Genomic DNA, 71,872 nt, shown 5'->3' with positions numbered 1-71,872 from the left:
CCCAGGCTGACTAATCTATGGTGTGTGCCATGTGATCACCCCGAGCTCCTCCCTCCGCTACCGGAAGTACCTGAAAACAAAACTGAAAACCGTAAGCACGAAGCTTAGTGAGTTCCCCACCTTACCACATACCATGCATAACCACATACTGCACATACTGGGCCACGCCCGCTACTTCGGGCCTCGCCCGCTACAACGGCCCCGCCGCTCCAGGCCCCGCCTGGCTTCGAGCCCCACTTGGATACAGATCTGTTTCACTTAGGCCTCGCCTGTCATAGGGCCCCGCCCACTAACATATAATAGCACATACACATATCACATAACATCACATAAGCTAAACATATACTAACAACTCTTGTTCTAAGGCCTCGCCTGTCTCTGGGCCCCGCCCGTGTCCTGCTACTGATGAGTCATGGAACCTCGTCCATACTCCTACTGATAGTGAGATACGGGCCCAGCTCACCCTCACTCCTTTCCTAACTTGGGCCTCGCCCCTGGACTGCTGCTACTGAGATGTGGAGCACCATCCACACTCTGCTATTGGTGAGATACGGAACCTCGCCCACACTCACCTCCCTACCAGGTACATACAAGTATCACACAGACAACAAGTATAAACTATCACATAAACCATTTCTTGGGCACCCGCCCTCTATCATTGGACCTCGTCCGAATATCATACTAGCATACTGTGCCTAGGGCTGACCCCCGGGTCTTCTACTCATAACTACATGGGCCGGCATTGTGGCCGTAGACCCATTCATACAAAGGGAAACTCACCTGATACTGTTGAACTGCTGCTGCTAATCCCTTTGACCGCTACCCGACCACTGACTCCGAACTGCTGCTCCACTAGCTCCCCGAGCTACCAATATCAACACATTACTTAATCCAACTGATCTTCAAAGGTCAACCAAGTCAACCCTTGCCAAAGTCAAAGTCCTGGTCAAAGTCAACCTTCCAGGTCAACCCTACTCGCCGAGTCCACTTACTAACTCGCCGAGTTCTTATGCTCAAAGTCCTTCCAATCGCGACTTGACTCGCCGAGTCTACAGATTCCTGAATCCTGTCCTGACCAACTCACTGAGTCCTTGCTCGACTCGCTGACTCGAGTCTTAACTCGAAGGGTTTGGGACTACGCAACCTGACTCGCCGAGTCTAAGAACAGACTCGCCGAGTACCAGGCAATCTTCATCCAACTCGCCGAGTTGTTCATCCAACTCGCCGAGTGCAAGCCCAACATCATCCGACTCGACGAGCTGTTCATCCCACTCGTCGAGTTCCTCTTCATCTTCATGCTACTCGCCGAGTCCACTCAAAGGACTCGCCGAGTCCATTCAGATCTCCAAACATGCAGAGGACTTTTGAGTCATGCAGGGACTCCAAACCATAGATCTATACTTCCAAAGCTCAATCCCTACGTAAAGTTGCAAACTTTACGTATAACTAAAGAGATCTAGGCTCAAAACATACTAGGGTTTGGTTTTAGGACAAAAGGGCTTCACCAACTACTCATCTCCTGATGCTTTATGACATAATGGACCATCCCAACAATAGATCTGAAGTGGCAACAACATATCTAAGCCCCCTAACCTGATTTGGGTCTCAAACAACCATAAAACCCCCAAATCTCATGGCAAAATAGATATAGATGCAAAGAAGGGAAAATGGCAGCTAAATACCTCCAAGATGAACACAAACTGAAGTAGATCTCGAGCACACACCTTTCCTTTGAAGCAACCTTCTTGATCTACAACCTCCTTTCCAAAGTTTCCTTCCTCCTAAGCTATTTCTCTCAAATGATGGAAGCTCACACGAAAATAGGGTTTACAGGTTCTCTGGGATGATATGGGGGCTGAGGGAGGGACATAACACCCTTTATATAGGATACAACTCCCGGAATTAGGGTTTTCCTCGCACAGACCAGACTCGCCGAGTCACCTTGGCCGACTCGCCGAGTCGGTCACTTACTCCTCGACCCGGATCCCGCTCTGACTCGCCGAGTTCATCCTTGGACTCGCCGAGTCGCCCCTAAAAATTAGGGTTTTCTTTCCTTTCTTGGCCTTCAAAACTTTGGGTGTTACATATCAATTGTGGATAAAGTAAAGAAATTTGCAACCTTGTCCTCGGTATCCTCAGCGGCAAGAGCGATCTCTTCAAAATTAAACCTTACATCACAATAATCAAAATAAGAAAGTGAATCCCCAGATCCTTGCAACGAAAAAGTAAATCTTACCCTTTTTTACCCTAAACTTTCACAGAAGATCTCATCTAGGAATAGCGTCGCCCCTCACAAAAAAATATTTCTCTTTCCAAGCTTCATCATTGTGTTTTGATTTCAGAATAAGCGGAGAGTTGTAAGGTTTGAGCTTTAACAAGAAATGGGAGTTCTCGAAGATAGAGAGGCCATAAACATGAGCCAGTTCGGTGACACCTACGCCTAGGTCATTTGATTTATTCAACTGATTGATCCGAAATAGGATCTTCCATATGACCGACACAGATTGGATATAAGAGACGTGTGTGATTTCGAAAAATCGATAAATAATTCCAGGAAAGGGGTACTTTAAACCCAAACAGAAGGGGTATTAAGGAAAGCAGACCCATCAAGAAGAAACAAAATCTGGTTGAATCGAAAGGATCGAAGAGCCTAAAGGTCGTATCTACAGGAAAAAACTCATTGGATTTCAGGAACCAAATATCCTCATCATCGAACGAGCATGTCTCGTTGCAAGAGAGGAGGTTTTGATCGGTAAATTCATCCTTAGAAGGGGCAAGAATGCTAGCTCGAGAGCGAACCATCTTTTTACCCATGACCAAGATAGGAGAAGAAAAAAGAGAAAGGATAAGAAAAAATTACTCTGTCTACCCCTATTTATCTCGATCTCAGATGATTTGTCCGCATCATCATGAGTATTAAACGAATAAATTCTATCTGTTACAATTTAATATTTGAAACCTTATCTCTATTTACATAAAATTATACCTTTAAAATATTTAAAATTAACCTTGGTATTTCGCATATATAATTTGGGGCAATTGATAGGGCCAAGATCCTCAAACCTATTCAGGATCCTGGTTCTTCAAGATATTTCAAGATCCTGAACACTTCTTAGGATCCTGGCCATTGTTATTATTATTTCCTAACATTTCTAATGAATATATTTCTAGCCTTTTCTCAAATGTACATAACTAGCCAACATAAGACTTATTCTCACCGAAGAAGTACTTTACTTAGGTAAAAGACCCGAGAACACCAAGTCAAGACCAACGTGTTCATTTTAATTCGAGGAGAATCCCTGGAATATTAGACATATTGTTGCTTAGACTAGACTATAAATACACATGTATTTTGCACACAATGGACACCTAGACTAACTGCAACTATTGTAATCGTATATTCGTTATTTCATATGTAACTCATCCTTTTCAATTAATAAAAAACTAAAAAGACAGGTGATCATTATCAACTTCCGAAGTTTTGTGACGGAGATCCTAGTAAGGATTAAATGTTTTCCTTGTAAACCACTTGTGTTACCTACTTTTGATTTGCTCAATTGCTTCGATCACAACACCATAACCTCTCATACGATTTGGCTGATTACATTTGATTAATTTTTGACCAAAATAGTTATTTTGTTGTTATTGGTTTGATTTCCATTAATTTACTTTGTTATTTTTTTTTTGAGTAAATTACGCGAATGGTGCTTGTGGTTTAGTGTAAATTACACGCTTGGTCCCTAACTTATTTTTCTAACTCGGACTGTCCTCAACTTTTAATTATGTAACGCGCCTAGTCCCTATTATCACATTCCGTCAATTGTTTCGGTTAGACACCCCACGTGCCTTGCACGTTGGGGGTATAAAAGTCATTTCACATATCCAATGTTATACCGCCAAGAAATAAAAGACGTATCGTTGATCAACGTGATTAGACACAAGCTTCACAGATAAAACCTTTGAAAACCCTTGAAAACCCTTGATCGAAAGAACCCTACATTTGAAAACGACGATGGCGCCTTGGAGGATACGTGCTACCATGGACGAGATTGACGTTGCTCGTATATATGGTAAGTGTTTACTCCCTCAATCAATTAGTAACTTAAAAAGAAAAATGTGACTAATTTATCTTTCCGTGAATATACAGCCGGATATCCGACGATATTCTTTGTCCGATTACACCATGGTGGACAGTTTACAAAGTTCCTTGGAAGAAAGTACATCAAAGGCAAGCAAAATTATGTTGATTTACTAGACATTGACACCTTTTCCATTCACGGCATTGACGAGATGATGGAGGAACTTGGGCATATTGATTCAGACCAAACACTACTCTATTATCATTTCCTGAGACCATTTGGCGATTTGGATTTTGGGTTATTTGCTTTGGGTTCATATCAGGATGTTCATCATTTGGGTACGTATGTTGCTAACCATAAGCTAATAGATGTATATATTGAGCATGGGAAAACAAATTTACATACTTGTTCTATGTCCCCTAACCCTAGTAAGGTTAAAATTGTTGAAATTAAAGAGCCACCAGCTTGCTCCAAACAGTTGTTCTTGGAGTGGAATGACTCTCCAACTGAGCATGAGAGTGTTCCAGACCTAACAGAAGTTGAGAATGATAGTCATTTGGACAAAGAACCATCTTTGGTCGACCATATTGATTTTGAAATGAATGTAGAGAATGAGGATGATTATGATGGTAGTGGACACAACAATGGCAGTGGAAGTGATGAGTTTGATGATGATAGTGAGAGTCAAGATAGTGATTTTTTTATTGATGAGGACAATCTCATACACGATGTTGATGTGGATATGAAAGATTTCCATATGAACATTGACAAGGATGTAGAATGGGCTGGAGGTTCTTCTAAAAGTAATGTACCTAAAGATACACAACAAGGTGACTTGGAAGTGATCAACACATAGGTTTTGTTGTCTGGGTCTTCATCGGATTAGGCAAATGATGGTAAGCGAAGGAAAACTATTAGGGCCATACAGAGGGCTTATGAAAATGATGCAGCTTTGGTGTAACAGCCCGGAATCCCAGGTATTATTAAAATTATGTTTTTGGGGTGATTTAAGAGGGGACTCGGCGAGTTGGAGCCTAGACTCGCCGAGTAGGATCGCGGACTTGGTCGCGGGTCCGCGACTGGACTCGACGAGTCCAGATATGGACTCGGCGAGTCGACGCTGTTCAGCAGAAACCCTAACCGTTCAGTTTGGATCGTATTTAACGCCTCTTAGGCCGTCATTTTCAGTCTTTTGATCAATTGAGAGGAACCCTAATCGCTGTGGACGCCTAGAGCAAGGGAGAAAGCTTTGGAACTTGGAAGAATTGGTTAGGCAAGAAGAAGAGGGATTTGGCTAAAGGAATATCAAGGAGGATTGAGTCCTGAGATTTGGGGGACACAGAGAGTGCGTTTCCAGGTAATACTCGGATCAAATCTGTTATTTTGATGTATTTATGAAATTAGGGTTTATAGAACCCATTTAGTGATTTGATGAAGTAATGCCTTGTTATCCCACGATTATAGTTTTGTATTAGGACCCTTAGAGGTCCAGAAGGTCCCATGCATGTGTACCTTGGGACGAGACCTATCTCAGAAAGCAGTTACTCGTCTGCATGGCATGGACTCGCCGAGTTGTTCTTCAGACTCGGCGAGTAGCTTGAAGATTTGCTGGGACTCGCCGAGTTGTTCATCAGACTCGGCGAGTGGAGTCGGGGTGGCCCCGCGATTCTTCCACGAGGACCTCGTCGAGTCATGAGGGATACTCGACGAGTAGAAAGGGAATATTCAGAATTTTGTGAGGACGACTAGACTCGTCGAGTCGCCATGGTACTCGCCGAGTCCAGTCGAGTTGACCGTTGACCAGAGTTGACCTAAGTCTGACTTCTTAGGGATAGTCACACTTAGATGATATGAGTGTTAATGAGTTATATAATGTTATAGGAGGGTTGTAGCTCGTTGGTTTGTGCGCGAGTGATTTCAGGAGTTGCTAGCTTTCAGCACTTACGAGGTGAGTCTTCTCACTATACTGCACCCGGAAGGGTTTGACTGTGTGACCGGAAGGTCAGTTATGATATGTGATATGTATGCTATATGTGGTATGTTATATGTTATATGTGCTATGTATGTTATGGGCCGGAAGGCGATTATATTATGGGCCGGAAGGCGATATGGTGTGTGATGGACCGGAAGGTCGGCGTGGGTAAGGCCGGAAGGTTTACCCAGCAGGGACGGAAGTCCCCTGAAACACATGGACCGGAAGGTCGGGCCTGGAAAGGCGTATGTGCGTAAGTTGTATATTGGGGAACTCACTAAGCATTTATGCTTACAGTTGTTATGTATGTATGTGTTCCAGGTACTAGCGAGGACCGTGGGAAGGCGCCGGCATGATCGATACACACTAAAGAATGTTTCATGATCTTGGGAGTTTGAATAATTGTATTGACCGAATGATTAAACTGTTTATGTCTTGTTTTAATGGAAAATAATTATGTTTTTAAAATGAAAAAATTTGGTTGAAAATTTGAGTTGTTACAGTTGGTATCAGAGCTAGGGCACGGGTTGATGTGTTCGACGGGGACGTCGAACCCTATAATGGGGGGTGAAAGTGGGTTAGATCTGATCCCACATCGGCTTGGAAGGAGAACGAAACATTTCCTTATAAAGGGGTGTGAATACCTTCCTTGTCACAACGCGTTTTAAAGCCGTGAGGGTAGCAGATCCCATAAGAACTCTGCAGTTAAGCGTGCTCGGGCGGGAGTAGTACCAGGATGGGTGACCCCCTGGGAAGTCCTCGTGCCGAGTGGCCCAAAGCGGACAATATTGTGATACGTGCCAGAGGGGGATGTTACAAATGGTATCAGAGCCTTGGTTTGAGGGATTCGGGTGCACCTTCGGGGGTAACTGAACTCAAACCGAGGATTTGAGGAAACTTTTCAAATAAAGGCATAAACTTTTGTAAATGGTTTGGTGGTAAGCAAGAAAGAAGCAGTGTGTACGATCAGTCAGCGCCCGAACGGTAAAGATCCCCAAAATACCTTACAATATTATATGATATGAATTGTTATGCATGCTAGAAGACTAGGTATTCATGATAGGACTAGAGTGGCCTGATTTGTGATGCCTTAGTCTAGGGAAGTTGCCTATATGAGATGCTTTGCTAGTATGCGGGCAGATAGAGCGTATCAGAAGTAGAGTACTCACTATCTGGAGTTTGGGGAGGAGGACTTGGGATGAACATTGATGCGGTGTGGTCGGTAGTATTGGGCCCGTACTACCGAGGACACCGGGTCAGTGGGAGGCCCAAGTAAGAATCCCTGGATATCTGGGACTGAGTAGGGTTGCGTGTCGAGTACGATTATACTCGGTAGAATCTCTGATAGTTTTTGTTGTATTTCAGAGATATCATGGTTAGACCGCGGCACGGGGCAAGTTCGAGCGGTATGAGTGACGAAGATATTCGTCAGATGATCCACGAGGAGGTGGCGGCGGCGATCCGGGCTGAGATCCCGGAGATGTTTGGGTCTATCAAGACCACCCTGATGGAGACGTTCGACGAGCGGTACGCCGCATTGACTGAGGCTGCAACCGCTGCAGCTACCGCAGCTGTGGCCGCTGCTAGGCCACAGGGGGGTGATTCATTGCTGTTCCGAGAGTTCAGCAACACGAAGCCACCAGAGTTCGATGGGACGCAGGATCCGATTGCTGCGATGAGGTGGATCGCAGATATAGAGGGGTGCTTCTATACTTGTTCATGCCCGGAGCACCTGAGGGTACGGTTCGCTTTGAACCAGCTCCGTCTGGGAGCGAAAGACTGGTGGAAGTTCGTGACAGCGAATTTCACTTTGGCAGAGACTACAGCGGTGACATGGGAGGGATTTACTGCCATGTTCAGGGATGAGTACGTTCCCCCGGTGGAGAGGGAACGATTGGTGCAGGAGTTCTTAACCCTCAAGCAGGGTACCGATTCTGTTGCGGTGATTACACGGAAGTTTCATGAGAGGGCGATGTTTTGCCCTGAGCTGGTGTCCTCAGAGCAGGCTCGGATGAGCCGATACTTGGGTGTCTTGAGGAGGGATATTCGGGAGTTTGTGTCAAACTCCACTTACCACACTTTTGCTGAGCTTCAGGCGAATGCCAGGAAGCGCGAGATCGAGTTGGAGACTCAGGCTAGGGAGGAGGCCGAGTCTCAGCGGGTGGATCGGCGACCGGCTCAGTTCCAGCCGGCAGCCAAGCGGACCAAGTCCGCTGATTCGAGGACAGGAGGTTCGAAGGGTCGCACTTGCGGGAAGTGCGGCAAGAGTCATGATGGAGCATGTCGAGCTGGTGCTTGCTACAAGTGTGGCAAGGAGGGGCACATTGCCAGGGAGTGCCCCAAGGGATTTTCGGTTTGCTTTCATTGCAACCAGACTGGCCATAGGAAGGCCGAGTGCCCTCAGCTTCTTCAGAGATCTGCACCTGCTGCCGGAGTTACTGCGACTCGACCGGTGAAGGCCGAGGCCCCGAGGGCTCGGGGAAGAGCCTTTCAGCTGACAGCGGAAGAGGTCCGCGCTGCGCCCGATGTTGTGGCAGGTATGTCGTAATTCATGTAATTATTTTAATGTCGATATGTTATGCTTATGTTGTTATGCGCGTAGGTACTTTCCTTGTGAACTCTGTGCCTGCCTTAGTGTTATTTGACTCGGGTGCGAGTAGGTCCTTTGTGTCCTTGGCCTTTAGTCAGCATATCGGCGTTAGTCGTGAGTCGTTGAGTCGACCTTTGAGAGTCTCTATAGCTGACGAGAAGGTGATTTGTGCTACGGAGGTTCTTCGGGGATGTGTATTAGAGATTTTCGGGGTTGGATTCCAGATTGACCTGATTCCTATCGCGATGGGGGATGTCTGTGTCATCGTGGGCATGGACTGGTTGAGCCGGTTCGGCGCTGTCATCGACTGTGAGCGTCAATTGGTGACTATACGAGACCCAATTGGGGGAGTTCTTTCGGTATACGGCGAGGGTACCCGTTCGGGATCAGCTTTTTGTTCGGCCGCTAGGGCGAGGCAGTGTCTACGTCAGGGCTGTAAGGGTTTCGTGGCGTATGTGATGGATACGCGGGAGGTTTCTGAGAAACCGAAGTCAGTTGAGGAAGTTCCGGTGGTGCGCGAGTTTTCAGATGTCTTTCCCGAGGAGTTGCCGGGAGTACCGCCTGTGAGGCAAGTAGAGTTTAGTATCGATCTGGTTCCGGGGGCAGCGCCTATTGCCAAGGTGCCTTATCGTCTTGCACCTTCAGAGATGCAAGAGTTGTCCTCGCAACTCCAGGAGTTGCTGGGAAAGGGATTCATTCGGCCGAGCAGCTCGCCATGGGGAGCACCTATTCTGTTCGTCAAAAAGAAGGATGGTTCACACCGGATGTGCATTGATTACCGGGAGTTGAACAAGCTAACGGTCAAGAACCGTTACCCGTTGCCGAGGATCGATGATTTATTCGATCAGTTGCAGGGAGCATCTTGGTTTTCCAAGATCGATCTGAGGTCAGGATACCATCAGGTGAGAGTACGGGATGAAGACGTCCAGAAGACAGCGTTTAGGACGCGATATGGACATTATGAGTTTGTGGTGATGCCTTTTGGACTCACCAATGCCACGGCTGTGTTCATGGATCTCATGAACAGGGTATGCAGGCCGATGTTGGATCGGTCGGTGATCGTATTTATCGACGACATTCTGGTGTATTCGAGATCGAGAGAGCAGCATGAGGAGCATTTGAGGGAGGTCCTTGAGGTATTGAGGTCGGAGAAACTTTATGCAAAGTTCTCCAAATGTGACTTCTGGTTGCGGGAGGTCCAGTTTCTAGGACATGTGGTTAATCAGAAAGGGATATTGGTCGATCCGGCCAAGGTTGAGGCGGTGATGAGTTGGGAGGTGCCGAAGTCACCCTCTGAGATCAGAAGTTTCCTTGGGTTGGCAGGGTATTATCGGAGATTTATCAAGGATTTCTCCAAGATCGCAGTGCCACTCACCAGATTGACCCGGAAGGGTGTTACGTTCTCATGGGGGCCCGAACAGCAGACCTCCTTTGAGACACTTCGCCAAAGATTGTGTGAAGCCCCGGTATTAGCTCTTCCAGAAGGGATGGAAGATTTCGTGGTATATTGCGACGCATCGATTTCGGGATTGGGTGCAGTGTTAATGCAGAGGGGTCATGTGATAGCTTATGCGTCGAGGCAGCTGAAGCCTCATGAGGCGAGATATCCCACGCATGATTTAGAGTTGGGGGCAGTGGTGTTCGCTCTCAAGATTTGGCGTCACTACTTGTATGGGGTTCGATGTACGATATACACGGACCATAAGAGTTTGAAGTACTTGATGGATCAACCCAACCTAAATATGCGTCAGAGGAGGTGGTTGGATGTGGTCAAGGATTATGATTGTGAGATCCTGTACCACCCAGGCAAGGCTAATGTGGTAGCCGATGCATTGAGTCGCAGGGCGGAGAGCACTCCATTGCGAGACGTATGCTTGAGACTGACTGTGATGACTCCAGTATTGGACGCCATTCGTGGGGCCCAGGCGGAGGCCGTGCGACCAGAAATGCAGAAGAAAGAGCGGGTTGTGGGGTTAATCTCAGAGTTTGTCAAGGATAGTCGAGGTCTTATGACGTTTCAGGGTCGGATTTGGGTACCGTTCGTAGGCGGTACGCGTACTACCTTGATGGAAGAGGCTCATAGATCGAAATTCTCGATCCATCCTGGTGCTACAAAGATGTATTTGGATTTAAAGAAGGAATATTGGTGGCCCTGTATGAAGAGGGACGTGGCATGGTTCGTTGAGAGGTGCTTGACCTGCCGTAGGGTTAAGGCTGAGCACCAGAGACCGCATGGCAAGTTACAGCCATTGGAGATCCCCGAGTGGAAGTGGGAACAGATTACTATGGATTTTATCACCAAATTGCCGAGGACTGCTAGGGGAGTTGACGCAATTTGGGTGATCGTGGATAGGTTGACAAAGAGTGCACACTTCCTTGCCATCAGTGAGAGTTCTTCGGCGGAGAAATTGGCGGAGATATACGTGAGAGAGGTGGTATCTCGGCACGGGGTGCCGATCTCGATTGTGTCAGACCGTGATGTGCGCTTTACTTCTAGATTCTGGAAGAAATTTCATGAGGAGCTGGGTACTAAATTGCATTTTAGTACCGCATACCATCCCCAGACAGACGGTCAGAGCGAGCGGACAATTCAGACACTGGAGGACATGCTCCGAGCGTGTGTGTTAGACTTCGGGGGTAGTTGGGATGCGTATTTACCATTGGCAGAGTTTTCCTACAACAACAGCCACCATTCGAGCATTGGTGTGCCGCCTTTCGAGCTGTTGTATGGTAGGAGGTGTCGGACTCCCATCTGCTGGGGAGAGGTGGGACAGAGAGTGATGGGCAGCACGGAGATCATACTCCAGACGACAGAGCAGATTCAACAAGTGAGACAAAGATTATTGACTGCCCAGAGCCGACAGAAGAGCTATGCAGACAGGCGCCGATCCGAGCTTGAATTTCAAGTCGGCGATTTCGTTCTCCTGAAGGTCTCTCCTTGGAAAGGAGTGATTCGGTTCAGGAAGAGAGGCAAGTTGGGGCCCCGGTATATTGGGTCATTTCGTGTGATTGCAAGGATAGGTCGGGTAGCCTATCGGTTGGAGTTGCCAGCGGAGTTGGGTCAGATCCATGACACTTTTCATGTGTCGCAGTTGAGGAAGTGCATAGCCGATGAGTCGGCAGTGGTTCCATTAGAGGATATTCAGGTGGATGCGAGCCTGAATTACGCAGAGAGACCAGTGGCTATCAGGGATCGGAAGATCAAGGTTCTGAGGAACAAGGAGGTACCTCTGGTGTTGGTTCAATGGCAACACCGTAAGGGATTAGAAATGACTTGGGAACCGGAGCGCGAAATGCGGGAGCAGCATCCGGAACTATTTGCAGAATGAGACTTCGAGGGCGAAGTCTAATCCAAGTGGGGGAGAATTGTAACAGCCCGGAATCCCAGGTATTATTAAAATTATGTTTTTGGGGTGATTTAAGAGGGGACTCGGCGAGTTGGAGCCTAGACTCGCCGAGTAGGATCGCGGACTTGGTCGCGGGTCCGCGACTGGACTCGACGAGTCCAGATATGGACTCGGCGAGTCGACGCTGTTCAGCAGAAACCCTAACCGTTCAGTTTGGATCGTATTTAACGCCTCTTAGGCCGTCATTTTCAGTCTTTTGATCAATTGAGAGGAACCCTAATCGCTGTGGACGCCTAGAGCAAGGGAGAAAGCTTTGGAACTTGGAAGAATTGGTTAGGCAAGAAGAAGAGGGATTTGGCTAAAGGAATATCAAGGAGGATTGAGTCCTGAGATTTGGGGGACACAGAGAGTGCGTTTCCAGGTAATACTCGGATCAAATCTGTTATTTTGATGTATTTATGAAATTAGGGTTTATAGAACCCATTTAGTGATTTGATGAAGTAATGCCTTGTTATCCCACGATTATAGTTTTGTATTAGGACCCTTAGAGGTCCAGAAGGTCCCATGCATGTGTACCTTGGGACGAGACCTATCTCAGAAAGCAGTTACTCGTCTGCATGGCATGGACTCGCCGAGTTGTTCTTCAGACTCGGCGAGTAGCTTGAAGATTTGCTGGGACTCGCCGAGTTGTTCATCAGACTCGGCGAGTGGAGTCGGGGTGGCCCCGCGATTCTTCCACGAGGACCTCGTCGAGTCATGAGGGATACTCGACGAGTAGAAAGGGAATATTCAGAATTTTGTGAGGACGACTAGACTCGTCGAGTCGCCATGGTACTCGCCGAGTCCAGTCGAGTTGACCGTTGACCAGAGTTGACCTAAGTCTGACTTCTTAGGGATAGTCACACTTAGATGATATGAGTGTTAATGAGTTATATAATGTTATAGGAGGGTTGTAGCTCGTTGGTTTGTGCGCGAGTGATTTCAGGAGTTGCTAGCTTTCAGCACTTACGAGGTGAGTCTTCTCACTATACTGCACCCGGAAGGGTTTGACTGTGTGACCGGAAGGTCAGTTATGATATGTGATATGTATGCTATATGTGGTATGTTATATGTTATATGTGCTATGTATGTTATGGGCCGGAAGGCGATTATATTATGGGCCGGAAGGCGATATGGTGTGTGATGGACCGGAAGGTCGGCGTGGGTAAGGCCGGAAGGTTTACCCAGCAGGGACGGAAGTCCCCTGAAACACATGGACCGGAAGGTCGGGCCTGGAAAGGCGTATGTGCGTAAGTTGTATATTGGGGAACTCACTAAGCATTTATGCTTACAGTTGTTATGTATGTATGTGTTCCAGGTACTAGCGAGGACCGTGGGAAGGCGCCGGCATGATCGATACACACTAAAGAATGTTTCATGATCTTGGGAGTTTGAATAATTGTATTGACCGAATGATTAAACTGTTTATGTCTTGTTTTAATGGAAAATAATTATGTTTTTAAAATGAAAAAATTTGGTTGAAAATTTGAGTTGTTACATTTGGTTAGTGAGCCCTTCTACATTTTTCAAACTTTCAGTTCATCTAAGGACTTTAAGACACAAGTGAAACTACATTCCATAAGGACGAGAAGGGAAATACAATTTGAGAAAAATGATAAGAATAGGGTTAGGTTTGTGTGTAAGGGCACTATACCAAATCTTGCTACTAATGAAGAAGAGAAATGCCCATGGGTTATCTATTGTAGTAAGTGGAAGCGTGACATAAATTGGATGGTTAAGACATACACGAAGGAGCATCGATGTCTACAAACAAGGAAAGTCAATGCATGTGACTATAAGTTCCTTTCATAGCATATAGTACAAGTTATTGAGACAAACCCAAAGATTCCTATTAGGGCTTTACGAGAGCAACTCCAACGTGAGTACCAGATGGACATTTCGCATATGAAAACTTTTAGGGCAAAGCAACAAGCTTTAAAGCATGTTCAAGGAGATTATGCCAGCCAATACAGGTTGTTAAGGGATTATGTTTTAGAGGTACAAGCACGTAACCCATATACTACGGTAAAAATTGATGTTGAAAGTGAGGCGAATCCAACTGTTGAGACAAGAACATTCAGGCGTATCTATGTTTGCATTGGAGCTTTGAAGCAAGGTTTTGCAGCGGGAAGAAGGGACTTTCTTGGACTTGATGGAGCCTTCGTGAAAGGTCCATATCCAGGCCAAGTTTTGTCTGCTGTGGTAAGATCTTCTTATTTCTTTTTGTATTGTATGTTCTTTATTTTAAGTAGTGTTAACTGACCAATGTTTTCTGGTAATTTATGTTTCTTATCAAAGGCATTGGATGGTAATAATGGGATATATCCTTTAGCCTACGCTGTGGTTGAATCAAAAACATTGAATTCTTGGACTTGGTTTTTAAGTAATTCGGGTGATGACTTATGTTTGGGAACAAATTCCAATTTCACGTTTATGAGTGACAGACAAAAGGTATTGGAACCTATCCAAACTAGGTTTTATAGTTTTATACTATTGATGTAATTATACTAACATACAAACATGTTAATATTGCTAGGGTTTGTTTCCTGCGATTGCAACACTATTTCCATGTGCAGAGCATCGCTATTGTCTTCGTCACATACACGACAACATGAAAAAGAACTGGAGGGGAAAGGTGTTCAAGGATCTTCTTTGGGAATGTGCCACGACCTCTAATGTACAACACTTTCATCAAGCAATGGAAAAACTAAAGAAGCTTAACAATGATGCTTATGAGTGGCTGAAACAAATACCTCCTCAAAGTTGGTCTCGCTCCCACTTTACTGGTATAATGACTTTCGATCTCTACTTAATAATTTTAAAAGAAGGTAAATTGAATACTGACATAGAATTTGTTTATGTTCAGGGAGAGCACATTGTGATGCTCTGACTAATAACCTATGTGAAGCATTCAACAACAAGATAGAAGATGGTCGTGATGCACCAATTATTAACTGCATTGAGTTCATTAGAGAGTATGTAACAACCTGTCATTTCAGGTCATTAAAAATCGAGTCTTGTAACCTCTTTGAAAAAGTAATTAGAATATCATCGAAAAATGAAGTATTCAAAAGCTCTGTTTGGAGTACACTATGTAGCAGATATCGTCTTAAGGTTTCCAAGCATATAAAGAACACTAAAATCCGAGTTATAACGAAGAAGTTATGACCATTCTAAGTTTTCCGACAAAAACCGGCAATACGAAGTTACGTAAAAACGCAAAGTTTCAATAGAATACTTTTTGACCTTAGGTGTCTAAATAAAAGTCATAGATTTTGTTAAACTGCAAACGTACATAAAAAGAACGCCCAAAACGGACATCGTATGAAAAAGTTATGAATTATTAACGAATTTTCTTACCCCGACCTTTTAAAAATAAATAATAAAAATAATTTCGGAATTTGCCGACGGAATCTAAACGAAAATTGTACATCTTAGTCTCACCTACGCGTGGATATAAAGAACGTCGAAAACGGAGTTCGTATGAAGGAGATATGAATTTTTGAAGTTTAATAAATAATTAATATATATTTTTAATTGAAAACTTCGGTATTATCCGAAGTCTGAGTCACGCGAGTACGCCCTGCGTAGTCAAGGACTTGGCCCCGGTTCGTCCACGTCGCCCCCTATGCGAGCTACGCCCCGTCCCATCCGAACTCCGGGGCAGTCGAGGACTCGGTCATGCATGACGCACGGGTACACCCCGCGTACCGAGGCCTCTCAACCCCTATAAAAGGGATGCGAGGATTCCGGGAAAACTTGCTCATTTCCTCTCGTTCTTCTTACTTTTTGCCTCGTTTTCCGTGCCCGTGCAAATCCGAAGCCCTGGTCGCTTAGCTCAAGTTCTGAAGGTCGTTTGTACTCCCGAGATTCCCGAGAATCCCGAGAAAATCTGCTTTTTCAAGCCAAAGTTCTGCTCGGTTTTCGTCACACCTTCTTCAATCTATCAAGTGAGTTCATACCCCTACAAACACACTTTAAATACATTTTAAATGCTTTTTATACTCTTTTAGGGGGGGAGGATACAACTAAACATGCAGTTATTATCGTGTATTTTATAAGTTTCACTTCACTCGTTTTTATCAAATGAATCACTTGGAATTCATTACTACTATGGAAAACTCTTGTCATACTTTGCATGCACTAGACTTATACAAAGTATTTAGTGATTTCAAAGTATCTTTCGTTGCTAAGCCGTTTTATACATTCTAAAAACTCATGATTTATGCTTTGTCAAACATTGTGAAAAAGGATAAACTTCGCATACAAAACTATTACTTTAATACAGAGTTAGTTGAGAATCCATGAGACGTGTATATCTTCAAATACTACCTTCTTGTTAGAAGGTAATACTACAAGTCCTGTCTATAACCAGAGTCTCTCGTTAGGAGAACGTGTCAAATGTGTATTGATCTATACGGGAAGTCATGATCCCGCGCCCTGACTGTTAGCTACAGTCCGTCCTTTGGGGTGACAGTTTGTCATAACACTACGACGCTTGAAGAACGTCGCTACAGGCATATTATGTTTAGTATGGTTATAAAACTCATCGGATACACAACTATTATATTACTTCTGATTGATGAACGAGTAGCTATTAAAACTATTCTTTATCTAACAAATTGAAATCTTATGATTGGTTTATTATATAAATCTACGTTTAAAATCTTCTAAAGCATGTGGTTTGCTTCCAATTTTTAGTCTTGGACATTAAACAAACTATTACTTTAGGAAAATATGGGATTTCCTGTATACAAACCAAACAACTATTAGGAAAATAAGAGATTTTCTTGGTTCAACTATCTACATTTTTCAACACAAATACTCTCATGCATTTCATACTTTTATAAGAAAATAAGGGATTTTCTTGGAAAACATACACTCATTTTGGAATGACATTCAATGTTTCTAAACCACTTACGAACTCACCAACTTAATTGTTGACACTTTCTCTTTGAAATAACTTGTATTCTTAGGGAACCGCTAAGCAGGTTGGAAATCAACTTTTGGGAATTAACGCGCTGGCGTTAATTATTTCTTTTTTTAAAGATGTTTATGTATTTATCTTTTGAACATGTAATGAATATCATTGTGTAAACACTTTTAAAACCCTTATTTATGTATGGTGGTGTGTACTTTCCTTTCTATGAACTTTTATGATACTAAATATGACGTCCTCCGGCCCCGAACGTTTCCGCCGTTCTGGTTTGGGGGTGTGACAGAGTACATTATGACGAAGATAGTCAAAGTTGACAAGGAAATTCAGAAAGTTGTAGGTCCTTTGACTCCTACAGCTACAACAATATTGGATAAGATAAAGAGTAAGGATAACAGTATATTGCAACATTTTGTGGTGCTGGAAAATATCAAGTTGCTGGACCATGGCAAGATCAGTGTATTGTGGATGTAGGTCAACAAAGTTGCACGTGCAAAAGGTGGGAATTAACAGGAATTCCGTGCAAACATGGTGTGGCTACTATTTGGGACATGGGGAGGAATAGCAAAGATGTGGGAATCCCATAATCATTTGTGCATCCATGTTACTGGTTATCAAGCTGGAAAGAGATGTATTCTTTTAAGGTTAGTCCAATCAATGGAAGGTCCATGTGGGAGAAGTCAGCTATACCAACAACTATGTTGCCTCCAAAACATCGTGTTCCCATGGGAAGACCAAAGAAGAAGAGAACAATATCTATTGTGGAAAAAGAGGAATTTGTTAGAGGAAACACAACATCGAGGGCCCATAGATCAGTAACATATACGAAGTGTAACAATGTTGGTCACAATGCAAGAACCTGCAAGGGCAAAGACCAATTGTTGGTGGGGGTGGCGGACAATCACAAGTCAAAGGAAAAGGGAAAGGGAAGGCAACCACTTAATGGTTTATAATAGGGCTAGTCTTTTGTTACTTTAAATACGAATGGATTGTGTTATGTTGCTGCTTGTAATAGGGCAAATATTTTGGTACATTATTTATGAATAGTTTGTAATAGGGGCAATATTTTGTTACTTGTTTTAGCCAATATGTTGGCACTTTTGGATGAACTAGTTTGTTACACTCATTGCCCTGTAATAGTTTGGTACTAATTAATGGGATGTTTTCTTCTTATGATACACCATTGGGTAGATAATAATTTGGTTTATATTGATTTTTACATTTATATTTTCCATAATAGTTTGGTACTAAATTAGATTGTTATATTCTTCTTATGATGTCACCCTCATTGCCCTGTTATAGTTTGGTACTAATTAATGGTCAATATGCTGCTTATACATCACTTTAAAACATAATCAATACAAGACTGCTACAACCATTACAGTACATTTGCATTACAATACATAGACAACCTAACGAATACATAAACACCATTTTCATTGATCTTAAAAATCTTAACCATTTGCATTACAATACATGGACAACTTAACCATTACAGAAGAGGATACCTTCACATTCACTGCTACAACCTAACCATTACAGATAATGATACCATCACATACATTGCTACAACCTAACTATTACAGAAGACTTTACCATTACAATAACAACTCATCCCCACCTTACAACTTGTAAACAAGTATCACCAAGAACAATACCCAACTAATAAATAAACATATTTTCAAGAAAAGATTTTCATTTTTCAGCTTCTTCACAACCTTACAAGCCAGGAGATTGTCAATCTGTCACCATGATCCTTTTCATCATCATCTACCTAAGCAATAAATCATTTACGTGGTTCCTGTCAATTTCAAAAGTCACAGTTACAATACCTATAATCGCATACAGTGATATCCCCATCTAGGGTTACGATTACAAAATTCTCAACTACAACATACCTTAATTGGACATGCGTAAAGGGTCTTCCTGGATTATTGTTAGTAGTTGAAGTCCGAATTACAGCAGCACGCCCACGATCGCATTGAACCATCCTTGATTTGAAGGAGATTAGGTGTAACCGCTTCAAACGATGGAGGATTGAAAGAAACTCTAAATTGGGTTCGATCCTGATGAAAAATTAGTATTTGAAGATCGTTGGAAATGTGAAATGACTTTTATACCCCCAACATGTAAGGCATGTGGGGTGTCTAACGGAAACAATTGACGGAATGTGAGAATAGGGACTAGGCGCGTTACATAATTAAAAGTTGAGGACAGTCCGAGTTAGAAAAATAAGTTAGGGACCAAGCGTATAATTTACATTAAACCACTGGGACCATTCGCGTAATTTACTCTATTTCTTTATTTAATTTTATTAATTTGTTTTTTATTTATTATTTAACTACTTCCAGTTTATCAAATGTCTTTATTTAAGCATTCATCGAAATAAATCCTTAAAATATTTATCCCTAATTATATGATTATTCTTGTTAATAATAATCTCATTTCCTGAATTACTAACGAGAAATAGAGCGTTACAATTTTGATCAAAAACTCATGAAGATATCGCTACTAACGAGAAATAAAACGTTACAATTTTGATAAAAACTTATCGAAGCTTCTAACCTCGTTAGCCTTAAAATAAATAAATTAGAGAAAATGACAAAAATAGCCAATTATACTAATTGCATTACAAAAATAGCCAAAAAAAATCGAGATTACAAAAATAGCCACCCATTTCGCAGATGAGAAGGCCCCATCTGCGAAATGGGCATCTCATCTGCGAATGTACAAGTGCCTGAAGCACAGTTGTGCTTCAGGCACTTATACATTCGCAGATGAGAATTTTTTTTTTTTTTTTTAATATTTTTCGGTATAAATAGGGGTAATTTCGCAGATGGAATAGGTCCCATCTGCGAAATCCTCTGATCCTATCTGCGAAATGATGATTTTTTTTTTTTTTTTTTTTTTTTAAGGTTGACTACGAAATGAATTGGTTTGACTACGAAATGGGCTTTGCTATATAAAAATTTTTGTAGAAAAAATATCATTTTGGTTGTTATTTGGTTTGTGAAATACTCTCTATATCTACAATTTGCTCAAAAAATGATTGAATATTTGGTTTGTCTTGTAACCGGTGGGAGATGGCAAGTTAATGGAACTAATCTGGAATACATATGTCCACAGGGAGGTATTTCTGAATTTGCTTTGATATTTTCTGAGTATATTAGTTATAGTGATTTTGTATCTATGGTAAGAAGCAAAATTGGTTTGTTAGACAAATATAGAATTAGTCTTCGTTTCCACCATCCTGAATTAAATTATTATATAGCTATAGTTGAAGACGTGGATGTTAGAATGTTGATAAACGTAATCAAATGTAGTGGAGGAAGGGCTGTGAAAGTGTTTGTGGTGGTTGATGAAGTTGAGGAGGTTAATGGGGGTGGTGAAATTGGAAACGAAGTTGTTGGTAATTTATGCAGTTTTAAAGGGAGCAACGATCCGATAGGTACTTTCAATACTCCTAGTGTACCTCAGTTTCACAGTGTTGCTGAAAATGTTAATGTTAGTTATTCACCTATTCAATATGTGGATCCCAAGAATTACAAGTATGTTGGTGATGATGATGTTGGTACATATCTTAATCATGTTGGTGGTCGTTGTGATGATGTTGCCGAACAAGAAGTTAAACTTATGAATAGGCGTGTGGTAGATAAAACTAAAAAGAAAAAAAATTCAACTCAAAAAAATGAAAAAAATCATGTTTACGGGCATTATGTTGATGTTGGTGATGTATGTTTAGATATAACCGAGCTACAAAGTAATTCCGATAGAGATGAGTTGGGTGATGAAGTTAAAGCTAAGTATCCCGATAACCTTTTTTACGGTATGCCCCCTGTACCAGCATGGCCAGTTGATAATAATGAAGATATCCCAACACAGATGGTAGACATTAATCTTCAAAAGATTCAATGTGAGAGTATATTTAAAAACAAAGAACTTTTAAAGCGGTGTATTGGTAAAAAATATCTTCGAGAAGGTTTCCAGACGAGGACAAGTAGATCCACCAAATCAAGGTATGAAGCTGTGTGTGTTTCGAAAAATTGTTCTTGGTTACTAAGAGCAAAAGCAATTAAAAATACTGATGGACTTTTCCAAGTGAATAAATTTGTTGATGTACACACATGTTCTTCAACATTGTTGCAACCTAATCATCGACAAGCAAACAAATATGTTTTGGGTGAATATGTTGCTGATGTTTTGGCTGAAGACTATAGTAGAGTTTATCGGGGAAAAGAAATTGTTAATGATATGAATGCTCAATTGAATATCAATATTTCATACCATCAGGCATGGCGTGCGAAACAATATGCATTGTTGTCGTTAAGGGGTACGAAAGAGGATTCTTTTACCAAACTTCCGGCGTATTGTCACAACTTGGCCAAACATAATCCGGGTACTGTCACACATATTAAAACAGATGCTGATGATCGGTTTGAGTTTTTGTACGTCGCACTCGGTTGCTCGGTTAGTATTATCATGTTCTAATTTTTTTTAATATTTATTTTGGTGTATTTGAATAGATATACAATGTATTGTAGGTACGAGCTTTTGTCAATTTTTGTAAGCCGACCCTAGTAGTAGATGGAGCTCACCTAAAGGGCGAGTTCAAAGGTACCATGCTACTTGCAGTTACTAAGGACGGACAAAATCAAATATTACCGGTTGCATATGGTATATGCAAAAATGAGTGTACTGATTCTTGGACATGTTTTTTTCAAAAACTACGTGATTGCATAGGAAATATGCAGGAGCTTACAATTATATCTGATAGGTCTCCATCTATAGCAACATCCGTTGCCAACATTTTTCCTCACGCTCATCATGGAATATGTGGTGTCCATTTGTATTTCAACATAGTATCTAGATTCGGCAAGAGTAAGACGGTTAAAGGAATTTTTTGGGAGGCGTGTAGGGCGTACACAGTTGATGCTTTTGATGCTGCCATGGATGTTATGAAAAAGACAAAAGAACCAGTATGGGAGTACTTAAAAAGTATAAATCCAGAAACCTGGTCAAGGGCACATTTTAAAGGGAACCGATACAATCTTATGTCGTCCAACAGTGCGGAGTCTATAAATGCATTATCTAGACATGCACGTAAGGTGCCAATACTTATGTTGATTGATTTTTTTCGTGCTACAATGCAACAATGGTGGTTTCAAAGACGTAACTTTGCAGGTATTACGTAAATTTGTAATATTAATGTTTTATTAGTTTCGATGTTATTGATTTTAACTTCTTCATTTTGGCTGTTTTTTTAGCGGAAGCAACAACAACACTTACCCCTTGGGCGGATGAAGTTGTAAAAGAAAACAAGAAAATTTTTACCAAATGGGATGTTCGCATGATCTCAAATACGAAATGCGAGGTCAAAAAGGGGGCACAAAATGTGATTGTTGATTTTCAACATATGACATGTACATGTAGGCATTGGCAACTTGATGGGATACCTTGTGGTCATGTCATAAGATGTTTAACAGTGAACAATTACCAAGACTGCTCGAGGTTTGCATTAAATGCTTACTTTACCGAAACACTGAGGAAAACATATGAGGAATCAGTAAACCCTCTGCCGAAGCCATCCGAATGGGAGATCCCCGATGATTTGATGATTGTTAAGCCACCTATAATGGATAAACGTCAGCCAGGCAGGCCAAGAAACACAGACCGCATTCCATCCCAAGGCGAGGGTCCAATTATAAAAGAGTGTTCTACATGTGGTCACCTAGGACACACGAGAAATAATTGTACTGGAAGGGCGTCTGGTAGCAGAGCAGGTCACATAATTTCTACTGCAGAAATGGCATATAATATTGGTGGTTCAGCGGGTTGCTCACAAACCCATAACGCTGATTTTGATATAAAACAACCTTGAAATTAAGAGTAATGACGAGTTGTTAGCTTATTATGTATTGTAATATTTTTATTAACTCTTACAAGACATTGCTATGCTTTCATATTTTAGTTAAGTTTGTTGATTATAACAATGAATGAAGCCTTTATATTATAAAATATAGTTTGCAGATTTATTTTAACAGTTACAACATGTTATTTAAAAAAAACAACAAACGATCATTTGGCAACCTAATATGTTTCATGATAATATTACAACAACTTTATAACTAATTTTTAAACTCAGGGAACTGCAACGGGTACTTCTCTTTCTCCATTGTTATATAGTCATCCCTAATTCTCATTTTGTCTTCGAAACGATCCTTTTTTACCATAATGTGTATCAACTGCTCATCCTTCTCAGCAAGCCGTTTTTCAGTCGTTTTGATTGCCTTCTTACTCTTTTTTATCCAATCTTTATGCTCTTTGATTTTGTTTTTATTGAGGTCAATCCATTCTTCAGCTTGTTTGCATTCCGAACCTATATCATTAGCAAGTTGAGTGAGAAGTCGGGATGACTCTTTGTCCTCTTCTTGTTGTGCTTCAGCCTTCTTTAATTCTTCAAAATTTTCATGTGACATATATGACCCGGCTGAAGAGGGTGTAAAAAAAGGGTCTACCGAATCACAGTAGTAACAATCTACTTCGTTGCATGAGCAAATTTCGAATTTGTGTGAGGAACTCATAATAAAATCGATGTTGTATTAAACTGGAGCAATAAGTGGTATTTATACATACTAGACAGTAATGAGAAGTCCAACTTTGAAATGACTAGACAGTAATGATAAGTCACTGTAGTAACCTGCACATCCCAGTGGGTCCCTTTAGTGACAAGAGATAAATGACAGTTTGACATGACAAAACACTGCATAAAGCTGAAATTCGTAGTCCAAATATAACCATTTCGTAGTCAAAGTATTATTTCATAGTCTATTTATTTATATAAATAGATGTTTAAGATCTATAAACCAAACACCCAAATCACCTAAACGAAACGAATTCCCATTATTAGAAATGTCGTCGAATGCAGCAAGTTCTTCGAATGAAGTACCTGGTTCCAATTCTGAAAGGCCATGGACGACAAACGAGGTGTTAGTTCTAACACGGTGCTGGCTAAGTGTTAAGGATGGTGAACCGTTACTTGCTCCCCCGCATTGCCTAATTGGTGATGAATGGAGTCGCATCACATCTTTGTTTAACCATGAGATGGGAGAAGGGCAAAAAAGAGAAAAATCAGATGTTGTTACTAAGTGGACGGATGTAAAGGAGGAAGTGACATGGTTCAATCGAGCATGTAGTTATGCGAAACGTAACAATGTTCGTTGTCGTGACGAAGAAGAGTTCTTGGAAGTTGTTACAGAGTTTTACATCTTTGAGCATGAAGGCAGAGACTTCGAATATGAGGAAGTTTGGAAGGTTGTTAGAGATAAACAGTATTTCAAGTAGACCGCTCTAATTTGTGTTAAGAATAAGCCATGGACTTGTGTTTTACGTTAATGCTTTGATCGTATTATGTCGTTTTTTTCATGTAATTGTTGTGATGTTTTAATGGTTCATGGAATCTTGTTACTAATGTATTCTAATATATTTTGATAACTAATGCAATGGTCATTTATTAACCCAAGTTAATCATACGAGTTTCTCACATAATAAACTAAAATATATTAACTCAACTTAATCATACGAGTTTCTCACATACTAAACTAAAATATATTTTAAACATATGAAACACATACGAATTACATACGAAATACATGAAAATAACCTAGTACTCACATAATAAACTAAAATAGATTTTAAACAAACGAAATACATACGAAATACATAAGAAATACATGAAAATAACCTAGTACTGAAATAATAAACTAAAATAGATTTTAAACAAACGGGATATATTTCAAAATATTCCAAGGGGCTTCAAACTGGAATTCCAACCCGTTACTTAATGACTTGTATTCCTCCTTAGCAGCTTCCAAGATGACATCCTCAGTAGCATTTAGACGGGCGTCGTCAATTTTGGTATAAAGATCGTTGAATAATAGAACTTCGGTTTTCATTTCATACCATCTTGCTAAGATGTCTAGTTCGTCACGATCGTTTCTTGTAGCCATTCGGTTTGCAGCATTGAAAATATTTGTTAGACGGCTCCAAAACATTGGATCATTCAACTTGCTTGTCTCGTACACATGAATGTAAGCATGTGTAAGAACCAAGAACTCTTCATTGCTCCATGATATAGAAGTCATTTGGATTGAAACAAAGAGGGTAGAATCTAAAAAACAATATTTGAACAACTATATTGGTTAATTTAATAACGTTTTGCGTGTAACTTAGGGTCAATTTATAGTAGTTTCTACACAAAATCGCAGTTCAAACTTCTAATATGTCTGCAATTCATAGTCAAAATTAACTGACGAATGCAGTGTACTATACTTATAACACAACAGATCACTGTTCGAGTTGACAATTCATCCCCAGTTGAATGACAACACAATACATTGCTGTTTGAGTTGACAACTCATTGCACCAGGAAAGTAAGGAGTCGTTATAAATAGATTTCAATATCCGTTGTAATTGTATTCTATTACTTCCCTCCTTGCAATTATGGACTCACCACATATATGGAGGAACGCAGAGGAGGTCGCTTTGGTTCAAGCTTGGATTACAACTGTAGAGGTGGATTTTCCACCGGGTCCCCCACAAGTTCGTGCTGGATCATTTTGGTCTCGTGTCTGTCATTTGTTTCACCATTTAATGAACCGCACTCAATATCGAAGAAGAAGAGATGTCAAAGCGAAGTTTCTGAATATGAAAATGAAGGTGAAACAATTTCAACGTATTTATAACGAGTTGGATAACGAACATGCAAATACGGATGAAGACATTCTACGGCAGGTGGCTTTGGAACTATACCGCTTTCAATACGATGGTAGCGAGTTTACCCACTTAGATGCATGGAATGTTTTAAAGAATGTCCCTTATTTTTAATATGCATGTTGGTTAAGTTAATTGTTTTTCGTTATTTAAGTTGCTTTTTGTTGTATGTGTCTAGTCGTTACTATTTAATAAACGTCCATTTCTTTTAATGTATGTTGTTCCCTCAATAGCCAATATTTAGAAAGCAATAAAATAAAACCGGGGTACATAAATAACTAACACATAATACGACATAAAAAATAAACTGGGTACATGGATAACTAATACATAACACAACAGTAAAATAAAAACGGAGTACATAAAAAACTAATACATAATACTACATAAAACATAAATGTGCTACATGAATAACTACTGCATTGAGGGAGGTAACAGGACCACCGTTTCATTTGGTATTTCCCAATGCTCATATGATGGTATACCATTCACCAACTCAGATCCATATGCAACTCGATACACATAATTAGTGAACTTGTATTCAACCATTCTCTGAATGGACTCAGATGTACGGGTTCTTAGACATGCTATAGCGTGGCCACATGGTATACCGCTTTTTTGCCATTTACCACAACTACATACCCTTCGTTCAAGTTGTACGTTGTTGGTGGCAAAAGTGTCATGGACTTCAAATGTATCCCCATACAAACGTTTTGCATTACAATTGTAAGACTTGCTGAGACTTTTTTGAACCTTACTCTCAACGTAAGGGGTCAACCCACCAGACAACCTCCCTGTAAAAGTTGATATTTTAATAAAAATAGCAGCACAATAAAAAAAACAAAACATAACAATCTCCCTTACCAGCCAGTTCGGCCCGCTCAGCATACTTTGATTTTATCGACGTGGTGGTTAACTCAATTATCGTTGTTATAGGAAACTCACGTGAGGATATAATTTGCAAAATTTCAGGGACGTCAATCGATTTAACATTGTAACGTATTTTTGGGAAAAATGCTCTTGTCTATTTTGAAATCGGTATATCGTCAAGCCAGTAAATTGGACTCATAAGCAAGGTGCAGAAAGGTGGTTGCCTACATGTACTTTGCAACCTTTCGAAACACAAGTAAAAATCATCAACGCTATATGCATTGCATGACTTCCAAAACAACGATTCGACTTCCATATTGTTATGTCCGATAGACTCACGTATCTTTCGAGCTATATCTTTAGGACAATATCCATGATAGGAATCCGGGTAGGCACTGTCAACACCAAAGTCTATGTTATCACACATGTTGCTTATGAAACCAACCTCTGTGTCCTCACCTAAACAATCTCTTAACCTCATCATGAACCATCTCCATGATTCTTCACACTGTAAGGTTCCCAAACCAAGTGCTAAGAGTAGTGGCTCATGATTTCCATCTAAAGCCACTGCGAAGTACATTGTTGTCAGAAAGCTCCCAAGAAGGGGTAAATAACCTACATATATCAGCGGTATCATGCACCTAAGGAAGGTACGAATCTACATAAAAACGAAGACATATTAGTGTTATGTAAGAACTAATCGACATAGATTACCATGAAATATTGTATAACTCAATAAAAGAAGTATGTTATACCACGCAACCTAAAGCCACAAAACAGAATTGAAAGCGGTTGTTATCGGTTTTCTTAATGGCTGTGAAGGTATTAGGATTTGTTCTTTGAAGGTTATGCAAGAAAATTGGTAGTTGAGAAAAGGTTCTTTGGCTGTGACTACTCATTTTCAATACCGATAATTGTGCTCTACAATGATCACACAAATGGAATTATAAATAGAAGATATTGTATCTCTACTGATCAAAATTCATAGTTTAACCCTTTAAATTCGTAGTTGAACATTTTGAATTCATAGTCAAACCAGTTCATTTCATAGTCAAATTTCACTGACCGACATGACAATACTACAGAATGTACTTGTCTGCATTTCATAGTTGAACTTTTATGAATTCATAGTCAAACCAGTTTATTTCATAGTCAAAAAGAATTGTCCGTAATATGATTTATTCTATAAATGGGTGTCACTCATTATGAAAAAATTTAACTGAGAAAGTAACTCCGATTTAAAAGAATAAGAAGGCTAATGGCATACTGCAATTGTGGAGGAGAACGTATCGTTAGGATTTCGGGTACAGCTAAAAACCCAGGAAGATTGTTCTACGCTTGCCCGTATTTGGTATCATGTTCTTACCGTCATTCAAATTTAAACCCTCGTGTTTACATGACACAAATTTATTTTCTTACTGTGGATATTAAATTTAACAGGGACCAAAATGCGGGTTTATCAGTTGGGTTGATGAAGAGAAGGACCAATCTTCTATGGTAATAGCTAAAGTAGCTAACTCTAATAAGCTCTTTCAATCAGAAAATAAGAAGTTAAAGATAACGTTGGTTTGTAGTTGGGTGTTGTTCTTGGCAGTTCTTGTTTACAAGTTGTAAGTTTTTCAATATTGTTTTTATGGTTTTGAAGTTGTTTGGTCAATAAATTGTTGTATTTGTAACGTTAAAACAAATGTTGTGGTCGTTCTTATGTTGAATTTATTGATAAGTAATTAGTAGGTCATTAAATTGTTGTAATTGTCGTAACGTTATATTTTTTGTCATCCGTTGAGTAAACTCTAAAGATAAACTAATAATGAAATCCAACATTAATTTGTATATACATTTATATAATCCAACTACAGAGGAGCAAGACTAGACCCCCAAATAATTTTTGCCATCCGGAGACGGAACTCTAAAGCTGCGTTCTTTGGGTCAATAAGAACACGTATTGGTTGACCTGAAACCAATTGCTCCATAAACATACAAAGAAAAACACCGCAATCTCCCAAATGACTACTTTGTTGGGGAACGTTTTCTTCATAAATGAATTGCATATTCAATGGAATCCTTGGGATGTTCCTCCGCGCCCAATACTTAATCTTGTCCAAATAATTTGCCACCCGACGTTCAAATTTGGAAAAGATTCCTTCGGATTGGAATTTTTCATAAGCACCTCTACCAAGACTGTCATAAATATGCACTTCCATTGACGCTAATCGTAGTTCCCCAAATAGCCAATGATTAGGGGATGAATGAATCGGCAATAAGACCTGTATAAGGATCAGAAAATAAAATTATGTTTATTTACATCACAATACAAAAACATCACAATACAAAAACATAACAAAAAAGCGATATTATTTTCAATATAAACTATTAAGTTTACCGTATCAACATCCCACCAAGCAACCATGAAGTTAGGGTATGTAGCAATACCAGCCATAAACGCCCTCCAGTCCTGTCCTTCTTCCAAAGCATGAGAAACAAAAAAATTTGGAGGCATTATTGTATGTCGGTCGCTCTCAAACCGTCTCTCCATCAAAAGTCGGTACCAAATGGTTATATGCTGCACACATGATACTTTTGTTATTGACTAAAAAACAATTAACTTTTAAAAGAATTAATTAACAATTTATTTACCGCTGACTCCAACCATCCGTCGTGTGTATGCCCAAACAATGAGCTCCAAAAATCTCTATCTAACACGAAATTAAACAAACGATGCTGCACATCGTATGAATGCAATACATAATTTTGGATGACATCCTCACCGCCTGCTACGTAAGGTTGCAGGCGCAACATGGAGAAGTCATGAGCAACACCAAAAACTGGAGGAGGAACGGGGCATGTTGATTTCGTACCAACCTTCTTTTTTGTTCTTCTTTTTTGTTTCGGTGTCGTGTGCAACTAAAAACAATATTCATATGTTTAAATGTATATCTTTCAGATAATTCACATAAACATAGATAATTCACATAAACATAAAATCATCAGTTTATAAATAAAACGAATACCTCGGTGTAAGGAGTGCATAAAAATTGTGATGGTTTTCGACTCCTAGGTTTATCGGGTGTAACTTCTTTGTCATCATCATCATCATGAAAATAATCTACATTTCCCGTTATTATTAGTTCGTCTTCATCCGGCACATCATCATCAAATTTGTTCCCTGCATTGTCATTCCTCTCCTCCCACTCCTACATTAAAGATAATACTTTATACTTAATAACGAAATACACATAATTTAATAAGCAATAATATCTAAATAAACAAAATATTAATATAATATTAATGTAACTATAATAACCTCTTTAACTTCACTATAATCGTTTGCATCAAACACATCATCATCAAATTTGTTCCCCGCATACTGATTACTCTCCTCCAACACCTACATTAAAAATATAACTTTTTACTTAATAACGAAAGACACTTTATTAAAAAGTAATTATTAAAATCGTAAAGGTAACATCTATAACAACCTTGTCGTCTTGAGTATCACCAAAAACATTTTGAGTTGTATTGTTTTTATTCATCACTTCATCTTGCACAACCTATATTTTCAAATATAAAATATGAACACAAGTATTCATATATGTTAATAAAATTTAATAAATAATGTAGCGTGTAACTAACCTGTTCATCATAATTTCTTTGTGACACTGTCGTATCATCAAAAAAAATGTCGTTCCAAAATTGGTCATTATTCACTTCTTCAACAAAAACCTCTGTAGGTTGTCGGTTCATAAACACATGCTGCTCCAGTGCATGTACCCGTTTCAACAACTCGTCTAGCTTGTGTTTCCCACTGCCCCGACCTCTACCATGAGAGCGACCACTGGACGACATACTAGACGAAGATTCGTCTTGTCTCCTAAAATGGTCTCTTACTGGGGATGGAACTGCTTTCCCTTCACCATATACATACTCTTGAAATGACATATAATAAAAAGATGTCATCTCACCATCACCCGGTAACATGTTTTGTCTTGGTGGTAGCCCCTCCTAAAAAATTAAACATATTAAAAATGCATATAAAACTATAATAATCAACTTTATTAATAATAAACGAAATATTTTTAAACCTGCATCTTTGACCAAATCTTGTTCACGTCAACCCATTTCAATTTTTTTGTTCCGCTCCATCTTTTCATCCGAGGCAAGTCTTTATTTTTTCTCAATGCAAATCCACATGCACGAACAGCCGGAATCATCTCATATATCCATATCTACAATTTTGTACAATAACAGTAATAAAAGTTAAAATTAAAATAAAAAAGATAACAATAAAACAATATAAATATAAGAAAATTTTTATACCCTAATTGGAGCCGTAAATCCTGAGACGGAATACTTTAAAGTTTGACCACGCTGAGGAAGTGATAAATAATGATGTATCTTACTCCACGTATCCTCAAGGTCAACATAAGTAAAATCCCATAGATAGCTACCCCAAGCGAAGCTAACAAAACAAAAAAAAAACAAAATTCATTATTATATAAATTATAACTTTAATAAAATAGAACTTTTAACGTAAAGAAAATATACCTATTCCAGAGATCCAAATTCTCAGCCAAAAAAAACCAATCTTGTGGCACCCGATCGTTAACTTCTTTGCCCAAAAAACCTTAACACAAAATATATATCAAACATACTCTAACTGCATCAAGGTCGTCAAGTGCTAGGAATGTTTGATTTAAAATTAAACTTTTCAGGTCGCCGATTTTCACCGAACTATTAGTATGGTCCGGAAATAGCCGTTCATGCAGTAAACATCTTTTTTTACTGCTTATTAATTTTTCCGACCCTTTTCTCCCAATGTTTTTTGGATACTCCCCAAAATTGAAGCCGGTAATCAAACAAAACTCTTCCGGCCCATAAACCATTTTGGTATTGCCTACTCGAAAATATAAACGTTTTATTCCATCTGGAGATAAAACAGGGTCCGGCCGGATCTGATGAAGGAACATTTTATGAAACAATAAAGCGTCCCCTTGTAAACGAGGGACATCAATAAAATAGCCAAAGACGGTATTTCTGAAAATAGCACGTCGGGCATCATCTAAAACTTCAAAGACTTCCCATATGTTACCGCCAGAGCCTTTTAGGTTCGCAAAGGCTTTCGTATTCATTAAACTAAAATCATGCTGCAAAAAAAAACACAAAAACAAATTAGATAACTAAAAAATATACTTTTTTTTAAATATATTACGAACTGCAAATACTTTCTTAATTACTAATATATATATTTCCGATAAAAAACAATAACATACACATATATAAACAATTTTCCAAGTTATACAACAAATATATTTACGATAGATCACAATATCATACATAATTATATAAATATTTTCAACTTAAACATATTTTCAACTTAAACAAATTTTCAACTTAAACGACAAATATATAAACAATTTTTATCTTTCTAATTAAAACTAACATTATATAACCATAACCATATAAACAAAAAAATTTAAAAATAAAACGACAACCAAACTAACAATTTTGCAAGTTATACGACTACTTTATACAAAATTTTCAACTTATACGACAAATAAAAACAATTTCTAACAATATATATACGACAAATTTTCAACTTATAAATGTTATACGACAAATATATATACAGTTTATATAAACAATTATAGGATAAAAATTTACAAGATTTCAGGTTATACAACAACTAAAAAAACTACAAAAATAACAAATTGTAAACATTATCCACGCAGTCTCTACTTGTCTCTACTTGCATTTAAACTTCAAGTATACTAAAAATATACTAAAACTATCAAACACAACAAAATTACCCTTTTTTTAACACTAAATAATACAACAATTGATAAAAAAAAATAACTTTAAACATTAAAAGAGTTAAAATCTAACCATATTTGCGGGATTGTTGACATAATCCTCCATTTTCTTCAAAAACTAGCCAAAATTCCGAGAGAAGCCCAAAGTTAGAGAGAATTTTTGTGTAGAGAATGGTGAAAATGAAAAAAAAAAAAACGTTTTTATACCTAAAAAACACCCATTTCGCAGGTGAGAAGGCCCCATCTGCGAAATGGGCATCTCATCTGCGAAAGTACAAGTGCCTGAAGCACAGCTGTGCTTCAGGCACTTGTACTTTCGCAGATGAGATGCCCATTTCGCAGATGGGGCCTTCTCACCTGCGAAATGGGTGGCTATTTTTGTAATCCCGATTTTTTTTGGCTATTTTTGTAATGCAATTAGTATAATTGGCTATTTTTGTCATTTTCTCAATAAATTAAGATAAAATACGTTATTTTATTATGTCTTTCATCAAATATGTTATACTTTTAATAAAAAGATATTTTTCTTTTTCTTTTGTCATGTGCCATCCTATTAGGCCTTTTAATTAATGCATATTCTCATCTGTCATGTGTCATCATATTAGACCTATTAATTAATATATATTTTATTCTCATTCGTCATGTGTCATTTTATTAGACCTTCTAATTAATATATATTTTATTTTCATTTGTCACGTGTCATCCTATTAGGCCTCATGATTAATGCATGTCACTTGTTAACCTATCAATTCACTATTTTAAATTTTAAATTTTCTCACTCTAATTACATTAAATTAATAACTTAAGAATAAAAATTAAAATAAAATTAATACAAATTATAAGGTGATATAATTTCACATATTTATTTAAACTAACAATAATTATATATAACTAAAAAAATATCCTTTAATTAATAATTTATTTAAAACAAATGATTAATAATTTTGAATGTTTATTAAAAAAATTTAATTAATTTCGTAACCATAATCCCATATTATAAACTAGTTAAAAATAAAAACCATTAATTTATATCTTTTGCGTTTGTAAATGATAATAAAAGGAAAAAATTAAATGTAAAACATATGTTTACAGGCGACAATGGTAATCTATTCCGGGGTCCACACATTAAAAGCCTGTATCTATTAACGGACCCGTCATATGGCGTGACGTTTCTGCCCTCTAAACTCCGGTATAGTTAACGGTTCTTCAAAACTCAAACTTAACGTCGTCTCCGACTTTCACTGCCAACCCTAACCCTAACCCTAACGTCCTTCCGATGGCGTCTTCTGACGACGACTTCCCTCTAATCGGCGACACCACCACCACCAACCACCAAACAAATCCTGATTTCCACCACCAACTCACCGGAAATTCCCACTTCTTAGCCTCACAGACGACTCCGATTAATGCACCACCACCGCGGGCGGCACAGGAAGCCAATGGAGAGGGTTACAACGGCGGCGCGTTTTGTTCACAGCCTATGGTGGTCGCTCCGTACGAAAACGAGTCCGATCCTAACAGATCTAGGATTAACGGTGCAAGAAGCGAGAAGTGGAGCGATCGGGAAGAGCTCAGCGACGGAGGAACACCGTATCATTACAGTAAGAAAACTAAGATAGCAGGTTCATCTTCAGGCGGAGAGTACAGGAAAGACAGAGAGGAGTGGAGTGACACTGCAATTGCGTGTCTGTTAGATGCGTATTTAGACAAATTTATGCAGTTGAATCGTGGGAATTTGAGAGGGAGGGACTGGGAAGAGGTGGCGGCGATCGTAAGCGAGAGGTGTGAGAAGCAAACGAAAAGCGTGGAGCAATGTAAAAACAAAGTGGATAACTTGAAGAAGAGGTATAAATTAGAGAGGCATCGGATGATGAACACAAATGGTGGAAACGCTACAAGTCATTGGCCATGGTTCAAGAAGATGGAGCAGATTGTTGGGAACTCGTTACCATTGAAGACCGTATTAAGCGAAGAGAATTCAGCTGGTGGTATGAGTAGCCCTGTTAGACAATCCAAAAGGTATGTAATGTAGTATACACCCTTCATGCTAAAATCACTCGATCATTTTCTTGTCTTCAATACTTCAAATCAACATTTCTGCAGATATGGAACAGCAACATCTAGCCCAAGCTGTCAGCTCACTACTATAAAGCCAAAACCAGTGACAAATTCAAGATGGAGAAGAGTTGTTTTCAAAATCAGTGGTGCTGCTCTTGCTGGAACCGGTTCCAACAGTGTTGACCCCAAAGTACAAACCTTGTTAACTCAGTCCAACACAGTACAAACTACAAACTGTCTTATCTTATATATATCCTGGTTTCTTGAAATCTACAGGTGGCGATGCATATTGCTAAAGAAGTATCAATGGCTTGCAATGTTGGCATTGAGGTGGCAATAGTGGTTGGGGGGAGAAATTTCTTCTGTGGAGACACATGGGTTACAGCTACTGGTATGGATAGAAGCACTGCTTATCAAATAGGGTAATGTTAATATGTTTTCCAACATTAGTATTCAATATACAAAACATTTATTCAGTTGTACATGATAATGATATTAATAAGGATTACATATGTTATCAGTATGATGGCAACAGTGATGAACTCGATACTAATCCAATCAGCATTGGAGAAATTAGGTGTTGAGACACGTGTCCAATCTGCTTTTTCTATGCCAGAAGTGTTTGAACCTTACAGTAGACAAAGAGCAATCAGACATTTGGAAAAAGGTCGAGTTGTAATATTTGGTGGGATTGGTGCTGGCACAGGGAATCCCCTCTTCTCTACTGACACAGCTGCTGCTCTTAGAGCCTCTGAGAGTATGCACAATTTTCCCCTGATTATTCTACCAAAAATTACTTAACAAGAAAAAAAATTATTATTATTATTATTATTTTTGTGTAGTTCATGCGGATGCGTTTATTAAAGGGACAAATGGGGATGGTGTATATGAATGTGACTCCATTGGTAATGTTGCATTTGAGCATATTTGCTTCAGGGAGTTAGCTTCTAGAGGTGTGTCATCAATGGACATGATGGCTGCAACTTTCTGTGAAGAGAATGGGATTCCTGGTTTGTTTTTTTTAATTCAATTAGTGATCTTTTTCTTGGTGATTCTTTTTTTTTTTCTGAAATTTTGATTTTTTGTTGTGTGTGTAGTTGTGATATTTAATCTTCATGAGCCTGGGAATATATCAAGGGCGTTATCGGGAGAACATGTTGGCACGCTAATTGATCAGACAGGAAGGGCTGTTGTGTAAATCATGATATATTGAGTGGCAATATTATATATATAAATATGTAATAGTATTTGATGTGTAAATTGTTTAAACATAGATGTCTCATGTCTGAGGGAGGTAGAGAGTGTTGTAGTAACCATAGTTAAGTATTGTTGGCTATAGTTGGGTTGGGGTGTTTGTTGTATGTGAGTTAAATCCAAGTAAAGATAATTAACTGTGGGTAACAAATTCGCACATGTATTTTGTGCTTATTGAGGTTGATTCATTGATTAACCACAAACTTTATTTTGATATTATAGTACTTAGTGAGGTCCGGGTTATCTTGTTTTGTATGAATTGAACTGAACAAGTTGTAATGTGATTGAATTGAGAATGATGTCAATGCTACATAAATTGCAAAAAAAAAAAAAAAAAAAATAGAAAGAAAATTGATTTTGGGCCGGGTTCAGGCCTAAATAAGTTAAACGGGCCCCTTCATCTCTTATTTGGGCTGGTGCCTTCAAGGCTTCAAGGATAAATCTTAAGAGTATCACTATCCAGTTTTCGTTTATCTTAGTTACTAAAAAGGAAAAAGTGTTGTGATTATCGGTTAATTTAATAAACAAGAATGGTAGTTTATTTTGACAACTACTTTTTCTTTGAGATTTGATAGGAAATACATCATTATGTCCGATTGCTTTTTTGTCATGTCAATTATTTATTTATTTGTATTTTTCAATTTGAAGGTATGTAATTATCCTTGTTATCTCATGTTATGGATTTTTGGTTACATGTTTACTATTACTGTTAAGAATCTAATACGAGTGATACAACATTTGGCCTGTAACCTATTTTTATTCAGAAAGATTTTCTTATGTCTGTTTGAATAATTATATTAAAGACGAATCATCATTAACCGTTTAAAAGTGGAAGCTAACTAACAGTATGCTTTTTTATGCATAGTTTACCTTATAGTTAAAGATAGTTGGTGTAACTAAATGAAATAAAAAGAATAATTAAACATATAATTAACACTTTTTTATTATATATAAAACAAGTTTGGTGACCATTGTGCACTTTACCGCTTTATGCCTTCAAAATTCTTGCATTGCTTTAATTTATCTATACACAGCTTTTCTTTTTTATGGTTAGTGCACCTCATGTCCCATGTGATATTATTGTTAATGTTTCGGGTTTTTTTTTTCAAAAGAAATATATATATATATATATATATATATATATATATATATAGTTCAAAATCCTTTTCTAAGAAATAAATAACTGTATATAACTGATATAATACTACAAATGTACTAGTAAGTTTCTAATTTTATATTTACTTGAATTACTTGAACACGTAATATAATCAATATTTAAAATTCCATTTAATAAATATAACTAAATAAATTTAATCCATCAATGTCAATATCGTTATTATATTACCAGATATATATAAAAATTTAATCCATAAATTTAATAAATATAACTAAATTTTTTTAGTAATGTTTATAACATATAAGCATTACTAAAACAGCGACAGATAATACTAGATATACTAGTATTAAAATTCAAGGGAATACATTTCATATTTTCATATTGTATAAATTCATCAAAAGCATAAAAGATGAAATAACCTTAAAGAAGAAATCATTATGTCAAGGAAAAGCAACAACCATTGCTCGTAGACAGGACGGGGACCTCAGAGCGTGTTTATGGTATTCATACACATATTATATTTACCTTTTTTTATATTGTATAATAACAAAGTAATAAATAAAAATATATAATGATACATACATCTATTTTTTATAGCCTGATTTAGACCCTAACATTTCCAATATGAGTTATTTTAAACAGGAACATATAATTTTTTTTCATGAACCATTTATTATAAAATAAATGTTCAGTTTGGGTTTATGTTTCTTACATCTAATTTCTGTAATTTAATAATATTTAATTTTATTTGTCTGATTGTATCTAAATTTAACTCTTTATTGATTTTCAGTAAATAATCTATTTAATTAATATTCAGTAATATTTAATTTTACTGTTTGATATCGAATATTCACTCCGGTCAAGAGTATATAGTATTTTTCAATCATTTTTACTGTTATATTTAGATACGGTAATTGTTGTGGTATCTTATATTTTCAATAAAAAGGTCTAATATAGTTGTTTTTTAGTTTAGTTTGTTTGTGGCATCTCGTAATGTATGTATAAAAACGAAGAAATAAACGAATTTGTTTATAAAACATTTCAAATAAATGATAATAAATTAATTAATTTAGAAAAAAATAATTAAAGGTTAACCATATTAAATACCTTAAATATATATTGTTCAAACAAAAATTGTAGACTTTTTTGGTTTGAGTGAAAATGAAGTCAAAGATATAAAAGCATAAAAAAGCAAAGAAATTGGAGTAAAGTAAAGTGATCGAGAGGGACATCATCATGCCACACCAAGCCAAAAATGAGATTACAACTCTCCTTCCCAAAACATAAATTTTCTTTAAAATTTGAAATTTAAGTCCGCGTTTATTCATCCCACATATCTCCATATGTCATCATTTTGACACAAATCAACGAATACGATTGTCACAAAACATTTTCAGTTTTATAATCTAAGATTTTCATTATAAAAAAACCATAAAAGTAATAATAATTTCTCCAACCTTAGGAAAAAAGGATTTTGATTGCACATCCACGAACATAATCGACGAATTGTCAAATTAATTTACGACTTTAAAATTACATCACGATACTAATAATCACAACCACATAACAAATGCTGCAAACCAAAGACAAAAAAGTACACCATAAAACATTATCAAATAAACTAGATGGAAGAACCATCATGACACTCAGTCTTCAGTTGTTGCAACCGAAGGTGACATTGAATTACGCGACTCCTCGTAATCTTCCCCTATCGGAGACATCTCCACTCTTATTTCTTCTATCATCTTCACAACTTCCACCATTGTCGGCCGCTTTTCAGGCTGTGCTGCCACACAAGTCATGGCAACATGAAGCATCGAAACAAGCTCCTCCTCGATGTTTTTGTACCTCAATAATTCTTGGTCAAACACTTCGGCAGTCCACTCGTCACGCACCACTGACCGAACCCATTTCGGTAAATCCACTGCTTGTTCCTCTTCATCGATGCCGATGCGGGAAGGCGAAGGGTATATTGATGGAGCTTTACCGGTTAGGAGTTCTAATAGTAAAATCCCGAAACTGTAAACATCTGCTTTTTGAGACAATCTTTTGGTTTCGAATTGCTCGGGTGCCTTGTACCCTCCTAGTCTAGCGGTGGCGTGAGCAGGGTTTAAAAGTAATGATAACCCGAAATCAGATATGCAAGCGACTCCGTTTTTGTCGAGTAGAACGTTTGAGGATCTTATGTTTCCGTGAGGGATTCTTGAAGTCTTGTGTTCTTCGTGGATACGGGCTAACCCACGGGCCGCCCCTAGTGCCAAGCTGATTCTTGTCGTCCAATCTAATGGAATTCTCCCGGGACCCCTATTTCCTGTAATAAAGACAATTTTGTCATTTAACATTAATATATTTTAAATTTTTTACAAACCAAATATTTCAAAATGCATTTCAATTCTATTCAAAATTCTACCAACTAGATACATGGATTATTATATTCGAAATCCTTCCAATTTGACATGATCCAAATCCCAAAAATCAAACCCTAAAATTCTTTGAAACATTTAATTTATATGTACACCAAAATTAAACGTAAACCATTCTAATTCTCTTCTATCAACACCAATAATTAGGTCGATAACTGAGGGCTTAGGAAGATCAACAAGAAAATTTGATATTAAGCATTTAAGCCTAATTAGTTGCTCTAATTACGTAGATCAATAGATCAAATCTCACATCTGCGATGATCATAAATGGAAGTGGGGATTTGAGAAGTATCACGAAGGAGCAAATGCAAGATTCGATCAGATCAAAGTATCAAATCTCACATTCACAAAGATGAAACAAAACTGATTAATTATGAAAAATAAGTAGGGAAATGAGAATTACCATGGAGGAGAAAATGCAAGCTTCCATTAGGGAGATAATCGTAGACCAGAAGCTTCTCTTCCTTAGCATAGTAATAAGCTCTCAATTTCACTACATTTTGGTGTTTAAGCTTCCCAATTACATCCATATACTGTTCGAACTCCTTCCTTCCACAAGGATTTGCATCTTTCAGTCTTTTCACGGCCACCACCGTGCACCCGTCGTCAAGCACCGCCCTATACACCGTCCCCAAACTTCCTTTCCCAAGCATCTCTGCCGACGCTCTCAATAAATCCTCTAATTCGAATTTCTTCTTCTTATCGAAAAACACCAGTTTGTTGTTCCCATCACTGTCTCCACCACCGCCATTGTTAGCATATACTCTGCTTTCGCTGCCGTAGCTGCTTCTGCCTTTTCCGATCTCAGAACCCAATTTTGAATTTGAGGTTACAGATCTCTTCCCACAGTAATATGCAATTAGGAACGAAGCGATCACAAGTAGTAGTACTGAATTTGCGATCACGATCGCCACGATGGCTGCTGGATGTAGCCCTCTATGTGTTTGCTTTTTTGTCTCGTCGATGATTGTGGTAGTAGGCAACGAGCTAGGGTTTGATTGTACAGTCAGGGGAGGTGTAGCGGCTGAACAAGCAGGCAACGGACTTGATCCGCAGAGTCCTTTGTTGCCGGAAAAGCTCTTGTCACCAAACTTCTGAGCAATATTCTCCGGCAAATGACCATATAACTCATTGTTTGACAAATTCAGTTGTTTAATCTGCGATAGAGAAGATAGAGACTGAGGGATTTCACCTGAAATCTCGTTGTTCTCGAGGCGGAGTGTGAGAAGACGAGTTAATTTCGAGATTCCGTCTGGGATCGGACCTATGAGGTTGTTATCGGAGAGGTCTATGCGTAAAAGTCGAGTGAGAGATGATATTTCCGTCGGAATAGATCCGGATAAATCGTTGCCGGAGAGATATATGAGTTTGAGGTTTGTGCAGTTGACGAGGGGTAAAACTGTGCCGTTAAGGCGGTTGTCGCGAAGATCGAGAATGCGGAGTTGGTCTAGGGAGGAGAGAGAGTCGAGGGGGCCGCGGAGGTTGAGGGAAGGGAGGGAGAGGCCGGTGACGCGGTTGTTGGTGCATTGGACACCTGCCCAAGGGACGGAGCAGGCGGTGGAGTGAGTGATGGAAGAGAGGGTCCAGTTAGAGAGGAGGATGCCATGAGTGTCGGTCTGTGATCGGAATAGAGATAAGGCGGCAGTGTCGCCGTCAACGTCGGCGGTGGTGGAAAGGGAGAGAGAAATTGGGAGGAGAAAGAGGAGGAGGAGGAGAGAAAGAAACCGGAAAACCTCCATTAGAAAAGATGGAGAGAAGGTTACGCGGGAAAGAAGTGTGATATAGAGCATGCTTTTCAAAGTGAAAAAGCAAAATAATAAGTGCTCTTTTTTCACAAAAATAAAATTACTCAATTTGCAGTTTTGCAAAATAGATACGAATTAATATGACGTGTGTTATATTTATAAAGGAAAAAAAAACATAAAACAAAAAAATTCACTAAAAAACAAAATGGGTCGCCCATGTTGTAATAAGAGTAATTAGATTGTTTTATTTTAAAATAAAACATTAAGGTAGCGTTTGTTTTTTGTATGTAAATTTACGAGATTTTTTCTGTCTGCGCCGCACAGGCCACGCGTAGACATTTGTCTTCGTAGACTTTTTTTTTTTTGAAGACTGCAGACCTAAAAATGTCTGTGCGTATTTTTCTTGGCGCAGATGTGGACCAGAGTCTTCTAATATCTTTAGACATCTTCTAGCCTAAAAAAACATATATATCTTTATTTTTTTAAGTTTATTTTTAATTTATATTTTTTCCAACTTTATTAATGATAAACAATTTGAAAAAAATTACAAAAAAACGTTTGACGATACAAACATGATATTTTTAACAAATTTATAAATAAAGATTTATTATAATAATAATCGTCAATTTCTCAAGAAAATATTTATGGTACGTTTTTAATGGATTTAATTGAAAAAATCGAAGTTTATTTCAATCTATTTATGTATCAAATTCTTTGATCATTAATTATAATGTTTAGTTATAACTTTGCAACCCAAATTGGTTTTATCAAATATATACATTAATTCATACCATTTTTATTTTTATTTTTTATATAATAACACATAAAAGTTGATCTAGATTCATTAATTATTTATAACAAAGTCATAAAAATATTAAAAAATCACTTTGAAGTTTAAAAAAACCAATTTATTTAGATTTCAGTTTATTTTAGTAGTCCGCAGATGTTAAAAAAGCAAATAGTATTATTTTTTCAGACTGCAGACGTTTGGTCCACATTTTCTACTGCAGAGGTCTACAGATGTGGTCCGCAGACTGCAGACATTTTGCCTCAGAAAAAACAAACAACATCTAATTCATCATTTGAAAATAATATAAGCTTTATTGTTAGACATTTTTTGTTGTTAACTTTTTAAAAAATTATCGCAAATATTATTTAACTGTTAATACTTTCAAAGGTTTTCCTTTTAGTTAAACAATTCATTCTTCTCTATGTTAAATATTTATCAAACTCCATCATAATTTTTTTTGACAAAACTGCAAATTTGGTCCTTGTGGTTTGCAAAAAACTTTGGATGAGGTCCAAAAAGTTTTCAGCTTGCAAAAAATGTCCATAATCAAAGTTTTTCTGGGTTTTTGGTCCAAAAAAATTTGAAATTATCGATTTACCCTTTTAATTTCAGTTTTGTATTTTCTTTTCTTATTTGATTTAATAATTTATGAAATAAAAATAAAAAACAAAAAGATAGACACCCACTCCACCCATACCGGTACCCCCCCCCCCCTCTCTATAACCCATCTTCATCATTCTTATTTTTAGAAAAATTGAATATCACCATTACCATCTGAATAATATGAAAATCTGGGAACCAGATGAAGATGAAGAAATCAAGGGAAAGATGAAGATGAAGATCTTGTGTTCATCTCATAGCTAATGCACAAATTCCATAATTCAGGGGATTGAAATAGATTTCTTGCCTTCAAACACGAACACGAACATGCACATACACTCTAGAAATCGAGAACCCTTTGAAAGTCTCTCAAAATTTCATCTGTTTCTTCGATCTCTCTTCCAATATGATTAAAAATTTCATCTGGAAAAGCAATAGATGATAAAAAAAATCATAAGCACCCATCTTGGGTTTACTCTGTAATTGAACAACAGGAAGGAACCCACACACATTGTGTGTCTATATCTGCGTGTGTGATAAAGATAACAAAAAGACGAATGATGGGATTAAGAAAGGGCTAACACCACTCCCGCATCACTGCTCCTTAATTGCTAACCATATCGATTTCCTAAAATTGGTCTTTGTTTGGATCGATCATCAGGAGGTTGAGCAAAGGGGATGTCGTCGGTGGAGGCAAGGAACAGGAATCTGAAACTCAAACTCAAAACAGATCTCTTTAATCTGGTACATGTAAATTAGTGGAATTAGGAACTCATGAATCAAGCATGAATGTGCAGGTGATAAGTCATTCCAAGATCTGGGTTTATTCCACCATTGTAGGAACTTATACAGAGGATCGATGATGGTTTCGTTGGGGTTGTTGACGGAGAAATCATGGAGATTGGGTTTCTATTTATGGCCTTAATCGTTGTGAAGGATGTAGTCGAATGTAGCTTGATCTGTGGGTGATTCTGAAATGTCGATTGGGTGGTTGAGGATGATGATTTACAGATGAAGGTGGTTGGGAAGAAGATGAGATTGAGAAGAAGATCTGAGTATTGTGTTGGGTGAAAAAGTCGTATGTGAGAGAGAGAGGAGATGGGATGGGATGTTATTTTTTATTTTTTAAAATAAAAAGGTATTAAAATACATACAAAAATACAAAAAAATAAATTAAAAGGGCAAAATCGTCATTTCAGGTGTTCCAAGGACCCAAACCACAGAAAAGTTTTGATTTTGGACCTTCCATGCAAGTCGAAACCTTTTTGGACCCTATCCAAAGTTTTTTACAAACCACAAGGACCAAATTTGCAGTTTTGTCATTTTTTTTTCATTTTTAAGCATTCATCAAATTTCCAAAAAACATTGATATTTCTTAACTTTAATATTTAAATAAATAAAAATATTTCATTGTGGGTATTTTAAAGACAAAACTGCAAATTTAGTCCTTATGGTTTGCAAAAAACTTTGGATAGGGTCCAAAAACTTTTTGACTTGCATGGAAGGTCCAAAATCAAGGTTTTTCTGTGTTTTTTGTCCAAAAAACTTGAAAAGATGGTTATACCCTTTTACTTTCTTTTTTATTTTTTTTTTCATTTTTTAAATACAATTTTAATTTAAAAAAGAAAAGAAAATCTCTCTCTCTCTCTCTCTCTCTCTCTCTCTCTCTCTCCTTGTGAAAGTCAACTGGGTACCACCCAAGCACCCATAAACACCACCACCGCCTCCCTGTCGTTCTTGGGGTTGTGCCACCGGGAACCACCCAACTCCACCCCCTTTCTTCCTTGGATTACCGACCAACAGCCCCCGCCACCTTATTTCGGTAGTTTCCGTTCACCACCATCCTCTTCCCGACCTCCTTTTTGTCGATCTTATTAGAAACGAAGCAACAGAAGCCGTCGGAGCAGGCCTTGCCACCACATCGTCGTTGCTGTGAACCACTGCCGTCACTAGCCGCTGCTTCTGTCGATCACATCTCCAACCAACCTCGTCACCCCTTGCGACCCCTATAAGTCCGATTCTCAAACTTGTTATTATTGTTTCCCTATTCGATCAATCAAGAGGATTGATTGTTTAGTTCGTTCCTTACCTGCAACGTATAATAGACGAGGGAGGAAGATGATACAGGAGCCCTAATATGAAAACCCCATCTGGATTTGGAACATAGAAGGAGAAAGGTTGGAGGGAAGGAAGCAAAAAATCGGGTCACCCACACGTTCTCAGATTTGACGAAGGAAGACTTCCTTTTAGGTCACGCAAATGCTAAGACGATCGATTCTAGGCGGAAGTCGAACAATGTGAAAAGGGATCGTCATTCTCCTCGTTCCGCTGATGCCCTGCCTGATTTCGTTGAATGGAGGAACATTGATGAGTCTATATGGATTTGGGGGAAATCAAAACGGGGGTCAATTTGTAGCCATGTTGGGTGGTTCCCGGTGGCACAACCCCAAGAACGACAGGGAGGCTGTGGTGGTGGTGTTTATAGGTGCTTGGGTGGTACCCAGTTGACTTTCACAAGGAGAGAGAGAGAGAGAGAGAGAGAGAGAGAGAGTTATTTTCTTTTCTTTTTTTAAATTAAAATAGTATTTAAAAAATGAAAAAAGAAAGTAAAAGGGTATAACCGTCTTTTCAAGTTTTTTTGGACCAAAAACACAGAAAAACCTTGATTTTGGATCTTCCATGCAAGTCGAAAACTTTTTGGACCATATCTAAAGTTTTTTGCAAACCACAAGGACTAAATTTGCAGTTTTGTCTATTTTAAAAAATAGGTCTAGACCTTTGTATTTTAATATTTAATATTTATGTAATTAAAATATTGATGATTAAAAACACTGGGCGATTTCCGATTAGGGCTTTCTGCCTCCGTCTTCATTCCCGGTGGGATCAAATGCCTTCATCTCGTAATCCTGATGGTGGCTAATCACTTTGTCCCCAATCGTAGGTATGGGTCCAATATTTCCAACGAATCCCTCTTGGAACGTCTATCTTGCAACATCTGTGTTTCAAACTTCCCGTCTCACTTCTCAGTGCGTGAACTCTAGAACACGTGTGATCGATTTAGGAAGGTTGTTGATGTCTTTATTCCCCATAAACGATCAAAATTGGGGAAACCTTTTGCTTTTGTTAGGTTTAACAAGGTGGATGATGTTAAACTCCTGTTCGATAACCTTTCTTCTATTTGGATTGGGAACATTAGGATGCATGCAAACATTGCTAGATTCAACCCAAACTTTCTCCTGATGTAATTCCTGCTATTAATCCTATTCAGAATCCACATGGTTTTGATCAACAAAAAACTCGATCTTATGTTGCTGCTCTTCTCAAAATGCAGTTTGATACTTGCTTGAATGCTGCTTCTGATACGCTAGCTTTGGTTCTTGACAAGGACTGTTTTAATTTTTCAGAAGATCCTCTAACCCGCGTGGCTTGTGTTCGTGACTTCCATTCCCTCACTAAACTACGAATTATTTGTGTTAATGAAGGATTTCCTAATCTTCATTTGTCCTACCTTGGAGTTTTTTGGGTGTTGTTGAAATGCCAATCTATTCAGGTGTGCCATAAGTTTAAAATACATGAGGGTATCAACTATTGGTTTTCTAATATCTCGAAATAGTCTAAAGAATTTGAGGTCAAGGAACGTGTTGTATGGATTGATGTGGAGGGTATACCACTCCATGCATGGTCTCCACGTACTTTCTCAAGAATTGCTTCTAAATGGGGAGAGCTTCTTTTTAGTGAAAACTCAAAAGACTCTAATCGATATAGTGTTCACTTTTGCATTAAAACGAATATATCTCACCTTATTTTGGAATCTTTTAAGGTGATTCTTGAAGGAAAAGTTAAGATTGTTCGTGTTAAGGAGATTACATGTTAGATCCCAGATTTTTTGGAGGATGATTCAAAATTTGATGTTCAAGAGCCTGATAACTATGAGCATGCCCATCGAGTGAATGGAGAGGAGGAGGGGAAATTTGTTGGAGATAATAATTTTGTTGAGGTCCAGTCTTGGTTTGATGAGGATGGGGGGAACGGACCCCATATTCTTTCTTTAATAGGAATAATTCCAATATCCCTCAACATAAGAATTCTTTTCAGGTGTTGGACGATCCTTTTGGTCCTAATGATCTTATTCTCCAGTCATCTAAAAACAAGTGGCAGTGAATGATGACCCATTATATCCCCTGGGTTTACTCCGTTCAATCTCGATTGGGTGTACCTATTTATCCTCCTACTGTGGTTGTGTAGGCCACTGCTGATCGTGGAGGTGATTTTGTACAAACTATACAAGGGTCGAAAAAGTTAATTGCTGAGGGCGGGAGCCCCTCAGCAACAAGCCCTTTAAGGGATGATTTTGGTGATGCTCTTTCTCAACAAGGAGATTCTTTCATCCCTCCTAAAAAACCAGTGAATAATGTGACAACCGTCAATTTTCGGTCAAGTCAAAGTCAACTAAAGTCACCAAGTCAAACCGGTCAACTCAATTTTCATGTAGATACTAGAGTTTACGTTATGTAATTTCTAAACAACTTGCTATTCTAATGAGAGATCATAAATCGAAAAGTGCGTACATCTAGATCTCCTTAACCTAAAACTATGGTACGTGGCGAGCCAAACCGATAAAACAATGTTGCATACTCATCGGGAGTATGCAAGATCCTTAAGTAAAGCTTAACGGGGTTTACGGACCTTGCATTGCGAAGCCGGACACTCAAAAAGGTCACCAATGAAACCTCTCTCAATCGTTTTCACTCTATCTCTCTCTAAGGATGTGAAATCTCTCCCAAATATCTCTTTGTATGAGAAATCTCTCCAAGCATGTCAAATCTCTCCCAAATCTCTCTTTGTATGCGAGATCTCTCCAAGAATGTCAAATCTCTCCCAAATCTCTCTAAGTATGTAAAATCTCTCCCAAATCTCTCTTTGTATGTGAAATCTCTCCAAGAATGTCAAATCTCTCCTAAATCTCTCTTTGTATGTGAAATCTCTCCAAGAATGTCAAATCTCTCCCAAATCTCTCTAAGTATGTGAAATCTCTCCCAAATCTCTCTTTGTATGTGAAATCTCTCCAAGAATGTCAAATCTCTCCCAAATCTCTCTAAGTATGTGAAATCTCTCCCAAATCTCTCTAAGTATGCCAAATCTCTCCAAGTATGACAAATCTCTCTCAAATCTCTCTAAGTATGTGAAATCTCTCCCAAATCTCTCTTTGTATGTGAAATCTCTCCAAGAATGTCAAATCTCTCCCAAATCTCTCTAAGTATGTGAAATCTCTCCCAAATCTCTCTCAAAATCTCTCTCAACTTTCTATAATCACTCGGGGCATCCCGACCCTCGAATTTGGCGAAAACAGCCCAAAAATGGAAGTCTACGCGAAAAACGGACTTAAGGAGCCGAAACCCCTCTTAGGACCCGAAAGTCCTCTTAAGGGACCGAACCCTTCTGACCCGAAGGCTGCTGAACCGAACCCGAAAGGTCCTCTCGGGCCCGAACCTCGCATGCCACACTCGAACCTGAACCTTCGGTCCATTTCGGATCATGGTGCCCTCAGTCTAGTTCGCTTCTGACTGCTTCGCCCCATCTCGCTCCGGCTCGGCATCATTAGGGACCGAACCTCGGCCTAGGGACCGAACCTCAGCCTAGGACCGAGAGGTCTCGCTGGAAATGCTTTTCTTCCCGGTTTTCGACTAATTTCGCGTTTTAGGCCCGTTTTTAATTATTTTAACACGAGATTTTCACCCAAAACTTTATTTTAACATATAAGGACCCATAATTATTAAATTATCACATTTTTAAGGATAAAACCTTATCCAAAAGAGTGGGTGAAGTACAAAGGTGGAGTGTTGACTTTCTTTTATTCTATGACACAAGCAACCACTCCCATACCCACTCCATGTCACTATTCACCACCAGCCCATCCCTAGTCACTTCATAAGTCATTTCTCATTACTTTCAGCCATTCCCACGTTCTTAGAGCTGGAACATCCACCCTCTCTCCTCACAGTTCATTCATTCTCTCATTTTTCCACCAAGAACCACACTCCAAACTCTCTCATCTTTCTCTCTCAAATTCGAGAACTTCAAGGCATACTCCAAGACTTTTCTCCTTCATTTAGTAAGTATCATCATCTTTCTTATGATTATTACACATCCTCCTACTCAAAATCATAGATTGCTTACACAAACATCATCACCTTCTTGTTAGATCTTCGAATCTTCAAGTGATTCATCAAGTGTTCTTGAGTTGAACACTTCTCTTCTTCAACACTCATCTACTGAAATCACTCAAGGTGAGTTCATACCCCTACATTTTTATGTTTTCTTAAGTTTTTAGGGGGGGGGGGGGGGGGGAATACAAGTAAATCACCAAGAATAAAACTAAAATTTTCTAACAGCCTTCATTAGAAAAGTTGGACTCCATTCACGGACTGTTTTGGACAACTTAAACATTTTTGTTTTAAAAACTGTTTTTAGGTGTAAGTAGTTCCAGTTCTTAGCTTTAAAATGACTACTTGCACATCTCCATACGATTTTTCTACAATTTATGGTGATTTTTACAAAACTGTCTATCATTTCAAACACCAATCCGGACCAGTCTGTGATTATGGACTTTTTCACCCAAGTTGGAGGTCATTAAAAATCATGATAAAAATTATGAGTAAACTAGACACATTTTGGGAACTCTCAAAATTTACGGATTTAGTTTTCGACTTCGTATGATTTTTCTATGACTTTTCTAAAACAGCACAGAAAGGTTAAATTTAGTTAACAACATATAACTTTCATAACACTTTGTATTATGTTGAGCAAAGTGTATAACAATAAGATCTAAGTATTGAATGTGTTTCCTTGTTAGTTTATCATCATAAACTGAAACTTAGTCATTCATGATAAGATTATTCATTAATTTAGAACACATATATTAAGCTATAATGAGCATAGTTTAGAGATTCATAACACAAATGCGTTTTCATAAAGGAGTTCTTATACATTACAAACGTTTTGGATAAACTATAATAGGTATAATTTATGTATCATTTACTTTCAAACTTATTTTTCAAAGGTTTCAGTTTAGTTCACGTAAATTTGTTAATGAATAAATTTGTGAGTCATTCGCTTCGGGTTACTTCCAAAGTAACCAAGTCAAAAAGTCCTGTAAATTGTAACCAGAGTCTCTTGTAGGGAGAACGTGATAGTTGTGTATAGATCTATATTGGGTTTGACAAACCCACACCAGAGCTGCTTGCAATAGCTAGACCGGCAGGTCTGTGGTGACAAGTGTCATTTAACGGCGACGCCTGAAGAACGTCGTATTACGAGGCCGTCTATGTCAAGTATGGTTATGATAGCTCACATGTGGTATTAACAATCATAAGATTTACGGGTTCTAACTTTAAATTAGCGAGTTATGTCTATTTAGCTCACTGAAATTACTTTAAGTATGGAAAAATACTTGTACGTCTTCATATCAAAAAGGGTTTTATGTCGATTTAAAATCACTTTTTACATCAACAATTACATACTTTATTGTATACTTTCGGTCTTGGTATTTAAGACTACACATCATTCTTTACGGGATTTTTCTCACATCAGAAAGGGTTTTATGCCGATTTAAAAACACTTTTATATCTTTAAGTATGACAAATATTTGTTCATTTTCGGTCATGGTATTTAGGACCACATAAATTTTGTAAGGAAAATATTGGATTTTTCTTGGTAACATACATCTCTTTACAAAGATCGATTTTCAAACTCTTACTGTCAAAAGCTTATGATGTAACGCCCGGGTTTCAGGGCTAAGCATTTTTGTCAATGTAATAGTCTAGGTCAACTCTTGTAACTCTTTTTGAAGTAATAAAGATGAAATATTTGAGTATTATGTGAATTATATGTGTTTATTATTTAATTATAAATGTATAATTAATAAAGAATAAAAATGAGCGTCAAAATTAAAGTGTGAGATAATCCCGACATCTCTACATAAAGTTGTAGAATATGTCTCAAGGTTTCCGTGCATATAAGGAACGCCGAAATCCGAGTTATAACGAAGAAGTTATGACCCGTCGAAGTTTCACGACAAAACCGGCACGATACCGGGAAGCGTGAATAGTGAATTTACGATAGAGCGAGATTTAGCCTTAGTGATCTAAACGAAAGTCGTAGAATATGTTAAACTAAGAACATCGATAAAAAGAACGCCCAAATCTGACTTCGTATGAAGAAGTTATGAGATTTTAAACAGACCAATCCTGTCCCGGCTTGTTAAAAATATAACTTTAAAAATAAAGTCAAAATTAGCCGACAGAGTCTAAACGAAAGTTGTAGAGTACGTCTTCACCTACGCGTGGATATAAAGAACGTCAAAAACGGAGTTCGTATGAACGAGTTACAAATTATAATAGCATATTTACGTATTAAAATAAAGTATAAATCATGTATACGTACACATATATATACATATGTATATATCATTAGAAAGGTATCGACGATGCGGTCATTATAAGACTAATGTTGAGTTCTTTTGACATTAGTTTAGTACAAATATCATTAAATCCATTTATAATAGTATTATAGAGGGGTGTTTAGTTGTTTATATAACTAAAAGGTCATTAAGTAATTATGGAGGGTAGTTTTTGAAAATTCAATTAGTATAAATAAGAGCCTTGGGCTCTCATATTTCTTGCACCATTCTCTTGATTCAAGAGTCTTTCTCTCCTTATCCCCCGAGCATTTCGGTCCCTCGTGATTCGACTTCTCTTTCTGTAGCTTAGTATAGTAAGGTGAGCGCTGAAGCGCTGCACGAATCTTTCTTAGAAAGATTCAGCGACGAAGTTCTGCCCCTGCAGAGCCCGACTCCTAGCTAAAACCCCCTTGTAAGTAAGTTAATCTTACCTTATTTTAATATAGCTTATATTTAAAATTAGTATTGTTATTATGAACTTATAATAAATATTTGAGCTATTATTATAACTTATATAAGTGTCGTTATAATATATTTTTTTTTAACTACTCGCGGTACGGGGAATCTGGTTTAAAGGGCCGCATAGGGTTGTTGGATTTCAGAAGTGCTATATGCCAAAATGGTCCTGCCCTCCGGTGTTTTATGTCTGGCCCCTGTCTGTACATAGTGGTTGGAAAATATTGTTTAACGCTTATATAATAATAATAATAATACTAAGACTAATAGTTGGTCACGGTAAATATTAGACTAAAATTTAGCGATAATAATGCTAGGTTTCGTCGAAGGAAAATAGAATCGTTAGAAGCAAGCGCTGCCCGATTTTGGAATCATCACCTTAACAAGTGAGTGCATAGTTACTTTCAACTTACACATAGATATGAAGTATTTTATATAAATTACGTGCTATGTGTGCATATTATGTGAATACTTGCTATCTATGCTAGATGAACGTTGTTATACATGTTTTCAATGATTTAAACTTTATATGTATTTTATATCTACAAAATGTTGGGGTAAAACATGGGTAGATGCAATAGGTGATGTGTGATAAAATGATGAGAGGCCTCGATGTTGATGTTGTTGATTCTGTCATCTAGCGGAGTATGGATGACGACCACAGACTCTTCTAGACAGTCCAGTGGAACACTAGCAGGCTCGCAACTTGTAGGTGTTTGTGAACGATATGTTCACCGGTGTACTCCATCCCCCACATGGTTGCCTTTAGGACATTTATTGCTGAGGAATCCCCTTAGCAGTAGTGTCCGTCCCGATGATGATCCTTAGGCTAGGTCCCTTATGATAGGTGTTTAGGGACGTAAAGTGAGGATAACGGGAACGGGTAATCGGGTTATTGTTGATCGATGAAATTAATAAACTTATTTATTGTGGGTTGAAAACCCTATGTGCTCACCAGGCTCCCAAGCCTGACCCACTCAGTTTTATGTATTACAGGTAGTGGCGCATGAGCATAGGTGTGATGTTTTGGACGAGGGATTACGGATATAGGCCTGTAGATATGAAATAATGTAGTAAGGCTTATATTGTACTGTTTATGCTTTTGATCTGTACGAACATGACATCCCGAGTCTTTTAATGAAATACATTTCTATGGAAATGCTTTTGATAAATCTTTATCATATTTTTGTTTTGGGACAAATTCCGCAACACTTTCATTTAAAATGTAACTCTGATTTTTAAACAAAGCATAAACAAACCGGTCTTTTCTGGCCGTGATTTTGGGGATGTCACAGTTGGTATCAGAGCATTAGTTTAAGCGAACTAGGAATTTGTAGGATTTCTAGACTTAAACCTAGAATGCTAAGCGATGATTGTGAGGTGTGAGCACTAGCTTATTTTAGGAATTGTGCCTAAAATGCTTTTATGTGCTAAATGCTTTGTGCATAATATGCTGTTAATTGTTCGGATCTATGGTCTGTTGCCGACCGGATCTGGAAACCTTATGTGTTTAGGATTCTAAACGTACGACTACGATATTAGAACTAGCATGTAAACGTTTCAGAGTGATAAGGACGATTTAAAACGTCTATCCTAAATAAAGATCTAAATTCACCTTATTCGGTGTATAGATCAAGATGGCAAGGACCCGTAGCGGAAACGTGAACGCAAATGGAGGTAGGAACCAACCCCCAGTGGTTCAGCAAATACCTGTTGTTGAAGAAGTTGCACCTGAGCCAGTCACCATGGCTGGAGTTCAAGCCATGATTCGGGCTATGCTAGCTGAACAAAGGGAAGAAATAAGACGGATGCTCCACGGAAATAGGGACGAACCTACCATACATGTTGAACCGACGGAGCCAGTTCCCGAGCCATCTGAGGAAGGGAACTATAGCCGCCAAGTGAGTCAAGTAGGGACTCAAGGTGAGCAAAAGGATGGCCTAGAAGGGAGAAACAACAAGGATGGGCGGATGTACAAAAATTTCTTGGGTGCGAAACCACCAAGTCTCTCAGGAAGCCCAAAGCCTGTTGAGATTATGGACTGGATCTCCGAGATGGAGATGGTGTTTGAGAGCTGCGACTGTAGCGAGAAGCAGAAGACTGTCTTCGCTGTGAGACAATTGAAAACTGGAGTCTTGAGCTGGTGGAAGCTATTGGCAGATACAATGCCACGGGGAGAAGCTCTGAAAATGTCATGGGATGAGTTCTTGGAACAACTGAAGGCGCAGTACTGTTCAGAGATAGACCTGATTGATCTGAACAATGAGTTCCAAAATTTGAAGAAGGGGAGAATGAGCATCGGTGACTATGCTGCTGCATTTACGGAAAAGATGAAGTTGTTTCCATACCTAGTGCCAACCAAACTTTCCAAAATTGAGAAATTCGCAAATGGACTGCCGGCTGACTTTGGCCCAACAGTCAAGATGGCAACCACTCTGAAATCACCTGTTCGAGCAGCTAAGAACGTGGAGACCCAACAAAAGGAAAGAGGTCTGGAGCGGGCTGAGGTTGGTGAGAAACGAAAGTTCAATGGATCCTCGAAGTCCAACAAGAAGAGTAGATTCTCGAAGTCTGGTTCGAGGGGAGGAGGACCAGAAGCGAAGTGGTGTGACAAGTGCAAGAAGAAGCACTCTGGGAAGTGTGACGGAGGGGTCACTTGTTACAAGTGCAGAAAGCCTGGGCACTACGCCAATGAATGCACCCTCAACCAGAAAGCCTGTTATGGGTGCAATGAAGAAGGGCACATTTTGAAGGACTGCCCGAAGAAGAAGGAGACAGGAAGACCCAACATACCACCGAAGCCGAAGGCGAGAGCCTTCCAGATGACGCTCGAGGCTGCAAAGGAGGCAGCAGACGTCGCTTCAGGTACCTTTCTTGTAAATGGTTTGCCTGCAAATATACTATTTGATTCCGGAGCCAATTACTCCTTTGTGTCGCATAAATTTGGTGGGAAATTAGCATTGCCTGTAGAAAAACTAGATAATGCCCTGATTGTAGAAGTTGCCAGTGGCAAATTCGTACCTGTTAGTAATCGTATTAGGAACATTGTCATTGACCTAAACGGAAACGAATTCCACGAAGAGCTATTACCCATAGAGTTAAACGGTTTCGACATCGTTTTGGGTATGGATTGGCTTAGTGCCAACGATGCTGAGATTCAATGCCGAAAGAAGATAGTAAAGGTAAACCCACCCGGAAAAGAATCATTTATGGTGTATGGGGACAAACGCAGAGTGAATTCTGGAATCATCTCCCTGATGAAAGCCAGGAAATGTTTGTCCAAAGGATGTGCATCATACTTGGCATTCGTAATCGATGCCAAGAAGGAGAAGAAAGAGGTGCAGAATATACCAGTTGTGTGTGATTATCCGGAAGTCTTTCCCGAAGATCTTCCCGGATTACCACCTGATAGGCAAGTGGAGTTTCGTATAGACTTGTTACCAGGAACAACACCGATAGCAAAGGCACCTTACCGATTAGCACCGACGGAGATGAAGGAGCTCATGACGCAACTTCAGGAGCTGTTGGACAACGGTTTTATTCGACCTAGTTCATCACCCTGGGGAGCTCCGGTGTTATTCGTGAAGAAGAAGGACGGAAGTATGAGAATGTGTATAGACTACCGAGAGCTGAATAAGGCAACGGTGAAGAACAAGTATCCATTACCGAGGATTGATGACCTATTCGATCAGCTGCAAGGTTCGAGCTACTTCTCAAAGATCGATCTTAGGTCAGGATATCATCAGCTAAAGGTGAGAAAGCAGGATATTGAGAAGACTGCATTCAGAACGAGATATGGACACTACAAGTTCTTGGTTATGTCATTCGGGCTAACCAATGCTCCCGCAACATTCATGGATTTGATGAATAGGGTTTGTAAACCATTCCTCGATAAATCCGTGATAGTGTTCATCGACGACATTCTCATCTACTCGAAAAGCCAAGAGGAGCATGGCAAGCATCTACGGGAAGTATTAGAAGTGTTGAAGAAGGAGAAGCTTTTTGCAAAGTTCTCCAAATGCGACTTTTGGATACGGGAAGTCCAATTCTTGGGTCATGTTGTTAACCAGGAGGGAATAATGGTTGACCCCGCAAAGATCGAGGCTGTAATGAAGTGGGAACGTCCAAAGAGTCCCACAGAGATTCGAAGCTTTCTAGGATTAGCCGGATATTATCGACGATTTATCCAAGGCTTTTCTTCGATAGCTGCTCCATTAACAGCTTTGACTCATAAAGGAGCTACGTATACGTGGAGTGAGAAACACGATGAGGCATTCGAGAAGCTAAAGAAGAAGTTATGTGAAGCACCGATACTTTCTCTACCCGATGGAGTCGAAGATTTCGCGGTTTATAGTGACGCTTCTGGAGTCGGGTTGGGTTGTGTTCTGACCCAAAGAGAAAAGGTAATAGCATACGCATCTCGACAATTGAAAGAGCACGAAAAGAACTACCCCACTCATGATCTGGAGTTGGCAGCGGTAGTTTTTGCCTTAAAGATATGGAGGCATTACCTCTACGGCACGAAGTGCAAGCTCTTCACTGATCATAAGAGTCTCCAATATCTCTTTAATCAGAAGGAGTTGAACATGAGGCAACGACGCTGGCTAGAACTTCTCAAGGACTACGACTGTGAGATACTTTACCACCCAGGTAAAGCAAATATTGTTGCTGATGCTCTCAGTCGGAAAGTCAATCTGGAAAGGAAAAGGCCAAGAGCGTTAAGAATTGAAGTCGTCTCGTCGATTGTGGAAAGTATCAGGAAAGCTCAAGAAGCTTTAGAGAAAAATGACCGAAAGGAAGAACGTTTGGGAAGAACGTTAGTGTTTGGTACAAACAGTCGAGGACTGAAGGTATTCCAAGATCGAATTTGGGTACCTAAGACGGGAGGAATAAGAGATCTTCTGATGGAAGAAGCACACAAGACCATGTACTCGATTCATCCCGGTAGCACTAAAATGTATAGGGACCTAAAACCCTACTACTGGTGGCCGACGATGAAGCTCGATGTTGCGAAGTATGTGGCCGAGTGCGTAACATGTGCGAGGGTTAAGGCACAACATCAGAAACCGTATGGGATTTTGGAACCTTTACCTGTACCCATGGGTAAATGGGAAGACATCACCATGGATTTTGTGACTAAACTGCCCAGGACGAAGAACGGTCACGACATGATTTGGGTAGTCGTGGATCGTTTCACCAAGAGTGCACACTTCATAGCAGCCAACGAGAAGTGGTCTATGGATAAGCTCGCAAATGCTTACGTGAAGGAAATTGTAAGACTTCACGGTGTCCCTCTTACGATTGTATCAGATCGTGATAGTCGTTTCACGTCAAGGTTTTGGAGGAGTCTACAAGAGGAGTTAGGTACAAAGTTGTGTTTGAGTACTGCTTATCATCCGCAAACTGATGGTCAGAGCGAAAGAACGATTCAGACGCTGGAAGATATGCTGAGAGCATGTACCCTCGAATTCCAAGGGAATTGGGACGAGCACTTACCTCTGGTAGAATTTTCCTACAACAATAGTTTTCACTCGAGCATCAAGATGGCTCCTTATCAAGCCTTGTATGGGCAGAAGTGTCGTACGCCGTCTTGTTGGCTTGAAGCCGGAGAGAAGCAGTTTATGGGCCCCGAGATAGTCCATGAGACTGCTGAGAAGTTGAAGGTGATTAGGGAAAGGATGTTAGCAGCCCAGGATCGTCAGAAGAGCTATGCTGACAAGAAAAGACGACCGATAACTTTCGAAGTTGGGGATTCCGTTTTGCTTAAAGTCTCACCGTGGAAGGGACTTATACGATTTGGGAAATGAGGAAAGTTGAGTCCAAGGTTTATTGGACCGTTCAAAGTTCTTCAGAAGATAGGGAACCAAGCTTACAAGCTGGAATTGCCCAAAGAACTCAATGGTATTCATAACACCTTCCATGTGTGTTATTTGAGGAAATTCACGGGAGATGTTCCCGACATAATTCTAATCTCAGAGTTAAGGATGGATGAAAATAAAAGGTTGATCGAAGAGCCTGAGGCAATTGTTGACCGTAAGACTAAGAAGTTACGACGCAAGATGGTCGACTTGGTGCTAGTCCGATGGAAACATTCGAATGGGCCGAATCTCACTTGGGAAACAGAGGATGACATGATGAGTCGCTATCCACATCTGTTTGCTGATGCATGATTCCGGGACGGAATCATCCTAAGGGGGAGAGAATTGTAACGCCCGGGTTTCAGGGCTAAGCATTTTTGTCAATGTAATAGTCTAGGTCAACTCTTGTAACTCTTTTTGAAGTAATAAAGATGAAATATTTGAGTATTATGTGAATTATATGTGTTTATTATTTAATTATAAATGTATAATTAATAAAGAATAAAAATGAGCGTCAAAATTAAAGTGTGAGATAATCCCGACATCTCTACATAAAGTTGTAGAATATGTCTCAAGGTTTCCGTGCATATAAGGAACGCCGAAATCCGAGTTATAACGAAGAAGTTATGACCCGTCGAAGTTTCACGACAAAACCGGCACGATACCGGGAAGCGTGAATAGTGAATTTACGATAGAGCGAGATTTAGCCTTAGTGATCTAAACGAAAGTCGTAGAATATGTTAAACTAAGAACATCGATAAAAAGAACGCCCAAATCTGACTTCGTATGAAGAAGTTATGAGATTTTAAACAGACCAATCCTGTCCCGGCTTGTTAAAAATATAACTTTAAAAATAAAGTCAAAATTAGCCGACAGAGTCTAAACGAAAGTTGTAGAGTACGTCTTCACCTACGCGTGGATATAAAGAACGTCAAAAACGGAGTTCGTATGAACGAGTTACAAATTATAATAGCATATTTACGTATTAAAATAAAGTATAAATCATGTATACGTACACATATATATACATATGTATATATCATTAGAAAGGTATCGACGATGCGGTCATTATAAGACTAATGTTGAGTTCTTTTGACATTAGTTTAGTACAAATATCATTAAATCCATTTATAATAGTATTATAGAGGGGTGTTTAGTTGTTTATATAACTAAAAGGTCATTAAGTAATTATGGAGGGTAGTTTTTGAAAATTCAATTAGTATAAATAAGAGCCTTGGGCTCTCATATTTCTTGCACCATTCTCTTGATTCAAGAGTCTTTCTCTCCTTATCCCCCGAGCATTTCGGTCCCTCGTGATTCGACTTCTCTTTCTGTAGCTTAGTATAGTAAGGTGAGCGCTGAAGCGCTGCACGAATCTTTCTTAGAAAGATTCAGCGACGAAGTTCTGCCCCTGCAGAGCCCGACTCCTAGCTAAAACCCCCTTGTAAGTAAGTTAATCTTACCTTATTTTAATATAGCTTATATTTAAAATTAGTATTGTTATTATGAACTTATAATAAATATTTGAGCTATTATTATAACTTATATAAGTGTCGTTATAATATATTTTTTTTTAACTACTCGCGGTACGGGGAATCTGGTTTAAAGGGCCGCATAGGGTTGTTGGATTTCAGAAGTGCTATATGCCAAAATGGTCCTGCCCTCCGGTGTTTTATGTCTGGCCCCTGTCTGTACATAGTGGTTGGAAAATATTGTTTAACGCTTATATAATAATAATAATAATACTAAGACTAATAGTTGGTCACGGTAAATATTAGACTAAAATTTAGCGATAATAATGCTAGGTTTCGTCGAAGGAAAATAGAATCGTTAGAAGCAAGCGCTGCCCGATTTTGGAATCATCACCTTAACAAGTGAGTGCATAGTTACTTTCAACTTACACATAGATATGAAGTATTTTATATAAATTACGTGCTATGTGTGCATATTATGTGAATACTTGCTATCTATGCTAGATGAACGTTGTTATACATGTTTTCAATGATTTAAACTGTATATGTATTTTATATCTACAAAATGTTGGGGTAAAACATGGGTAGATGCAATAGGTGATGTGTGATAAAATGATGAGAGGCCTCGATGTTGATGTTGTTGATTCTGTCATCTAGCGGAGTATGGATGACGACCACGGACTCTTCTAGACAGTCCAGTGGAACACTAGCAGGCTCGCAACTTGTAGGTGTTTGTGAACGATATGTTCACCGGTGTACTCCATCCCCCACATGGTTGCCTTTAGGACATTTATTGCTGAGGAATCCCCTTAGCAGTAGTGTCCGTCCCGATGATGATCCTTAGGCTAGGTCCCTTATGATAGGTGTTTAGGGACGTAAAGTGAGGATAACGGGAACGGGTAATCGGGTTATTGTTGATCGATGAAATTAATAAACTTATTTATTGTGGGTTGAAAACCCTATGTGCTCACCAGGCTCCCAAGCCTGACCCACTCAGTTTTATGTATTACAGGTAGTGGCGCATGAGCATAGGTGTGATGTTTTGGACGAGGGATTACGGATATAGGCCTGTAGATATGAAATAATGTAGTAAGGCTTATATTGTACTGTTTATGCTTTTGATCTGTACGAACATGACATCCCGAGTCTTTTAATGAAATACATTTCTATGGAAATGCTTTTGATAAATCTTTATCATATTTTTGTTTTGGGACAAATTCCGCAACACTTTCATTTAAAATGTAACTCTGATTTTTAAACAAAGCATAAACAAACCGGTCTTTTCTGACCGTGATTTTGGGGATGTCACATATGAACTCACCAACCTTTGTGTTGACACTTTTCAAACTACTTGTATTCTCAGGAATTCAGTGAAAACAGGAAATCAACCACGTTTTGAGGATGGGACGATAAATCGTCAAACAATTCATTTTGTATCATAATGTAATTGATTTGAATCATGTAAACATATACTTTGGTGTAACATTTTCAATTATATTTATGATGGTTGTATTTACTTTGAGCACTATTATACTCGTTGTTGTGATACTCTACATGAAGTCCTCCACCCCCGGGCGTTTCCGCCATCCTTGGTTTGGGGGTGTGACAAATAGTGTTTCATTACTTGATAAATTCAATGATTTTATCGAAATGGGGCAAGCAATGGGATTCCCAGTGAAGGGGTGTGAAACATATTTACATGATTTTCTTATCCTAATGGCAGGAGAGGAAATGGTTAGATGAATTTTGTCTCGCTTAATGTGCAAGGGTCTCGGTACCCAAGAGGAAAAAACTTGGGTTCGAAATTTATGTTTTAAAATTGTGTTAATTTTCTTTCCTTGCAAGAGACAAAATTAGGTGTTATTGATGTTGAAAGATCCCAAGAATACGGTCCAAAATTTTCGTTTTGATTAATTATAAAAACCATAAATACCATTTGTCATTTCACCAAAAACATAAGTAATATATCTCAAATCATCAGAATAAAATACTGTATCAAAATCATGTGCCAAATATCAGAGTCTAAACATCCCAGGCTAAAAGTTGTGGTTTGTGTCATGCAGTCATCCTGAGCTCTTCCCCTTGCTAGTGGAAGTACCTAAAACCAAAACTGAAAACTATAAGCACGAAAGTTAGTGAGTCACCCCAAACTACCACATACCATATCCATAATCACATAACCACATACATTGGGCCTAGCCCGCTATGTCGGGCCCCGCCCGACATCGGACGAATCCGGCATCAGGCCCCACTTGGAATCAGGCCCCGCCTGGCATCGAGCCTCGCCCGGTATACATATCTGTTTCTACCAGGCCCCGCCTGTCTCTGGGCCTCGCCCGCTATAGACATACAAACATATAATCATAAAATTAAGTTGTTAGTTTGTTAATGAATAATAATGAGTAATGACATGTGATTGTGAAACGGGTTTAATCAATTGTGAATTGACCAATATGGATGGGAATTCTTCACATGCTTCTATGAATCCGCTCACCACCACCACTCCTCCTATTAATACGAGATTGGATGCCAATACAACTAGTATAAATGCAAATAAAGATATGGAATGGGAATGTGGAGTTCAAAAGGATCCATTAATAAACAAAATATTTGGTGCACCTTGTGTGACAAGAGAGTGTGTGGAAGGATCACAAGGTTAAAAGAACACCTCACTCATACGGAAGGAAATGTAGTTGCTTGCATTAAGGTGACTACGGAGATCACCAAGAAAGTGCTTGAATCAATGAAAGAAAAAGATAAGGAAAAAGGAAAGAAAAAGAATAACAGAAATACTTAGATCAACAAGTTGTATAGACCTTTCTGAAAATGACGATGAGCAAGACGATACCCCACAAAAGTCACACTGTGTAAGTATAAAAATTATAATGTAATCAATTGTTTTTATTTCTTAATTTTTATTAACTTAGCAACTTTTTTTTGTAAAATGTAGATATATGATGGCGTTCTTATGGGATAGATACACCTATCCTACGAAAGTTTGCTATCACGGTTCTAAGTCAAACTTGTAGTGCTTCACCTTGTGAGCGTAATTGGAGTATATTTGACAATGTAAGTTTTTTTTACCTATTTTTAACAAGTATTTTCATAATTATAAATGATATTAGTTTGATTGGAACATCTAACATATTAACTAAAATAATTTTAATTCTTTTGTTGCAGCTACATTCTAAGAAAAGAAATTGTCTTTTGCAACAAAAACTAAATGACCTTGTATTCATCCAATACAACACAAGGTTGCAAAAGCGCTTCATGTCTTTACAAAATAAATCTTTGGATCCTATTTTGCTACGAGATGTTGAGGAGAATGATGATTGGACAATACCTGTTATCGTGAATATTTTCCCATGAATTGGCATTGAGCCTCTCACGTATATTAATACCACAATAATACATAATGGGCTAAATACAATGTTGGACAGCCCAACCAAATACAAACTAAATATAAGATATATACAGATATACATCTAACAATACCAACGGAAGATGAGCTTCAAGACTTTGTGGATGGTGGTGATAACCTTCTTTGGTCAGATGTGCAAGAAGCAATGGTAGCGAATGTAGACACTCAGCCAAATATTAGGAGCAAATGAGAGCGTTATAGAGACGATGATGATGATATTACAGATGTGGGGAATGATCTTCAAGACTTTGTGGATGGTGGTGATAACCTTCTTTGGTCAGATGTGCAAGAAGCAATAGTAGCGAATGTAGACACTCAGCCAAATATTAGGAGCAAACGAGAGCGTTATAGAGACGATGATGATGATATTACAGATGTGGGGAATGATCTTGATGAAGAAGTGAATGCCTTGGATGATGTTAACTCGGAAGCTGAACCCATGCCATACAATTAAACTATATTTGACACTTTAAGACTATGTGGTTTCTATATTACTATATTATAATTTTTAATATTATGTTATGTTTTTATAAGACTTTTTAGGTTGTATGATTAATTCTACAGACTTTTCAGGTTTTATGATACTAATTCAAAATATAACATAAAATTATTAAATTATATGTAATATTAAAAAAACGTTATAGCACCGCTATACCACTGCGAAAACCGCGATTTCGAATAGCGGCATGTGACCGTTATTGAAATTTTGACCGCGATAACTGCATAGTTCCCAGTAAAGCTCCGTTCACTTATTTAGATCTTACGGTGGGAGGTAATATGTCTTGTGTCGACTCATGGGATATTGTGATTAGAAAAGTTACTTCTAAACTTTCTAATTGGAAGGCTAAAACTCTTTCAGTAGGAGGGAGATTAACGTTAATTAAATCAGTTTTGGGTGCGGTCCCGACATATTTTATGTCTCTTTTTAAAGATCTAGAGACTGTGGTGAATCATTTGGAATCTTTAAGAAATTCTTATTTCTTAGGGGCTGATATGGGTGAATGCAAAATGACTTGGTTGAAATGGAAGTATGCTTTGGCTCATAAGCATTATGGTGGTCTCGGGATTAATAGTCTTTTTGCTCTTAATCATGCTCTTCTTTTTAAATGGGTCCGGTGGTTCCTCTCTTTTCCTAATGCTCTTTGGGTGAAAGTCATTAAAGAAATTCATGGTAATCATGGTTTCATTGGGTGTACTTTACCAAGAAATATTAGCAATTCTGTTTGGGTTTGTATTATTAAGGTCGTTGATTCCTTACGTGATAAAGGTATTGATTTGTTGTCTTTCTGCAAAAGGGTGGTTGGAAATGGTCATGTTACCTCTTTTTGGGAGGACAATTGGATTGGTATTGGTTCGTTGAAGATATCTTTTCATAGGTTATATGCTTTGGAGCTGGATAGACAAAATGCAAATCATAGTTTCCTTGAAATTGGAACAATTAGGGTGGGACACTTCTTTTAGAAGAAGTCCGAGATGAGGTGTTGAGGAGGAGCAGTGAGTCAGTTTTAGCTACTTTCTTCGACTTTGTTTTCTTCATCTCCTAATAGATGGAGTTGGTCTCTTGATGGCACAGACAATTTTTCAGTAAGGTCGGCTAGAGCAGAAATTGATAAAATTCTTCTTCTTGATTCTACTTCTGTTATGAGATGATGTCGTCACATTCCGATAAAAGTAAATGTTTTCGTGTGGCGTATTTTGTTGAACAAAATCCCTACTAGGTTTAATCTTTCTTATAAAGGTATGAAGATTAATTCGATTTTATGCCCTATTTGCAACAAAGAGGTGGAGAGTGTTTGTCATCTTTTTCTTGGTTACGTCTTTTTTCATATATTTCATCGATTGGATTAACGGGTTTGATTCTCTGCGGATCTCCAAGGTTTGTAAGCAGTTTTTGGAGGCTGTTTTCTACACTTTGTGGTGGTCAATTTGGTGTTTTCGAAACTCTTTGGTTTTTGGTAAAGTCAAGCCAAGAAAGTGTTTGTTGTTTATAAGGTGGTCTCCCAAAGTTTTGTTTGGGCTAAGAGTAGGTGTGGTAAAATTAGTGTCTTGTCTGGTTACATGATCCTATCATGTTTATTTCTTCTTTGTAATGGTTTGTTTGGTCTAACTTCTTGGTAGTTCTTTATAAAATTCTTCTGTTCTAAAAAAAATTTAAAGTATTGACGATTATATTTTAGGGATATAAACTAACAAAAAAAATGTTGACCATTATATTTTAGGGACATAAAATTTAAACTAAAATACATAAACTAACAAAAAAATTAACAAAGATTTAATATTTAATTATAACTAAAATATAAAATGAACTGCTATATAATAGAGAAGGCCAAGATGTATAATTTTTTTTTATTTCAATACATTAATTGTTTGTAAGTATATATTAAACATCATATCTTTAATTCGCACATAAAACTAATTACATTGTCCTAAAAATAATTACCTTGTTACATTACCCCTTGCAGCGTTCGACACGTCCACTAATAATAGTAAATGAAATATTTTTAGATATAGTATTGTTTTGTTGGTTTCATTATTATGTTAAATTGATAATTTTCATGATGATCTTTTTATCTCCATAATTACATACAAGAAAAGTTGTAGATAAGAAATAATAAACAATCATTATAATGCATGTGGATCCACTCAATTTTAACATTATAATTACATATTCATATTTACGACATAGGAAACTTCTTTGACAGAATGACAGTCGCCTTCCATAAAATGGGTACATTTCTTTTTATAATCGTTGCATTTGATATTTTAAATCATTTCAATAATCGCTTTCCATATGAATTATTTATACTTTAAGTTAACCCATAATCACATGACAAAAATTGGTGATATCGAAATGCAAAACTAAAACATTTCAAACAAAATCTCAAATCTTATGGACTAATGAGGGTTGAATTAAGAAAAGGTAGTATGGAGAAGAAGGGTGGTTGGAGGCATGATTGGTGTCTTTAAAAGTACCCACATGGAAGAGGGTAAAAAGCTCCCAAAGGCATGCTTCCTATTCCTCTTTTTCATTTTTCAACTTTGACATAAAAAGAATCATGATTACTTATCTAGGTAAAACTAATAAAATAAAAAGTAAATCATCGCCTTAGTGGCCATTGTGGATATTGTTTGTGATTGTGAATGTTTAAAGGGAACACAGTAATTATATAATTGTTTATTGTTTATAAAACAAATATAGTGATATCGTCCGTGATCCACTAACAGATGCATGACTATTTTATATGCTTTTTATTAAGTTTAGTAAAAGACTGACTTGGTGATATTCAGATAGTTCGTAGTATACGATTATAAGTTTCTAATTTGGTCATATAGTCTCCGATATACTTCTTATTTGGTTTTGTAATTATAAGTTTTCAATTTGGTTCTATAATATCTGAAGTTGATATGCATCTTACCGGATATGATAAGAAGTTTGATGTGCCTCAATCAACAACTATCAAAGATTCTCTAAATCTTACAATCATGTTTCAATAATCCTTTACAATCAACACCTCAATTAACATGGAAGATGTTAAACCAATAGAAAATCCTACATATACAAGGGTAAAGGTACTATAGATTTTGGTAGAATGTGCATAGGATGGATAGGTACAAAGGAAACTTATTATCTCAAACGCATACTTAGTTAAAATATTTAGGGTGCGTTTGGTTGTGAAAAATTTTCCAGTTTTCTAGGAAAATTTTCCAAGAAAAATGGAAATTTTGAAAACACGTTTGGTTAGTTCAGTTTTCCAAGAAAATGAAATTTTTTGGGTGCATTTAGTTGCAGAAAAATTGACCGTTTTCCGAAAACTTTTTCCAAGAAAAATGAGAATTTTGAAATGCGTTTAGTTTGTCTATATTTCTAAAATTTTCACGGAAAATGAAAATTTTCCGTTTTTTAAAATTACAAAGAAGGTGTAAATTTTTGGAAAACCAATAATCATTGTTTTCCACATTTTTCTAATTCCAAAATTTTTCTAAAATATAAACACACACCCACTCCCATCCCACCCACCTCTACCTACCCCCAACCCATCACACCCCTACCTACCCACTCCCAAGCCCACCATCACAAACATACACACCACAAACGCACACCCCCACACTCACACCCCTACAAAACACACACACACCTACAAACACCACCATACCCACCCCCACCCCCACAAACACACACACAACACACACACACAAACCCATACCCCCCACACAAACACACACACCCCCACAAAACACACACACACAAACACAACTCACACCCACCCCCACCCCCACCCCTTACAAATACACACACTCACACCCCCACAAAAACACACACACATACACCCCACCCGAACCTATCTCATACCTACCCACTCCACCCCATACCCACCCCACCCTTACCTACTCCAAAGATATGAATTAATGCATTAAACTTAGCCCAAAACATCATATGAATAACATTAAAATAAAATGCACCATGAAATGATTTGGTAACCATGGATGATAATCTCAAATCGATATGAGGTAGGGTGGGATATGGTGGGGTGGGGTAGTGTGGGATGATGTAGGGTATGATGGGTAGGGTGGGGTGGGGTGGAGTGTAAGTGGCGTTGCGGGGTTGTGTGATGTTAGTTAAAATAACAAAAATTGGAAAATGAAAACTCATAGAAAAATGCACATCTAAACACGTTTTTTAATTTTCTAAAACAAAAAATGAAAAATTATTAAGATTTAACTAAACACGTTTTCTAAATTTTCCAATGAAAACTGAAACGAAAAACGAAAAACGAAAACTAAAAATAGAAAACAGAAAATGAAAACTGTTTTTCCGCAACTAAACGCAACCTTTATTTTTCCAAATTGTATGTAAGTGGCGTTGCGGGGTTGTGTGATGTTAGTTAAAATAACAAAAATTGGAAAATGAAAACTCATAGAAAAATGCACATCTAAACACGTTTTTTAATTTTCTAAAACAAAAAATGAAAAATTATTAAGATTTAACTAAACACGTTTTCTAAATTTTCCAATGAAAACTGAAACGAAAAACGAAAACTAAAAATAGAAAACAGAAAATGAAAACTGTTTTTCCGCAACTAAACGCAACCTTTATTTTTCCAAATTGTATGTAAATTAGAAAAGTGATTTTTATAGTTTTCCAAAATTTTCCAAATTTCCTAAATGGAAAAATGAAAACTCCCTCGGTTTCAATCAAACGCGTTTTCTAAAATTTTCATTGAAAATTGAAAATGAAAACTCAACTCTAATTTCTGAAAACATTTTCTTAGAAAATGGAAACAATTTTCCACAACTAAACGTATCCTTAGTTGCGGGTGCGTTTGGTTGCGGAAAAATGGGTTGTTTTTCGAAAAATTTTTCCAAGAAAAACAAGAATTTTGAAAATGTGTTTAGTTCGTCTATTTTTCTAAATTTTTCATGAAAAATGAAAATTTTTCATTTTCTAAAATTACAAAGAAGTTGAAAACTTTTGGAAAACTGATAATCATCATTTTCCATATTTTTCTAATTCCAAATTTTTTCTAAAATATAAACATACACCTACTTCCACCCCATCCACCTCTACTTACCCCCAACCTACCATACCCCTACCTACCTACCCATACCCACCCATTCCCAAGCCTACCCCCGCCACACACACATACACCCACCCACACACCCACACCCACCCCTACCCTCACAGACACACACACAAACCCACACCTACCCCACCCCCACCCCTACAAGCACACACACACACACCACCACTACCACCATACACAAACACACACACACACACACACCCATCCTCACCCCACCCCACCCCTACCCCCACAAACACACATGCAAACCCACACCTACCCCCACCCCCACAAACACATACACACAAACCCACCCCTACCCCCACATACACACAGTGTACCCACACACACACCCACCCCTACAAACACACACACCCATAAACACACACACACACGGCCACCCACCCAACACCACAATCACCGACCTACCATCACCATCACCACCACCACCACCGCCATCACCACCACTGCCACAATTGCCGCCACCACCATCACTAGGGGTGTCAATTTATGACATGACATGACAAAAATACACGACACGAAACAAAATCAGGACGAAATCAAAATTCGTGTTCGTGTCGTTTTCGTGTCAAGTTTAAAAAACACGATGTCGTGTCGTGTTCGTGTTCATAAATCAACACGAAATTAACACGATTGAGCATGTGTTTGTCGTTTTTGTCGTGTTATATATGATTTAAGTATGAAGTAAATAAACTAATAGTTATGTAATGTTATCTTTGTCGTGTCGTGTCGTGTTTTCATGTTTTAATTGGTTCGTTTTCGTGTTAGTGAAAAAAAAAACACGATATCGCGTCGTGTCGTGTTACAGATAACCTTATCGTGTCGTGTCAGACAAAAACACGACACGACTGCCCGATTTAACAGCCCTAACCATCGCTGACCTGCTACCACCGCCACCCCCACCCTACCACCGCTACTGTTTTCTAAAAATGAAAACTGATAGAAACATACACATCTAAACACGTTTTCTAATTTTCTAAAACTGAAAATGAAAAATGAATAAGTTTTAACTAAACGCGTTTTCTAAATTTTCCAATGAAAAATGAAAATGGAAAACGAAAACTGAAAAGGGAAAACGAAAAACGGAAAATGAAAACTGTTTTTCCATAGCTAAACGCAACCTTAGTTTCTCGACATGAATGCATCGACAAAAAAAAGCATATATAAACATCTTTGAATATATAGATAGGGATACGAGTAATTATTATACATATAGGTGATTATGGCTTTGGGAAGAGGGTAATGATGTAGATGTAACAACAAACTTGTAGAATGAATTTTCCTATTATTCATATATTTTTTTTACATTGGCGTTTTTGTAAAGACTGAAAAGACAAAAAGAAAAATGAGAAAGAAAAGATGCTCACTCTTCTTTTAAATTTGCCAAGGGAAGAAGAATCCAACCCCAAAAATCTAATCCTGTCAACATAAATATTATATTATATGTATTAGTTCTTTTCTTGTCTTTTGTCCAAATTGTCCATATCAAGTCCTTCATCTAAAAAGGCGAATTCCATGTTCATCTGTATCCAATATTTCTTTTTGAGATATTCCCATGCATCCACTTTCCTACAGTTTAGAGCATCAAACAACAAAAATTGTCATATTCTTGATATGTATCTTACATAAGTATTTCACATACAAGAACTAGAAAGTTAATTTTTTTTTTGCACTACCTTTAAGATGAGGATACATACATAATACATTTGTTGTTCAAGATCCTTGTGCTTGAATTTTTCTATAAATATGAATTTCTAGAAGGTTCCAAACATTTTCAATAACCCCACTTGAAAGAGCACGAAATGTGTGTTTTGCAGCCATGCGATGTGCTTCTAGAAGTTCAGGATCACTGAGAAGCTTGTCTAGAATTTCTTCTAGCTCCATACCTCCACCTACCTGTAGGGGCATTTATGTCATATTACCAAAAATTAATAAAGTGTTTTACAAGTCCCAAATATTCACTTGTTTCAAAAAATTCAACCTGCATTACTGATAAAGGATTCAACCTCTGCATTGCCATGATCATATGTGAGAAATGACCAACATGTTGACCTAACATTACCAAATCAACAAAATCTCAAAAAGTTCATTAAAAAAATAAAAATAAAAATAAAATTAAAATTTACTCACCAGTCAAAACAGCACAACCTACAGCAGCAGCCTCGGAGATATTATGGCCAGTTAAACCAGGCAAGAAAGAACCTCCAATTACAGCTATAGGGGTAAATCTGTAAAATTCCTTCAATTCTCCTACATTAAAGAAAACGTTTTTATTCTATGAGATTTCAACTGAAATACAAAAATCAAACTTATTTAATTTAAAAAAAAAAAAAAAAAAAAAAAAAAAAAAAAAAAAAAAAAAAAAAAAAAAAAACCTAATGTGTCCACCACGTATACACTTGTTTCAGATGTAAGTGAATCACCACGTGACCTCAGCGCCACATGGACCCCTTTTTTCTGCAAGTCCTGTATACATAATATTTTTTAAAAAAAGATCAAAATTTTAGTAAGTTATAACTTATAATAATAAATAGAGAGAAAGTTGAGATGAAATCATGGAATCATACAAGAGCAATCTCCTGCCCTAGATCTGGATGCCTAGGAACAATTATGGCAAGAATATTGATGTGCTTTTGCATTAAGGCTCTATGAACTGATACCATTACTGTAAAAAAAATGATCAAAATGTATTTACTATTACCACTTCTGTTAAAAGAATGTTAAAAGTTTTAGTAATCAGTTAATCACTTAATCATCACATCACCTTCTTCTTCACCCTTATGTATTGATGAAGCCATCCAGACACATCTATCAGTAATTTTTTCCTGTAGATCTTCTATATTTCTCATGTTTTGACTTACATCGACTTCAGTTCCTGAAAAGTCAACATCATATATATCAGTGAATAGCTATCATAAAAGGGAGTATAGACTTTATGGGACATGAGATGAGATATACCAAGTTTTAGGTCACCAGAGAAGTTAATGATAGAAGGTGGAGCTTGCAGCAGTTGAAAACTAATTGCCTGAATATTGCTCTGGAATAGAATAAAAGTATAGAGATTTTATAACAGAGATGTGAATTCAAGAATGAAGTAAAGGAGATCATACCAATGGAACTATGAGTGAAAATTTGGATAGCATCAATGAAGTAAGTAGACGAATTACTGGTGTTGACCAGTTGTTAAAGGATTTTGTTGACATTCGAGCATTTAGTAATGTTAGCATAACCTACACAAGATGAAAGCAAATAGGTTAATAAGTTGAATTCATAGATTTGAAAAACAAAAGTGAATGAAAAGGTAAAGGTAAATTATATTTATATTATACTAACACCATTTGCTGAGGCAGTAAGAACAAGATTTGGCCACAGTTCACTTTCCACTAGCACAAGTGCATATGGCTTCCAATATTCAAGAAAAGCATTCACAGCAGCAGGTGTATCAACTGGAGCAAACTGAATTAGGGTTCAATAATCATGAATGGAACTGAATTCATACAGAAAGTTAGCAAATGTAACCTGTATCATGAGATATAAACATATATATACCTGATATATGACATCACAAGGAAGCAAAGTCTTTAGTACTTCACTGTAACAACGATAGAAAGGAATCAAAAGATTTTTATATAGAACGAGTATTAGGATGTTGCTTGAGGGGATATGAAAAGGAGATAGAATACGACTGATACTTACAATGCAGATGCTGTAGTTGTCGTCATCAAAACAGTTACATCAGGTCTTCGTTCAACACATCGTTTAATCACAGGCACCACACTCATTCCTTCACCTGTTGGCCACTTTCATAATCTTAATTAATAAATTTACAAACAGAATCATATTCATACATCCTACAAACATATAGTATAACAGGATTTCTAGAGAGATATGTAGAACCTAGAGAAACGGCGTGGAACCAGATAAGGGAGCCAGGAGGCCGAGGGAGAGACGGTCGACCGAGGCGTTCCGGCCACCGGAGAGGATGCTCGAGGCCTCGGAACTTGCGCCACCGGAGATGAAGATTTATCAGCGGTGATAAACCATACGTGACGGCTTTGTATATCATGTAAACCATTTCACCGCCTTTAATCGCCCCCATTTTCGAATCCGTTTTGAGTTCAAGCGGCTCTTTACTGAAGTCAGTGGAGAGGACCCGTTGGAATTGCCGTTTATGGAGATCACACAGGAAAAATTAGAATAAAAGTCACATAGGGTATACAATTTTT

At 38.1% G+C, this 71,872-nt stretch overlaps 5 protein-coding genes and 1 long non-coding RNA gene across 7 annotated transcripts; 3 read left to right on the top strand and 3 right to left on the bottom strand.

Moving 5' to 3' along the window:
• The first annotated feature begins 13,917 nt into the window (after positions 1–13,917).
• On the top strand, positions 13,918–19,831 carry LOC145056306 (uncharacterized). The gene is made up of 5 exons (XM_079004192.1): positions 13,918–14,229; positions 14,326–14,478; positions 14,564–14,789; positions 14,894–15,002; positions 19,786–19,831. The coding sequence occupies exons 1-5, from the start codon at positions 13,918–13,920 to the stop codon at positions 19,829–19,831; spliced, it is 846 nt and encodes a 281-aa protein (XP_078860318.1).
• An 8,514-nt stretch (positions 19,832–28,345) lies between these two features.
• Positions 28,346–31,214, bottom strand: LOC145056290 (uncharacterized). Its single transcript, XM_079004191.1, has 9 exons — positions 31,148–31,214; positions 30,920–31,061; positions 30,685–30,828; positions 30,236–30,604; positions 29,907–29,990; positions 29,614–29,796; positions 29,240–29,506; positions 28,986–29,165; positions 28,346–28,869 (listed from the first exon to the last, which is right to left on the bottom strand). The coding sequence occupies exons 3-9, from the start codon at positions 30,811–30,813 to the stop codon at positions 28,456–28,458; spliced, it is 1,626 nt and encodes a 541-aa protein (XP_078860317.1). The 5' UTR covers positions 30,814–30,828; positions 30,920–31,061; positions 31,148–31,214; the 3' UTR covers positions 28,346–28,455.
• A 2,364-nt stretch (positions 31,215–33,578) lies between these two features.
• LOC145089788 (uncharacterized) lies at positions 33,579–35,927 on the top strand. The gene is made up of 6 exons (XM_079028183.1): positions 33,579–34,431; positions 34,516–34,660; positions 34,747–34,892; positions 34,992–35,227; positions 35,313–35,480; positions 35,568–35,927. The coding sequence occupies exons 1-6, from the start codon at positions 33,689–33,691 to the stop codon at positions 35,666–35,668; spliced, it is 1,539 nt and encodes a 512-aa protein (XP_078884309.1). The 5' UTR covers positions 33,579–33,688; the 3' UTR covers positions 35,669–35,927.
• Positions 35,928–38,299: 2,372 nt separating this feature from the next.
• Positions 38,300–41,070, bottom strand: LOC145089784 (Leucine-rich repeat protein kinase family protein). Its single transcript, XM_079028179.1, has 2 exons — positions 39,668–41,070; positions 38,300–39,152 (listed from the first exon to the last, which is right to left on the bottom strand). The coding sequence occupies exons 1-2, from the start codon at positions 41,052–41,054 to the stop codon at positions 38,488–38,490; spliced, it is 2,052 nt and encodes a 683-aa protein (XP_078884305.1). The 5' UTR covers positions 41,055–41,070; the 3' UTR covers positions 38,300–38,487.
• An 18,025-nt stretch (positions 41,071–59,095) lies between these two features.
• Positions 59,096–60,168, top strand: LOC145068926 (uncharacterized). The gene is made up of 2 exons (XR_013689176.1): positions 59,096–59,732; positions 60,007–60,168. It is a non-coding gene; the product is annotated as an uncharacterized LOC145068926 (long non-coding RNA).
• An 8,730-nt stretch (positions 60,169–68,898) lies between these two features.
• Positions 68,899–71,818, bottom strand: KDTA (KDO transferase A). 2 transcript variants are annotated; one of them, XM_079028171.1, is made up of 13 exons: positions 71,544–71,818; positions 71,343–71,436; positions 71,196–71,238; positions 70,980–71,102; positions 70,757–70,876; positions 70,605–70,683; positions 70,411–70,521; positions 70,214–70,311; positions 70,022–70,112; positions 69,777–69,896; positions 69,628–69,698; positions 69,323–69,542; positions 68,899–69,215 (listed from the first exon to the last, which is right to left on the bottom strand). In XM_079028171.1, the coding sequence occupies exons 1-12, from the start codon at positions 71,743–71,745 to the stop codon at positions 69,360–69,362; spliced, it is 1,335 nt and encodes a 444-aa protein (XP_078884297.1). In that variant the 5' UTR covers positions 71,746–71,818; the 3' UTR covers positions 68,899–69,215; positions 69,323–69,359. The 2 variants fall into 2 exon arrangements, with proteins under 2 accessions (XP_078884297.1, XP_078884301.1); XM_079028175.1 differs by having other exon boundaries at positions 69,344–69,542.
• Between the last annotated feature and the right edge of the window lie 54 nt (positions 71,819–71,872).

This window comes from Lactuca serriola, chromosome 1 (assembly GCF_051521515.1).
Source record: "Lactuca serriola cultivar US96UC23 chromosome 1, Lser_US96UC23_V15, whole genome shotgun sequence".
Lineage (NCBI taxonomy): Eukaryota > Viridiplantae > Streptophyta > Magnoliopsida > Asterales > Asteraceae > Lactuca > Lactuca serriola.
This window is presented reverse-complemented; position numbering and strand designations above follow the sequence as displayed.

What these genes read in the sequence shown, in the direction of transcription:
- LOC145056306 (XM_079004192.1), top strand. Translation starts at nt 13,918, where the DNA reads ATGGACATTTCGCATATGAAAACTTTTAGGGCAAAGCAACAAGCTTTA. An exon ending in TTATGAGTGACAGACAAAAG is followed by an intron (nt 14,479 to 14,563) that starts GTATTGGAACCT and finishes TAATATTGCTAG; the next exon opens with GGTTTGTTTCCTGCGATTGC. An exon ending in GAAACAAATACCTCCTCAAA is followed by an intron (nt 14,790 to 14,893) that starts GTTGGTCTCGCT and finishes GTTTATGTTCAG; the next exon opens with GGAGAGCACATTGTGATGCT.
- LOC145056290 (XM_079004191.1), bottom strand. Translation starts at nt 30,813, where the DNA reads ATGATTCCGGCTGTTCGTGCATGTGGATTTGCATTGAGAAAAAATAAA. An exon ending in AAAGAAATTATGATGAACAG is followed by an intron (nt 29,991 to 30,235) that starts GTTAGTTACACG and finishes TTTTTAATGTAG; the next exon opens with GTGTTGGAGGAGAGTAATCA. An exon ending in ACGGATGGTTGGAGTCAGCG is followed by an intron (nt 29,166 to 29,239) that starts GTAAATAAATTG and finishes TCATGTGTGCAG; the next exon opens with CATATAACCATTTGGTACCG.
- LOC145089788 (XM_079028183.1), top strand. Translation starts at nt 33,689, where the DNA reads ATGGCGTCTTCTGACGACGACTTCCCTCTAATCGGCGACACCACCACC. An exon ending in CCAACAGTGTTGACCCCAAA is followed by an intron (nt 34,661 to 34,746) that starts GTACAAACCTTG and finishes TGAAATCTACAG; the next exon opens with GTGGCGATGCATATTGCTAA. An exon ending in TGCTCTTAGAGCCTCTGAGA is followed by an intron (nt 35,228 to 35,312) that starts GTATGCACAATT and finishes ATTTTTGTGTAG; the next exon opens with TTCATGCGGATGCGTTTATT.
- LOC145089784 (XM_079028179.1), bottom strand. Translation starts at nt 41,054, where the DNA reads ATGCTCTATATCACACTTCTTTCCCGCGTAACCTTCTCTCCATCTTTT. An exon ending in CTTGCATTTTCTCCTCCATG is followed by an intron (nt 39,153 to 39,667) that starts GTAATTCTCATT and finishes TCTTTATTACAG; the next exon opens with GAAATAGGGGTCCCGGGAGA.
- KDTA (XM_079028171.1), bottom strand. Translation starts at nt 71,745, where the DNA reads ATGGGGGCGATTAAAGGCGGTGAAATGGTTTACATGATATACAAAGCC. An exon ending in GTTCCACGCCGTTTCTCTAG is followed by an intron (nt 71,437 to 71,543) that starts GTTCTACATATC and finishes AGTGGCCAACAG; the next exon opens with GTGAAGGAATGAGTGTGGTG. An exon ending in TTTCACTCATAGTTCCATTG is followed by an intron (nt 70,684 to 70,756) that starts GTATGATCTCCT and finishes ATTCTATTCCAG; the next exon opens with AGCAATATTCAGGCAATTAG.